The 72089-nt window shown below is 42.5% G+C and overlaps 3 protein-coding genes across 13 annotated transcripts; 2 read left to right on the forward strand and 1 right to left on the reverse strand.

Moving 5' to 3' along the window:
- The first annotated feature begins 3998 nt into the window (after nucleotides 1-3998).
- Nucleotides 3999-48084, forward strand: LOC125538460 (uncharacterized). Of its 8 annotated transcripts, XR_015616856.1 has the most exons (6): nucleotides 4000-4374; nucleotides 4624-4701; nucleotides 4781-4848; nucleotides 4949-5142; nucleotides 29775-29902; nucleotides 29986-30448. XR_015616856.1 is itself a non-coding variant. In XM_048701740.2 (5 exons), the coding sequence occupies exons 1-5, from the start codon at nucleotides 4202-4204 to the stop codon at nucleotides 30112-30114; spliced, it is 642 nt and encodes a 213-aa protein (XP_048557697.1). In that variant the 5' UTR covers nucleotides 3999-4201; the 3' UTR covers nucleotides 30115-30134. The 8 variants fall into 8 exon arrangements, 7 of the variants coding, with proteins under 7 accessions (XP_048557697.1, XP_048557698.2, XP_087400379.1 ...); XM_048701740.2 differs by lacking the exon at nucleotides 29775-29902 and having other exon boundaries at nucleotides 3999-4374; nucleotides 29986-30134; XM_048701741.2 differs by lacking the exons at nucleotides 29775-29902; nucleotides 29986-30448 and adding an exon at nucleotides 29345-29759 and having other exon boundaries at nucleotides 3999-4374.
- LOC125537197 (DNA repair protein RAD50-like) lies at nucleotides 31246-34771 on the reverse strand. 4 transcript variants are annotated; one of them, XM_087544257.1, is made up of 7 exons: nucleotides 34622-34771; nucleotides 33114-33477; nucleotides 32792-32942; nucleotides 32649-32711; nucleotides 32354-32487; nucleotides 32146-32274; nucleotides 31246-31569 (listed from the first exon to the last, which is right to left on the reverse strand). In XM_087544257.1, exons 2-7 carry the CDS (start codon nucleotides 33176-33178, stop codon nucleotides 31530-31532), a joined length of 582 nt encoding a protein of 193 aa, XP_087400383.1. In that variant the 5' UTR covers nucleotides 33179-33477; nucleotides 34622-34771; the 3' UTR covers nucleotides 31246-31529. The 4 variants fall into 4 exon arrangements, with proteins under 4 accessions (XP_087400383.1, XP_087400384.1, XP_087400385.1 ...); XM_087544258.1 differs by having other exon boundaries at nucleotides 33114-33166; nucleotides 33247-34763; XM_087544259.1 differs by having other exon boundaries at nucleotides 33114-33166; nucleotides 34622-34755.
- On the forward strand, nucleotides 48009-49871 carry LOC125541758 (uncharacterized). The gene is made up of 5 exons (XM_048705094.2): nucleotides 48009-48284; nucleotides 48358-48429; nucleotides 48507-48574; nucleotides 48686-48879; nucleotides 49625-49871. The coding sequence occupies exons 1-5, from the start codon at nucleotides 48115-48117 to the stop codon at nucleotides 49748-49750; spliced, it is 630 nt and encodes a 209-aa protein (XP_048561051.1). The 5' UTR covers nucleotides 48009-48114; the 3' UTR covers nucleotides 49751-49871.
- The last annotated feature ends 22218 nt before the right edge of the window (nucleotides 49872-72089 follow it).

Genomic DNA, 72089 nt, shown 5'->3' on the forward strand with positions numbered 1-72089 from the left:
GTGTAGAGTCCGGGTGTAATGCATAAACTTTTTAATTAATAAAACGCCCCTTATCGAAAAAATATTTGAAGCACTTAATATGGCTAGTATACAATACATTATTTTCCGTGTAATTTTAAGTTTGAAGTTTTAACAAAATCGAGGGTTGACATGAACTTGCTAGTGCTGCACGGTATATGATTTTTTTAGAGCCGAGGCTCAAGACAAAACCCTTCTTTGAAACATAGCCATCAATGGACTAGAATTACAACTAACCACAACTTATAAACTAAAGAAAACCAAGGATGCAACCCAAAACGACTGATTAAAACTGCTGAAGGAAAGCTAACAGGCAACGAACAAAGAAGCAAAAGCTACAACATCGATTGCCCTGTCCACCATCGTAATCGTACTAGAGGGAGGGGCAAAGTCTCGAGGAAAAGTTATGCCACAATGAAAATATCCCACCCTTGTTGTCTCCTAGTTGGCGAGACCACATCACAATGCCATTCGCCACCACCGCCGAAGAATGCCCCTGCTTTCTTGCGCTGGATCAAAGGGTGCCGCATTGTCGGCAAGGTAGAGCTGCTCACCCGAGAGCAAGCACGGACACAGATTGGCTGCCAAGGACACACAACAATGAGCACGACCACCTCACCAAACAAAAGCTCGCGGACAAACATCGTCGCCCACAACACGAATCACGCAGAAGACTCAAGCAACCATCGTCGGCCAAATCAGGAGGACCCCGATCCGCCGCACGCTCCGCCAAATGGACCTCTTAGAGACTCGGGGAAAGGGTCGCCACGTCGCGGCTGGGGTTAACTGCCGCCCCCACCAAGGAATATCCTGAATGCTACTAGTGACCCATGTAGTTTCGATGGTTAGGTTTGTTGTGGTGGAACCAACCCATCGGTGTTCAAATTCTAGGCCTGGCGCTGGTTCTCGTATTTTTTTGAATTTATTCTGGACATTTTGATGATGTCCATTTAGTGGAACGAGAGGTTTCCATCGACTACGAGGCATCTGACTTTGTCAATCACAAGATATTGTACCGGCTCAGTATCTTAAAGATGTATGTGTGCTTTCATATAATGATTGTATGTGCATGTATGTGAGCATTTGCCTTTTTTGAAAAGGGTTTATATTAATATCAAGAAGAGACCTATTACACCCAATATTTGCACCACCAAGATGCCTAAAAATATCTGGAATGCACACAGCCAAAAAAGAAAAAAAAAACTGCCCGATCAATTACCCTTAGTAGCAGCATTCTAACCACCACCAAAGACAGCACCTGGGCAAGAAGTAAGGTTCTCCAAAAATAATGCCTCTAGAAAGAAAACAATGTACAAGCATTGTCGTTGCCCCATCAAAAATCGTAGGTTCTCACCCTGAAGAAATACCGCGTTCCCGAAACAACGCCTTCAATAAGGTCACTGTCAGGAACAACCAATAAAGACCAGACCTTGGGTTTTCACCTTGAAAATCGCGCCTCGTTACTCAAACGAGTATCACCAACAAAGAAGTCCTTCAATGTTGTCACCCCATCTTGCGGAGGCTACTACTGCAAGTCATGTGAGCATTTGCGGATGTATAGTGTTAAAAAACTATCATACTACGTACACATGTATACATGACTGTTTACTTTTCAAAAGAGTCAATTACACCACTGGTGCCACAACTTGGCGTGAAAAATCTTTAGTGCTAAAACTTGCGGCATACATTGAACTGGTGCCACAACTTGGCTTTCGCGCGCATATATGGTGCAAATTACGTTTCTATATGAAGAGGGTGTTGATTAGGCGCGCCAATGTGGCCTGAGGCCCAGCGAGGCAAACATGACGTGTGGCCTGCTATTTTGCACAAAAAAGACCTCGGAAATTTTCCCTCACCAAAAAGCTCTTGCCACGGCCGTAAGGTTCCACTTGTGAGCGTCTCAAAAATAATTGAAAAAATGGCACCGGCAAGGATTCAAACCGCTGTCCTGTAGCTCATAGCTGCGTGCACCTTTACCGCCTAAGCTAGAACAAATTCATGTAAGAGCATCTTTAATAGGTGCATAAAAATTTCGCACCCAATAGAAGTTATAGCGCATCACTGTAGCATTTTTAATGCGCCCGGACTAACATTGCTTTAGCAGACGTCCAAAAACGTGCGTTCAAAAAAGCCCGCAATGCAAATTGTGAAGCGCGCAATCCAGAGCCCAAAATATACTACACGCGATAGCGTTTATTAGCGCATGCCCAAAACTTTGTAGCGCGCACAGTATTTTACAGCACCTGTTAGAGCTATTCGGCACCCAAAAAATGAATTTTTAGCGCGCGGAGCTCTTTTTGGCGCGTGTTGGAGATGCTCTAACAACTGGATGCTGCCCCTGTATATTCTTTGAATATCATGCAGGCTACAGTCCCTACAACACATTTTACACTGTTCTTTTACGAATTTATAGGATATATGTAAATTATAATCGTGGGTTATAAATAATATACATATTAATAAATTAAATTAAATTATAAAATAATCATGTGTTAATTTAACATTATCCAAATAATAATCAATTCATAGAAAAAATGTTCATGTAATAATTTGCATAGTGAATAAAAACATATATTCAACAAATGCTTATATAAGTTTAATTTTGGTTACAGTTTTAAAGAAATATCAATTTAATATACAAATGTGTTAATGCTTTCAGAAAGTGTTTATTTTTTATACTCCCTCCGTTCAAAAATATAGTGTGCCCGCGCTATCCGATGTTTGGCTTTGACCATAAATTGAACTAACGAGACCGACTGTGATTGGAGCAAAAATTATACTAATGAATTCGTATTTGAAAGAAGTTTTCAATTTTAAATTTTTTTCTCCCGCCGCAGTTTGGCTCGTTGGTCCAATTTACGGTCAAACTTGAAGCACTGGAACCGAGGACACATTATATTTTGGAACGGAGGAAGTATATTTTAGTGAATGCTTATATAAGTTTAAAAATGTTCACAGTTTAAAAGAAATCATGTAAGTATATAAAAGTATTCATGCTTTAAGAAAGTTTTTAGTTTTCTATATATTTTCATAAATTCTTATATAAAATTTAAATATTCACAGTTTTAACAAACTATTCATGCAGTATATGGAAGTGTTCATGCTTTAAAAAATATATATCCATATAGTGTAAATTTTTTTACACGTATATATAGTATAAAAATAGTTGGCTGGGATTCGAAGCGGCAATATCTGGGCATCAGGTGTGAGTGGCCACCGCACCACCCAGCCGTGTTACTTTTTGTAGGAATTTATAAAATATATGTAAATTATTTTTATGTGATAAATAATAATAATAATAATAATATAGAATAATATTATGTTATAAAAATATTTATGTAATATATAAAAGTGTTCATTGTTACTTTGAAATTATTTTATTTATAGCACATGGTTACAAGATTCATGTATTTATAAAGTTTTCTTAAATAACAGTGCAAAATGGGCTGCTGTGACTCCATTCCTCTTAAGATAGAAAGTTTATATATGTTACGTATCAATTTTATCATAAGGAACGTTGACGATTTTACTGGTGTGGCATTTGCTCCTGCAAGTCACGGGATCGAATCCCAATTTTTGCAAAATGCTGTGGGTTGCTGACAGATGGACCCCGCACAGCTCCATCTGTGAGAAAAATGAAAAAAAAATCTGAGTTTTTTTATTTTTGCAAGATAAGCAGGCACACCTCCTTCACGTCACATTGTCCCTGACAGTGGGCCCATGCCATGTTGGCGTGCTTAATCAGCACCGTGTTCGTATAGAAACGTGATTTGCATCGTATATGCACGTGAAAGCAAGTTGTGCCACCAGTTCAATGTATGCCGCAAGTTTTAGCACTAAACTGACTTTTCACACCAAGTTGTGACACCAGTGGTGTAATTGACTTTTTTTTTTAAAAAAAAGCCACGTGACACGCAAAGACTTCGATTCCTAGTAGACTAGTATCTCTAGTCACGATCAGTCTAAACAGTGTGCTCTCGCGCATTCTATCCTTCGATCCTAAGCCTGAAACCTAACGGTTCTCACCTTGTCCTGTTATGTGGTTTGGTGTAGACTGATAAATAGGATTTTAAGTTGAGGAGAACTCTGCAGACGAGAGAAACGCAAGGAGGCTGCCACAAGTTCGAAATTCCTAAAAGGGTAGCTTCAACATCGAAGAAACCAGGTGACTCCTTTCAATTTCATGGCGATCCTCATATCTTGTGTTACTTCCAAAGCCTTGGCGCTACACACATCAGAGGATTTTCGGCAACAGCGGAGCACTGGTATATCTGTATCATCTGTTCGCCGGCCAATCCATATCGGCTTAACCACGAAGCCTCGGGGTATCAGCCTGCCGATAAGAAGAGCAACCCAGTATGTGGATACCGATGTTCTCTCCCTCTCTAATCTTCTTGTTCTTGGATGCATGAACATATCATTTTCCCATCCTCTCCTCTCTAACCATCTCGTTCTTGTCACGCATGAACTAGCATATAGCATTTGCCCATCTTATTAACTTGTAGTACATCGATGATAGCATGCGTGATTGAGAAGTATCAACAAACTTCATGCTAATCTACAGTACAAGGTTGTTAAGATCACATATTTACATGTTTTTTTAAGAATCCCAGCGGTCGGTGGAGACCCCGGAGAACTGCTAGTGCTAGGAGCCAATCTCCCAACACCCGACTTTTCTTCATGGTAAGTGCAGACAAGTCGCACCTTTGCCCGTGTTTCATCAATTTCCTTTTCTCGCGTTCACAAGCTGTGAGCTTCTCAGGGTCACGTGGCTTGTTGGTGCCTTCTTCCTTGCAGCGCCTGCTTACTGGCGATTCAGAGCACTGGAAGGTAAACCCAAATCAGATAATATTCCTACTTGTAACAAGTTAATCTTAGCGCCCGTATTTTGTTTCAACTTCTCTCCTTGTGCATAAATCACACACGATAGATAAGGCGGAGCAAACAGCAGAGGCGACAATCGAGATGGTCGAGAAGGTGGCGGAGGCGGCGGAGAGAATCGCCGACGACGTCTCTGAAGCGTTTCCCGGTAATGAAAGACTCAAGAAGGCAGCATCCAGTGTCAAAGCCGTGGCAGATGAGATCGAAAAGGATGTGGACAAAGCCGAGGCACTACTCCATAAGGTTAGGCCAAGTCAACTGCCAACTAGTAGTAATTTGTTACTTGCACGTTTGTCCTTCCGTTATTCCGTGGTACCTCCGCGCTCAAATTATGGCAGTTAATGGTGTCACTGTACTGGCTTAACTAGCTCATGGTACACGTTGCCTGTTGTTCATTGCTTTATGCAAGAATGGCAGGCCAAGCATGTCAGTATCATAGAGCTGGAGATAGGCATGTTAGGGCATCTCCAACGCCGACCCCCAAATCGAACATCGTATCTGTCCGCGGACCAATAAAGATCTGTCCGCAGACACTGTGTAGGAGCCGGTCATCCAAAACTTGCCACAAACACCCACCTCTTTTTTTAAAGTCTGCAAGCTCAAAATAACCGCCGCATACCAAATCGTAGTTTATCTATAAATGCTCAAATACGGCAGTACTTCTAATTTAAATATTACAATCCAACAAAATTTTCCAATTAAAGTAGTTTAAACTTGAATTCAATTATCACATATGTATTAGTTGTCCCCTTTAACTGCCTACCCATGTCCAATCAAATATTCCTTCGGATGCTCATGAATTACTCGATGTCGAATTTATTGATGCATTTAAACAAACTCATCAAACGTGTCTGGATTCTGCTATGAAAGTTCGATAGGATCACCCATATTATCAAATTCAAGAGTTGCGTCAGCTCCTTCATGATCATGTCGTGCATGATCACACAACATGTCATCATCTCCCACAAGGTCTCTGGATCCAATTATTTAGCAGGTTCATGAACACTGGCAAAACGAGTCTGGAGAACTCCAAATGCTCTCTCAACATCCTTTCTAGTTGCTTCTTGTCTTTGGGCAAAGTGAGACCTTTTTGACCAAGTGGGTCATTGATAGTCTTAACAAAGATAGCCCACGGAGGATATATACCATCAACCAGATAATAGTTCATGTTGTATTCATGTCAAATGACAGTATAGTTACAAGGAGAAGCTTTTCCTTCAGTCAGCCTAGCAAACAATGGATATGGTTGCAGCACATTAATGTCATTGTCAGACCCGGGCATGCCAAAGAAAGCGTGCCAAATTTAGAGACCATGTGATGCACCTTCTTCAAAACTGATGGTGGGCTTCTTAACATGGCCCTAATATTGCCCTTCTACAGCTTTTGGGTAGTTCTTCCATCTCCAATGCATGCAGTCAAGAGATCCGAGCAAACCTAGTCACCTTCTTGCTTCGGACATTGCCAAGAGCCTCTCGGTGTCTGCAACAGTTGTTTCTCTCAAGTAATGAGGTCCAAACACTGAGATCATGGTAGTAGCAAACCTGACCATGGCATTTCTACATGTGCTCTTATACATCAGTAGGTATTTGTCCCATGAACCAAAGGCCGTGCCATATGCAAGCATTCGCAATGCGGTCGTGCACTTCTGGTAACCAGAGAATCCAATCCTTCTTATAGCATCATTCTTCAAGATGAAGTAGTCATCAAAGGACCGAACACCATGGTAGAGACGGTCAAAGACATTTATTCGCATCCAAAAGCACCAGCAATTTTTTTGTGTGAATAGGGCATCGGGGGAAAAGTAGTCATCCATCAGTGTCAAATGGCCACGTTCCCTATTTCGATTGAGCACTCAATGACTTTCAATCGATCCCTTGAAATTGAGAACATGCTCTTCTGCATGCTCCGCGTCTGCAAGGACCGCCTACATCATTGTCGTCTCATCCATGTAGTCCTCCACGTCGGACGAATTGTCGAGCAACTCAGTGTATTGCTCGTATATGTACTCCATATCTGAATCCATTGCCCCCAAAGAAGAAGGGGCATTTCACCAAACACTTGTCGGGCGTGGTGACTACCGTAGGGACGGCTGGTACCTACGCCATAGACGAACGAGAGGTGAGCACTGGTGGCGGAGGACAAGCAACATGGAGTCCGGTGTAGCGGTGGATGTCACGGAGGTCCGAGAAGGGTTTGGCAGGCGACCAGGGTGGTGGAGTAGCGGCAGTGGCGAGAGAGAAAATTGATGCAGATAAAGAGGGAAGGATGGAGATGCGGGTCCAAGAGGGGTTTTGGGTGGGACTTTGGGTGGCCCGGGGGTGTCGGAGTTCTGCGTTGCTGCTATCCGAACACCTGCAAAGCCCCCTAGTTTGCTCCCGATTTGCGGGAAAAAGAACGCCTGGATCAGTCGACAGACGGATGCAGGGCCGTATTGGATGGCAAAAGATGTCTGGGCCGCGTGGCCCAGACAGATGTGAGTGGTTTGAGGGTCCGCTTTGGAGGTGCCCTTAAACCGTATCGCTACTTGTGTAGGACACAAACAATGTAAAAAAATGAACCCTTGCAATACCAGTGACGAGTGATGACTAGACCGATGTTTCATCCTTTCTACAACCCAAATACCTTTCCCAACATTGCATGGTCTACGGGCCACCATCGACCGACCTACTCCGCCATAGACACTACCGCCATCACTGCCACAATCGATGTCGTCGTCACAATCTACATCGTCCTTGGTTCTCCATTGTTGTCTTCAGAAGGAGACTATCTCCTTGACAAGTGTGCCCCATATGTCATGTTGGGAATTGAGGGTGGTTTTATTGGGAGCTACAAAATCATCCCACCTAAAACCCCACATTTTCTTTGCGAGAATGCTAGGGTCATATATTAAAATTGTCCAATCCTTACAAGGCCATCCTTATAAAAATAGAAAATAACATATTGGTCCTTGGATATATCGATGTCGCTTTCCTCCTGCACTCGGCAATGGCGTGTCGTGAGCAAGGCTTGATGACCCTCTAGATCTATGAAACACCTTCAGATCTAGGGTAACACTTGATGCAACGACTAGTAATTAAGTCGCCAGTCGGAGCTCGAAGAAGACGATGACACCGAACTGAGGATAAAATCATCGTTCCAGAGAAGAAAGCGGCAAGGAGGGTTGGACAACTATACATGACCTATCCAGACAGAACTTGGGAGGCATAACCTTGAAGACCACCTAGAAAAAGATAAACGGAAAGAGGGGCCCCAATCTGGCGCAGACCAAAGCACAACACACCCTCTGTTGGTGTCCTGGATTAGGGGGTGCTTGCCACGTCAGCCTGCCAATTATGGGTCGGGCCGATGACGCACCGAAGACTGACGAACGGGCCATGCTAGCCCTGGTCCACGGCGTAATCAAGATGAAGATCTCCTGGAGGCTTGTCGTACACTTCAAGCATATTTAGATGATCGTCATGCTTATCCCTAGATTGTAACCGACCATGTGTAAACCCTAGGTAACCCTGTCATCTATATAAGCCATGGGGTTTAGTCTATAGAGGCACACTTACGCAATTTTAGAGATTAGAACATCTTCATACAATCTCGAGGTAGATCATCCTATACTTTGTACTCCATCACAATCAATATATAAGAAGTGGGGCTTAGGGTTTTACCTCATCAAGAGGGCCTAAACCTGGGTAAAACATTACCATGTAGCTCAGATCACAAACTTGGGACCCCCTACCCGAGATCTGCCGGTTTTAGAAGCGACACCCTCAACGGATGCCAATCGGCATCGTCGGAACGATTTCAAGATGGACATAACCTATTTCATGCCGCTAATGACGACATTGCCTCGCCACCACCGACTAGACACATAGAATGAACCCTAGCCAGGGCTAGAGCGACCCAGAATCCAAGATCAACGAGATCGGGGTTCCGCCACCTCGACGATGATGTAAGTCACTTAGAGACGATGATGGCTACATGGGACACCCTAGCTGCATATTTTTTATGAGGGGGATGAAAGAGTTCCCCAAGAAAATATCAGTAGAGCTCCACTAAGCACTTATTGGTGAACGGATGGAGATGCTCTAAGTGCTAACCTCTACCAAACACACGTCGCACCACACCTTAAGCCCCTCCACAACAACCCCACCCCAAACCCCCACCCAAAGCTCACTTAACCCCTCTATTTCACTCACTCTTTGACCCTCCTGTCGCACTTCTCTCTGTTATATCTCTGACTTAGATGCCCTACTTCTCTCCATCACCTCTTTAACCCTGTCGGCTTCTTTCCCTCAACTTTCTTCCATCTCAGCCGCAAACATTGTCCCCCTCATCTTATATTTTGTATGTAATCACCTTCCTCCTCACATGTCCAAACCGCCACCCTCAGACATGTAGTAGTGGAGTAGAGCCCCATCGAAGATAAACCTATCTATGGCATGGGATCTTCTCGAGGGATCTTCCCTATCAAATAAGAGCATCTCTAGCCCTTCCCCTATAATCCTTTAATCCCCTAAAAATATTAGGGAAGTAACTGATGTCTGCTAGACTACGTCGATATTTTCCCAAAGAGGATGGATGATGCAGCACAGCGACGGTAGGTATTTCCCTCAGTGATGAGACCAAGGTTATCGAACCAGTAGGAGAACCAAGCAACACTACGTAAACAACACCTGCACACAAATAAAAAATACTCGCAACCCGACGTGTTAAAGGGGTTGTCAATCCCTTTCGGGTAACGATGCCAGAAATTGGCAAACGGACGTGAGAGAGTTGTAATAATTTGATAGGTCGAACGCCAAATAAAATAAAGTGCAGCAAGGTATTTTGTATTTTTGGTTTCATTAGTGGCTTCTCTTGAGAAAAATAGCAAACGGTGGGTGAACAAATTACTGTTGGGCAATTGATAAAACTTCAAATAATCATGACGATATCCAGGCAATGATCATTATATAGGCATCACGTCCAAGATTAGTAGACCGACTCCTGCCTGCATCTGCTACTATTACTCCACACATCGACCGCTATCCAACATGCATCTAGTGTATTAAGTTCATGGAGAAATGGAGTAATGCAATAAGAACGATGACATGATGTAGACAAGATCTATTTATGTAGAAATAGACCCCATCTTGTTATCCTTAATAGCAACGATACATACGTGTCGGTCCCCCTTCTGTCACTGGAATCAAGCACCGTAAGATCGAACCCATCACAAAGCACCTCTTCCCATTACAAGATAAATAGATCAAGTTGGCCAAACAAAACCCAAATATCGGAGAAGAAATACGAGGCTATAAGTAATCATGCATATAAGAGATCAAAGAAGACTCAAATAACTTTCATGGATAAAAACATAGATCTGATCATAAACTCAAAGTTCATCCGATCCCAACAAACACACCGCAAAAAGGGTTACATCATATGGATCTGCAAGAGACCATTGTATTGAGAATCAAACGAGAGAGAGAAAGCCATCTAGCTACTAACTATGGACCCTTAGGTCTACAAAGAACTACTCACGCATCATCGGAGAGGCACCAATGGACATGATGAACCCCTCCGTGATGGTGTCTAGATTGGATCTGGTGGTTCTAGAACTTGCGGTGGCTGGAATTGATTTTCGTCGACTCTCCTAGGGTTTCTGGAATATTGGGGTATTTATAGAGCAAAGAGTCAGTTCGAGAGGCACCCGAGGTGGACACAACCCTCCAGGAGCGCCCTGGTGGGTTGTGCTCCCCTCGGAGCACTCCCCCCAGGCGCTTCTCCGACCCACTGGATGTCTTCTGGTCCATAAAAAATCCACAAAAAGTTTCACTGCGTTTGGACTCCGTTTGGTATTGATTTCCTGCGATGTAAAAACATGCAAAAAAACAGCAACTGGCACTTGGCACTATGTCAATAGGTTAGTACCAAAAAATGATATAAAATGATTATAAAACATCCAAGAATGATAATATAACAACATGGGACAATCAAAAATTATAGATATGTTGGAGACGTATCAGTAACCCTCACCTAGTCCTTCTCATGTACCTTTAGTTCCTCAAAATTCTAGCTTTTCATCCCTCAAAACATACCTCTTCATCCTGATTTTGCTCTGAGAAGAGGAACTCTCAGTAAAAATAGAGCCAACCTCCTCGCCCCCAACACACATGCCAAAAAATAACCCCTCACCTGTTGGGGAACGTAGTAATTTCAAAAAAAATCCAACGCACACGCAGGATCATGGTGATGCATAGCAATGAGAGGAGAAGAGTGTTGTCCATGTACCCTCGTAGACCGTAAGCGGAAGCGTTATGACAACGCGGTTGATGTAGTCGTATGTCTTCATGATCGATCGATCCTAGTACCGGAAGTACGGCACCTCCGCGATCTGCACATGTTCAGCTTGGTGACGTCCCACGAACTCATGATCCAACTAAGTGTCGAGGGAGAGCTTCGTCAGCACGACGGCGTGATGAAGGTGATGATGATGCTACCGGAACAGGGCTTCGCCTAAGCACCGCTATGATATGACTAAGGTGGATTATGGTGGAGGGGGGCACCGCACATAGCTGGAAACAATCAACTTGTGTGTTCTAGGGTGCCCCCTGCCCCCGTATATAAAGGAGCAAGGGGGGAGGCCGGTCAGCCCTTGGGGCGCGCTAGGAGAGGAGGAGGAGTCCTAGTAGGAGTAGGACTCCCCTTTCCTACTCCTACTAGGGGGGGAGGAAGAAGGAGAGTGAGAAGGAAAGGGGGCACCCCCCTTCCCTAGTCCAATTTAGACTAGAGGGGAAGGGGGCGCGTGGCCTGCCCTGGCCGGCCCTCTCTCTCTCCACTAAGGCCCATGTGGCCCATTAGTTCTCCTGGGGGGTTCCGGTAACCCTCCGGCACTCAGGTTTTCTCCGAAATCATCCAGAACACTTCCGGTGTCTGAATATAGCCGTCCAATATATCAATATTTATGTCTCGGCCATTTAGAAACTCCTCGTCATGTCCATGATCAAATCCGGGACTCCGAACTACCTTCGGTACATCAAAACACATAAACTCATAATACCGATCATTACCGAACGTTAAGCGTGCGGACCCTATGGGCTCGAGAACTATGTAGACATGACTGAGACGCGTCTCCGGTCAATAACCAATAGCGGAACCTGGATGTTCATATTGGCTCCCACATATTCTATGAAGATCTTTATTGGTCAAACCGCATAACAACATATGTTGTTCCCTTTGTCATCGGTATGTTACTTGCCCGAGATTCGATCGTCGGTATCTCAATACCTAGTTCAATCTCGTTACTGGCAAGTGTCTTTACTCGTTCTGTAATGCATCATCCCACAACTAACTCATTAGTCACATTGCTTGCAAGGCTTATAGTGATGTGCATCATCGAGAGGGCCCAGAGATACCTCTCCGACAATCGGAGTGACAAATCCTAATCTCAATCTATGCCAACTCAACAAACACCATCGGAGACATCTGTATAGCACCTTTATAATCACCTAGTTACATTGTGATGTTTGGCAGCACACAAAGTGTTCCTCAGGTATTCAGGAGTTGCATGATCTCATAGTCATAGGAACATGTATAAGTTATGGACAAAGCAATAGCAACAAACTAGACGATCATCGTGCTAAGCTAATGGATGGGTCAAGTCAATCACATCATTCTCTAATTATGTGATCCCATTAATCAAATGACAACTCATGTCTATGGTTAGGAAACATAACCATGATTGATTCAACGAGCTAGTCATGTAGAGGCATACTAGTGACATTCTATTTGTCTATGTATTCACACATGTACTAAGTTTCCGGTTAATACAATTCTAGCATGAATAATAAACATTTATCATGATATAAGGAAATGTAAATAACAACTTTATTTGCCTCTAGGGCATATTTTCTTTAGTCTCCCACTTGCACTAGAGTCAATAATCTAGATTACATTGTAATGATTCTAACACCCATGGAGTCTTGGTGCTGATCATGTTTTTCTCGTGAGAGAGGCTTAGTCAACGGGTCTGCAACATTCAGATCCGTATGTATCTTGCAAATCTGTATGTCTCCCTCCTTGACTTGATCACGGATGGAATTGAAGCGTCTCTTGATGTGCTTAGTTCTCTTGTGAAATTTGGATTCCTTTGCCAAGGCAATTGCACCAGTATTGTCACAAAAGATTTTCATTGGACCCGATGCACTAGGTATGACACCTAAATTGGATATGAACTCCTTCATCCAGACTCCTTCATTTGCTGCTTCCGAAGCAGCTATGTACTCCGCTTCACATGTAGATCCCGCCACGATGCTCTGCTTGGAACTGCACCAACTGACAACTCCACCATTTAATAAAAACATGTATCCGGTTTGTGACTTAGAGTCATCCGGATCAGTGTCAAAGCTTGCATCGACGTAACCGTTTACGACGAGCTCTTTGTCACCTCCATATACGAGAAACAAATCCTTAGTCCTTTTAAGGTATTTCAGGATGTTCTTGACCGCTGTCCAGTGATCCACTCCTGGATTACTTTGATACCTCCCTGCTAAACTGATAGCAAGGCACACATCAGGTCTGGTACACAGCATTGCATACATGATAGAGCCTATGGCTGACGCATAGGGAACACCTTTCATTTTCTCTCTATCTTCTGCAGTGGTCGGGCATTGAGTCTGACTCAACTTCACACCTTGTAACACAGGCAAGAACCCTTTCTTTGCTTGATTTCTACCTCTTGAGCACTGCGTTGGTTTTTCCCGAAGAGGAAGGGATGATGCAGCAAAGTAGCGTAAGTATTTCCCTCAGTTTTTGAGAACCAAGGTATCAATCCAGTAGGAGGCTACACGCAAGTCCCTCGTACCTGCACAAAACAAATAAATCCTCGCAACCAACGCGAATAGGGGTTGTCAATCCCTACACGGCCACTTACGAGAGTGAGATCTGATAGATATGATAAGATAATATTTTTGGTATTTTTGTGATAAAGATGCAAAGTAAAATAAAGGCAAAGTAAAAAGGCAAAGGAAATAACTAAGTAGTAGGAGATTAATATGATGAAGATAGACCCGGGGGCCATAGGTTTCACTAGTGGCTTCTCTCGAGAGCATAGATATTCTACGGTGGGTGAACAAATTACTGTTGAGCAATTGACAGAATTGAGCATAGTTATGGGAATATCTAGGTATGATCATGTATATAGGCATCACGTCTGAGACAAGTAGACCGACTCCTGCCTGCATCTACTACTATTACTCCACTCATCGACCGCTATCCATCATGCATCTAGAGTATTAAATTAAAAACAGAGTAACACCTTAAGCAAGATGACATAATGTAGAGGGATAAACTCATGCAATATGATGAAAACCCCATCTTGTTATCCTCGATGGCAACAATACAATACATGCCTTGCTGCCCCTACTTTCACTGGGAAAGGACACCGCAAGATTGAACCCAAAGCTAAGCACTTCTCCCATTGCAAGAAAGATCAATCTAGTAGGCCAAACCAAACTGATAATTCGAAGAGACTTGCAAAGATAACCAATCATACATAAAAGAATTCAGAGAAGATTCAAATATTGTTCATAGATAGACTTGATCATAAACCCACAATTCATCGGTCTCAACAAACACACCACAAAAAGAAGATTGCATCGAATAGTTCTGCACAAGAGAGGGGGAGAACATTGTATTGAGATCCAAAAAGAGAGAAGAAGCCATCTAGCTAATAACTATGGACCCGTAGGTCTGAGGTAAACTACTCACACTTCATCGGAGGGGCTATGGTGTTGATGTAGAAGCCCTCCGTGATCGATGCCCCCTCCGGCGGAGCTCCGGAACAGGCCCCAAGATGGGATCTCATGGATACAGAAAGTTGCGGCGGTGGAATTAGGTTTTTGGCTCCATATCTGATCGTTTGGGGGTACGTAGGTATATATAGGAGGAAGGAGTACGTCAGTGGAGCAACAGGGGCCCCACGAGGATGGAGGGCGCGCCTGGGGAGTAGGCGCGCCCCCCTACCTCATGGCCTCCTCTTTTGTGTCTTGACGTAGGGTCCAAGTCTCCTGGGTCTTGTTCATTGAGAAAATCACGTTCCCGAAGGTTTCATTCCGTTTGGACTCCGTTTGATATTCCTTTTCTTCGAAACCCTAAAACGGGCAAAAAACAACAATTCTGGGTTGGACCTCCGGTTAATAGATTAGTCCCAAAAATAATATAAAAGTGGATAATAAAGCCCAATAATGTCCAAAACAGTAGATAATATAGCATGGAGCAATCAAAAATTATAGATACGTTGGAGACGTATCAAGCATCCCCAAGCTTAATTCATGCTCGTCCTCGAGTAGGTAAATGATAAAAACAGAATTTTTGATGCGGAGTGCTACTTGGCATAATTTTAATGTAATTATTCTTAATTGTGGTATGAATATTCAGATCTAAAATATTCAAGACAAAAGTTCATATTGACATAAAGATAATAATACTTCAAGCATACTAACTAAGCAATTATGTCTTCTCAAAATAACATGGCCAAAGAAAGTTCATCCCTACAAAATCATATAGTTTAGTCATGTTTCATTTTCGTCACACAAGAATGCTCTCATCATGCACAACTCCGATGACAAGCCAAGCAATTGTTTCATACTTTAGTAATCTCGAACCTATAAACTTTCACGCAATATATGAGCGCGAGCCATGGATATAGCACTATGGGTGGAATAGAATATAATGAGGGGGGTTATGTGGATAAGACAAAAAAAGAGAAAGTCTCACATCAACGAGGCTAATCAATGGGCTATGGAGATGCCCACTGATTGATGTTAATGCAAGGAGTAGGGATTGCCATGCAACGGATGCACTAGAGCTATAAATGTATGAAAGCTCAACAAAAGAAACTAAGTGGGTGTGCTTCCAACTTGCTTGCTCACAAAGACCTAGGGCACTTGAGGAGGCCCATTGTTGGAATATACAAGGCAAGTTCTATAATGGAAATTCCCACTAGTATATGGAAATGACAAAACAAGAGACTCTCTATCATGAAGATTACGGTGCTACTTTGAAGCACAAGTGTGGCAAAGGATAGTAACATTGTCCCTTCTCTCTTTTTCTCTCTTTTTTTGGGGCCTTCTCTTTTTTTTTATGGCCTTTCTCTCTTTTTTTATATTCCTCACTTGGGACAATGTTCTAAAAAAATGATGATCATCACACTTCTATTTATTTACAACTCAATGATTACAACTCGATACTAGAACAAAAGATGACTCTATATGAATGCCTCCGGCGGTGTATCGGGATATGCAATGGACCAAGAGTGACATGTATGAAAGAATTATGAACGGTGGCTTTGCCACAAATACTATGTCAACTACATGATCATGCTAAGCAATATGACAATGATGAATGTGTCATGATAAACTGAATGGTGGAAAGTTGCATGGCAATATATCTCGGAATGGCTATGGAAATGCCATAATAGGTAGGTATGGTGGCTGTTTTGAGGAGGATATAAGGAGATTTATGTGTGAAAGAGCGTATCATATCACGGGGTTTGAATGCACCGGCGAAGTTTGCGCCAACTCTCAATGTAACAAAGGGCAATGCACGGTACCGAAGAGGCTAGCAAGGATGGAAGGGTGAGAGTGCGTATAATCCATGGACTCAACATTAGTCATAAAGAACTCACATACTTATTGCAAAAATCTACAAGTCATCAAAAACCTCGGCACTACACGCATGCTCCTAGGGGGATAGATTGGTAGGAAAAGACCATCGCTCGTTCCCGACCGCCACTCATAAGGAGGACAATCAAATAACACCTCATGTTTCAAATTTGTTACATAACGTTTACCATACGTGCATGCTACGGGACATGCAAACTTCAACACAAGTATTTCTCAATTTCACAACTACTCAACTAGCACGACTTCGTATTATTACCTCCATATCTCAAAACAATCATCAAGCATCAAACTTCCCTTAGCATTCAAAACACTCATAAGAAAATTTTACTAATCTTGAATACCTAGCATATTAGGATTTTAAGCAAATTACCATGCTATTTAAGACTCTCAAAATAATCTAAATGAAGCATGAGAGATTAATATTTTCTATAAAACAAATCCACCACCGTGCTCCAAAAGATATAAGTGAAGTAGTAGAGCAAAACTATATAACTCAAAAGATATAAGCGAAGCACATAGAGTATTCTAAAAAAATTCAAATCATGTATGCCTCTCTCAAAAGGTGTGTACATCAAGGATGATTGTGGTAAACTAAAAAGTAAAGACTCAAATCATACAAGAGGCTCCAAGCAAAACACATATCATGTGGCGAATAAAAATATAGCTTCAAGTAAAGTTACCGATAGAAGTAGACGAAAGAGGGGATGCCTTCCGGGGCATCCCCAAGCTTTGGCTTTTAGGTGTCCTTAGATTATCTTGGGGGTGCCATGGGCATCCCCAAGCTTAGGCTCTTGCCACTCCTTGTTCCATAATCCATCAAATCTTTACCCAAAACTTGAAAACTTCACAACACAAAACTCAAAGTAGAAAATCTCGTGAGCTCCGTTAGCGAAAGAAAACAAAAGACCACTTCAAGGTACTGTAATGAACTCATTTTTTATTTATATTGGTGTTATACCTACTGTATTCCAACTTCTCTATGGTTTATAAACTATTTTACTAGCCATAGATTCATCAAAATAAGCAAACAACACACGAAAAACAGAATCTGTCAAAAACAGAACAGTCTGTAGTAATCTGTAGCTAGAGCAAGATCTGGAACCCCAAAAATTCTAAAATAAATTTCTGGACGTGAGTAATTTATCTATTAATCATCTGCAAAAAGAATTAACTAAATAGCACTTTCCAAATAAAAATGACAGCAGTTCTCGTGAGCGCTAAAGTTTCTGTTTTTACAGCAAGTGTAACAAGACTTTCCCCAAGTCTTCCCAACGGTTCTACTTGGCACAAACACTAATTAAACACAAAAAACACAAGCAAAAAAAAGGCTAGATAAATTATTTAGTACTAAACAGGAACAAAAAGCACGTAATAAAAATAAAATTGGGTTGCCTCCCAACAAGCGCTATCATTTAACGCCCCTAGCTAGGCATAACAAGCAAGGATAGATCTAGGTATTGCCATCTTTGGTAGGTAATTCTTCAATGAGGCATCTACCATCTTTAGGAATTTCTTCCTTTTTATTGATTATAAAATTTTTAGGCACATGATCGAAAAAATCATTTGTAATAAATGGCTCCTTAATGATAGCAAAAAGATTGGGATGAACACTTATAGATTTAAGATCCGCAGTTTCCTTACTAGAGGTTTCAGCCTTATTCTTAGGAACATACATAAGCTTGGCAATTTTAGCGGGAGGAAAATACTTAGAGATAAAAGCATCTTTGCACGTGTTCCATGAATCAATACTATTTTTAGGCAAAGACGAAAACCAAGCTTTAGCACGATCTCTAAGCGAAAAAAGAAATAGCTTCAATTTAAAAATATCATTATCCACATCTTTCTTCTTTTGCATATCACACAAATCAACGAAGCTATTTAGATGGGTAGCAGCATCTTCACTAGGAAGGCTGGAAAACGGATCTTTCATGACAAGATTCAGCAAAGCAGTATTAATTTCACAAGATTCAGCATCGGTAAGAGGAGCAATTGAAGTGCTAATAAAATCATTGTTGTTGGTATTGGTGAAGTCACACAATTTAGTATTATCTTGAGCCATCGTGACAAGCAAACGAACTAACACACAAGCAAACAAAAAGCAAGCGGGCAAAAAGAGGCAAACGGGAAAGAGAGGGAGGATAGAGAGAGAGAGGGCGAATAAAACGACAAGGGTGAAGTGGGGGAGAGGAAAGCGAGAGGAAAATGATAAATAATGTAATGCGGGAGATAAGGGTATGTGATGGGTACTTCGTATGATGACTTTTGCGTAGACCTCCCCAGCAATGGCGCCACAAATCCTTCTTGCTACCTCTTGAGCACTGCGTTGGTTTTCCCCGAAGAGGAAGGGATGATGCGGCAAAGTAGCATAAGTATTTCCCTCAGTTTTTGAGAACCAAGGTATCAATCCAGTAGGAGGCTACGCGCGAGTCCCTCGTACCTGCACAAAACAAATAAATCCTCGCAACCAATGCGAATAGGGGTTGTCAATCCCTACACGGCCACTTGCGAGAGTGAGATCTGATAGATATGATAAGATAATTTTTTTTGGTATTTTGGTGATAAAGATGCAAAGTAAAATAAAGGCAAAGTAAAAAGGCAAAGGAAATAACTAAGTAGTAGGAGATTAATATGATGAAGATAGACCCGGGGGCCATAGGTTTCACTAGTGGCTTCTCTCGACAGCATAGGTATTCTACGGTGGGTGAACAAATTACTGTTGAGCAATTGACAGAATTGAGCATAGTTATGAGAATATCTAGGTATAATCATGTATATAGGCATCACGTCCGAGACAAGTAGACCAACTCCTGCCTGCATCTACTACTATTACTCCACTCATCGACCGCTATCCAGCATGCATCTAGAGTATTAAGTTAAAAATAGAGTAACACCTTAAGCAAGATGACATGATGTAGAGGGATAAACTGATGCAATATGATGAAAACCCCATCTTGTTATCCTCAATGGCAACAATACAATACGTGCCTTGCTGCCCCTACTTTCACTGGGAAAGGACACCGCAAGATTGAACCCAAAGCTAAGCACTTCTCCCATTGCAAGAAAGATCAAACTAGTAGGCCAAACCAAACTGATAATTCGAAGAGACTTGCAAAGATAACCAATCATACATAAAAGAATTCAGAGAAGATTCAAATATTGTTCATAGATAGACTTGATCATAAACTCACAATTCATCGGTCTCAACAAACACACCGCAAAAAGAAGATTACATCGAATAGTTCTCCACAAGAGAGGGGGAGAACATTGTATTGAGATCCAAAAAGAGAGAAGAAGCCATCTAGCTAATAACTATGGACCCGTAGGTCTAAGGTAAACTACTCACACTTCATCGGAGGGGCTATGGTGTTGATGTAGAAGCCCTCCGTGATCGATGCCCCCTCCGGCGGAGCTCCGGAACAGGCCCCAAGATGGGATCCCGTGGATACAGAAAGTTGCGGCGGTGGAATTAGGTTTTTGGCTCTGTATCTGATCGTTTGGGTGTACGTAGGTATATATAGAAGGAAGGAGTACGTCGGTGGAGCAACAGGGGGCCCACGAGGGTGGAGGGTGCGCCTGGGGGTAGGCACGCCCCCTACCTCGTGGCCTCCTCTTTTTTGTCTTGACGTAGGGTCCAAGTCTCCTGGGTCTTGTTCGTTGAGAAGATCACGTTCCCGAAGGTTTCATTCCGTTTGGACTCCGTTTGATATTCATTTTCTTCGAAACCCTAAAACAGGCAAAAAACAGCAATTCTGGGCTGGACCTCCGGTTAATAGGTTAGTCCGAAAAATAATATAAAAGTGGATAATAAAGCCCAATAATGTGCAAAACAGTAGATAATATAGCATGGAGCAATCAAAAATTATAGATACGTTGGAGACGTATCATTGATCCATTTTGAACTTCTTCAAAAACTTTATCAAGGTATGTGCTTTGTGAAAGTCCAATTAAGCGTCTTGATCTATCTCTATAGATCTTGATGCCCAATATATAAGCAGCTTCACTGAGGTCTTTCATTGAAAAATTGTTATTCAAGTATCCTTTTATGCTATTCAGAAATTCAGTATCATTTCCGATCAACAATATGTCATCTACATATAATATCAGAAATGCTACAGAGCTCCCACTCACTTTCTTGTAAATACAGGCTTCTCCAAAAGTCTGTATAAAACCATATGCTTTGATCACACTATCAAAGCGTATATTCCAACTCCGAGAGGCTTGCACCAGTCCATAAATGGATTGCTGGAGCTTGCACACTTTGTTAGTACCTTTTGGATTGGCAAAACCTTCTGGTTGCATCATATTCAACTCTTCTTTAAGATATCCATTAAGGAATGCAGTTTTGACATCCATTTGCCAAATTTCGGCAATTGCTAACATGATTCGGACGGACTTAAGCATCGCTATGGGTGAGAAGGTCTCATCGTAGTCAACTCCTTGAACTTGTCGAAAACCTTTTGCAACAAGTCGAGCTTTGTAGACAGTAATATTACCGTCAGTGTCAGTCTTCTTCTTGAAGATCCATTTATTCTCTATGGCATGCCGATCATCGGGCAAATCAACCAAACTCCACACTTTGTTCTCATACATGGATCCCATCTCAGATTTCATGGCCTCAAGCCATTTTGTGGAATCTGGGCTCATCATCGCTTCCTCATAGTTCGTAGGTTCGTCATGGTCAAGTAACATGACTTCCAGAACAAGATTACCGTACCACTCTGGTGCGGATCTTACTCTGATTGACCCATGAGGTTCGGTAGTAACTTGATCAAAAGTTTCATGATCATCATCATTAGCTTCCTCACTTGCTGGTGTAGGAATCACTGGAACTGATTTTAGTGATGAACTACTTTCCAATAAGGGAGAAGGTACAATTACCTGTCAAGTTCTACTTTCCTCCCACTCACTTCTTTCGAGAGAAACTCCTTCTCTAGAAAGGATCCATTCTTAGCAACGAATACCTTGCCTTCGGATCTGTGATAGAAGGTGTACTCAACAGTCTCCTTTGGGTATCCTATGAAGACACATTTCTCCGATTTGGGTTCGAGCTTATCAGGTTGAAGCTTTTTCACATAAGCATCGCAGCCCCAAACTTTAAGAAACGACAACTTGGGTTTCTTGCCAAACCACAGTTCATAAGGTGTCGTCTCAACGGATTTAGATGGTTCCCTATTTAACGTGAATGCAGTCGTCTCTAAAGCATAACCCCAAAATGATAGTGGTAAATCAGTGAGAGACATCATAGATCGCACCATATCTAATAAAGTGCGGTTACGATGTTCGGACACACCATTACATTGTGGTGTTCCAGGTGGCGTGAGTTGCGAAACTATTCCGCATTGTTTCAAATGAAGTCCAAACTCATAACTCAAATATTCACCTCCACGATCAGATCGTAGAAACTTGATTTTCTTATTATGATGATTTTACACTCCACTCTGAAATTCTTTGAACTTTTCAAATGTTTCAGACTTGTGTTTCATTAAGTAGATATACCCATATCTTCTCAAATCATCTGTGAAGGTGAGAAAATAACGATATCTGTCGCGAGCTTCAATGTTCATTGGACCACATACATCAGTATCTATGATTTCTAATAACCCTGTTGCTCGCTCCATTGTTCTGGAGAACGGAGTTTTAGTCATCTTGCCCATGAGGCATGGTTCGCAAGTACTAAGTGATTCATAATCAAGTGATTCCAGAAGTCCATCAGAATGAAGTTTCTTCATGCGCTTTACACCAATATGACCTAAATGGTAGTGCCACAAATAAGTTGCACTATCATTATCAACTCTGCATCTTTTGGCTTCAATACTATGAACATGTGTATCACTACTATCAAGATTTAGTAAAAATAGACCACTCATCAAGGGTGCATGACCATAAAAGATATTACTCATATAAATAGAACAACCATTATTCTCTGATTTAAATGAATAATCGTCTCGCATCAAACAAGATCCAGATATAATGTTCATGCTCAACGCTGGCACCAAATAACAATTATTTAGGTCTAAAACTAATCTCGAAGGTAGATGATGAGGTAGCGTGCCGACGGCGATCACATCGATTTTGGAACCATTTCCCACGCGCATCGTCACATTGTCCTTAGCCAATCTTCGTTTAATCCTTAGCCCCTGTTTCAAGTTGCAAATGTTAGCAACTGAACCAGTATCAAATACCCAGGCACTACTGTGAGCATTAGTAAGGTACACATCAATAACATGTATATCAAATATACCTTTCACTTTGCCATCCTTCTTCTCCGCCAAATACTTGGGGCAGTTCCGCTTCCAGTGACCAGTTCCTTTGCAGTAGAAGCACTCAGTCTTAGGCTTAGGTCCAGACTTGGGTTTCTTCACTTGAGCAGCAATTGGCTTGCTGTTCTTCTTGAAGTTCCCCTTCTTCCCTTTGTCCTTTTTCTTGAAACTGGTGGTCTTGTTTACCATCAACACTTGATGCTCCTTCTTGATTTCTACCTCCGCAGTCTTTAGCATTGCGAAGAGCTCAGGAATCGTCTTATCCATCCCTTGCATATTATAGTTCATCATGAAGCTCTTATAGCTTGGTGGCAGTGATTGAAGAACTCTGTCAATGACACTATCATCAGGAAGATTAACTCCCAGTTGAGTCAAGTGGTTGTGGTACTCGGACATTCTGAGTATATGTTCACTGACAGAACTATTCTCCTCCATCTTGCAGCTGTAGAACTTATTGGAGACTTCATATCTCTCTATCCGGGCATTTGCTTGAAATATTAACTTCAACTCCTGGAACATCTCATATGCTCCATGACGTTCAAAATGTCGTTGAAGTCCCGGTTCTAAGCCGTAAAGCATGGCACACTGAACTATCGAGTAGTCATCAGCTTTGCTCTGCCAGGTGTTCACAGCATCTGGCGTTGCTCCTGCAGCGGGTTTGTCACCTAGCGGTGCTTCCAGGACGTAATTCTTCTGTGCAGTAGTGAGGATAACCCTCAAGTAACGGACCCAGTTCGTATAGTTTCTACCATCATCTTTCAACTTAGCTTTCTCTAGGAACGCATTAAAATTCAACGGAACAACAACACGGGCCATCTATCTACAACAACATCGACATGCAAAATACTATCAGGTACTAAGTTCATGATAAATTAAAGTTCAATGAATCAAATTACTTAAGAACTCCCACTTAGATAGACATCTCTCTAATCATCTAAGTGATCACATGATCCATATCAACTAAACCACGTCCGATCATCACGTGAGATGGAGTAGTTTTCAATGGTGAACATCACTATGTTGATCATATCTACTATATGGTTCATGTTCGACCTTTCGGTCTCAATGTTTTGAGGCCATATCTGCATATGCTAGGCTCGTCAAGTTTAACCCGAGTATTCTGCGTGTGCAAAACTGGCTTGCACCCGTTGTATGTGAACGTAGAGCTTATCACACCCGATCATCATGTGGTATCTTGGCACGACGAACTGTAGCAACGGTGCATACTCAGAAAGAGCACTTATACCTTGAAATTTAGTGAGAGATCATCTTATAGTACTACCGTCAAACTAAGCAAAATAAGATGCATAAAGGATAAACATCACATGCAATCAATATAAGTGATATGATATGGCCATCATCATCTTGTGCCTTTGATCTCCATCTCCAAAGCACTGTCATGATCACCATCGTCACCGTCTTGACGCCTTGATCTCCATCGAAGCATCGTTGTCGTCTCGCCAACTATTGCTTCTACGACTATCGCTACTGCTTAGTGATAAAGTAAAGCAATTACATGGCGATTGCATTTCATACAATAAAGCGACAACCATATGGCTCATGCCAGTTGCCGATAACTGTGTTACAAAACATGATTATCTCATACAATAAAATTGAGCATCATGTCTTGACCATATCACATCACAACATGCCTTGTAAAAACAAGTTAGACGTCCTTTACTTTGTTGTTGCAAGTTTTACGTGGCTGCTATGGGCCGATCAAGAACTGTTCTTACCTACGCATCAAAAACCACAACGCGGTATAGTGATTGCTTTTTTATCTTCAAAAAGAACCATGTTCATTGAATCCGATTCAACTAAAGTTGGAGAAACTGACACCCACCAGCCACATGTGTGCGAAGCACGTAGGTAGAACCAGTCTCGCGTAAGCGTACACGTAATGTCGGTCTGGACCGCTTCATCCAACAATACCACCGAATCAAGAATCAACTAGTGACGGCAAGCAGTATGTATATACCCACGCCCACAACTCCTTTGTGTTCTACTTGTGCATATAACATCTACACATAAACCTGGCTCTGATATCACTGCTGGGGAATGCAATAATTTCAAAAAAAATCCTACGCACACGCAGGATCATGGTGATGCATAGCAACGAGAGGGGAAGAGTGTTGTCCACGTACCCTCGTAGACCGTAAGCGGAAAAGTTATGACAACGTGGTTGATGTAGTCGTACGTCTTCACGATCGACCAATCCTAGTACCAAAAGTACGGCACCTCCGTGATCTGCACACGTTTAGCTCGGTGACGTCCCACGAACTCACGATCCAGCAGAGTGTCGAGGGAGAGCTTCGTCAGCACGACGGCGTGATGAAGGTGATGATGATGCTACTGGAACAGGGCTTCGCCTAAGCACCGCTACGATATGAACGAGGAGAATTATGGTGGAGGGGGGCACCGCACACGGCTGGAAACAATCAACTTTCGTGTTCTAGTGTGCCCCTGCCCCCGTATATAAAGGAGCAAGGGGGAGGCCGGTCGGCCCTTGGGGCGCGCCAGGAGAGGAGGAGTCCTCTTCCTAGTAGGAGTAGGACTCCCCTTTCCTACTCCTACTAGGAGGGGGGAAAGGAAGGAGGAGAGGGAGAAGGAAAGGGGTGCCCACCCCCTTCCCTAGTCCAATTAGGACCAGAGGGGGAGGGGGTGCGTGGCCTGCCCTGGCCGGCCCTCTCTCTCTCCACTAAGGCCCATGTGGCCCATTAGTTCTCCTCGGGGGTTCCGCTAACCCTCTGGCACTCCGGTTTTCTCCGGAACACTTTCGGTGTCTGAATATAGCCGTCCAATATATCAATCTTTATGTCTAGACCATTTCGAGACTCCTCGTCATGTCCGTGATCAAATCCGGGACTCTGAACTACCTTCGGTACATCAAAACACATAAACGCATAATACCGATCGTCACCGAATGTTAAGCGTGCGGACCCTACGGGTTCGAGAACTATGTAGACATGACCGAGAAGCTTCTCGAGTCAATAACCAATATCGGAACTTGGATGTTCATATTGGCTCCCACATATTCTACGAAGATCTTTATCGGTCAAACCGCATAACAACATACGTTGTTCCCTTTGTCATCGGTATGTTACTTGCCCGAGATTTGATCGTGGATATCTCAATACCTAGTTCAATCTCGTTACCAGCAAGTCTCTTTACTCGTTCCGTAATGCATCATCCCGCAACTAACTCATTAGTCACATTGCTTGCAAGGTTTATAGTGATGTGCATTACCGAGAGGGCCCAGAGATACCTCTCCAACAATCGGAGTGACAAATCCTAATCTCGATCTATGCCAACTCAACAAACACCATCGGAGACACCTGTAGAGCACCTTTATAATCACCCAATTACGTTGTGATGTTTGGTAGCACACAAAGTGTTCCTCCGGTATTTGGGAGTTGCATGATCTCATAGTCATAGGAACATGTATAAGTTATGGAGAAAGCAATAGCAACAAACTAAACGATCATCGTGCTAAGCTAATGGATGGGTCAAGTCAATCACATCATACTGTAATGATGTGATCCCGTTAATCAAATGACAACTCATGTCTATGGTTAGGAAACATAATCATCATTGATTCAACGAGCTAGTCAAGTAGAGGCATACTAGTGACATTATGTTTGTCTATGTATTCACACATGTACTAAGTTTCTGGTTAATAAAATTCTAGCATGAATAATAAACATTTATCATGATATAAGGAAATATAAATAACAACTTTATTATTTCCTCTAGGGCATATTTCCTTCATCACCCACATTCATAGCGCGCCAGCTGATGTGTTGCCTGATTGGCCAGCCACGGGTTATAAATCGGCATTGGCTCTCCTCCAAACCCTACTCCCTAGCCGCCGCCACCATTTCCACTCTTTCCCCACAGGATTCCCATTTCCATCGTCATATCCGAGCTTGCCGCTATCATGCCTAAATCGTGCCACCCTACAATCGTTGTTGCACCCTCACAATATTGTGTCATCGCCCAATATAGTATACCGTGCTCTCATCTGAGCAGCGCGCCCAACTTGTGTAGAGGACCGCGCATATATGACAACGGGTGAGGCATCAAAAGCCGTCGATAGGGATCCGATCTCAGAGGAGGGGGAGAACGATGACAGTATGGAGGTGGAGGAGGAGCTCATCGTCGCTGGATTCAAGGTCACCGGCATGGGCGGGGATCAAGCCAACACGACGGAGGAGGGTGGAGTGCCATCCGCCTCCTCTTGTGGGAGGAGGCAGAGACACAGTACCATGCCGCCCTCGTCAAGGAGGCGAGGCACCATACAACGGAGGCGCAAGTCAAAGTCAAGTGTGTCGCTATCGTCATCATGGTCGAGCTCCTTGCCAACCTAGACCTCGTCATCAAGAACAGTGCCAACCTTGGGGTTGTTAATGATGAGGGAGCAAATGTTCACCTAGATTGACGATGTGGACTCTAACTCTGATGACATGTCATGAATTTTCCCAGTCGCCAATGCCACAAGACCGGTGGCTCCGGCACCACGGTGATAGAGATCTCGTCCGACAAGGAGTAGTAGTAGTTTATTTATCTTGTTTTAGATCATTTTAGTGTTTAAGTATGATATGCTTATGTTCAATGTGATAGTATTGCGTAATTATGCAATGTATCCCGTCTAAATTTATATGAAAATTTGAGCATTTTGGTGGGTCATAGATGGGGTTGTCTACGGTAGTGTAAAAGTAAAGTAGAACTGTTTTGGGCTGACTGGCATTTGATGGCAACTAGTAATTAGTAACGGTACATTGAGTACAACATGAGGTGATTGTTGTGTGAAGACATTTGGTTCATATTTTGATGAAACTAATTATAATTCTCTTGATTCAACACAGATAGATGCGATAGAGGAAGAGGTGGATTCCGTAGTGGAGTCTTTTACGAAGAAAGGGTCAGGAAAGAATAAGTAGCAGGTGTATATGGAGAGTAGAAATTCGGTGCCCAGGCTCATCAGCACCTTCGATGATTTTTTTTAAACAAATACTAGAAAAAAGTTAATAAATTCCAATTTTCTTTGCATGGTAGATAATTTGGTGTGTGAGGTGCGTTCCAAATTTCTGATCATTTGGACATCTAAGTAGCTCTCGGCAAAAAAGAAAAATTTGGGGTCTTTAAAAAAGTTTACTATTCATGTATTGTTGTGGCCCAATTTGTCTTTTTTATGGTTGGTTGACGGTCATTCATATTGTTGTATGTTGGAAATATGCCCTAGAGGCAATCAAGTCAAATGATTTTTTGTGTGTGTTTACGATGTTACTAATATAGTCCTTAAACACTATCAATAATATATATTGACAAGTGCGTGACTTGTATGTGAGACTATGCATTGTATGGTGTGTTCCAAATGGTCCCTGGTCAGTAGAAGGATGAGACCAAACTCGCACCCAACTAGACTGGCATACAACACAATAGATATCTTGATCTCACTCACCATGTAGCACTAGATTCTAGCCGAATAGCATGGACTCAGCGGGATTTGAGTTCAGCTCCTGGAAGTCCTAACCGGGCTCAGATAACTTGTCATGTCAGATAGGCCCAATGATGGGACCCAGCAAAAGGTCATCTATTAGTCTCAAGTATGACATGTGTTATGTGTCCAAGAACTGAGGTCGGTGCATGGACTCAGGACGATGACCGGCCTACTTAGGGTCAACCAAACATTACTCCGTTACTGAGCAGTTATAAATTTTGGTTTTGCACTGGTCCAAACTCATGCCATGAGATATGGTGAACTAAGAAATGATTTTCCCTCTCCGACTTGGGGATGTATACTATGGACGCCTCATGTGATCCTACTCGAATAAGCATGGCCATGTGACATGGATTAAGTGTTAATCCGGTTTCGGGTGTCGGTGTCTCATGATGAAAAAGAAGTTGGGCTGCACAAGAATGATCGATTCACCTTGAGCCCGGCAACATATCATGAGGCAAAAGGAACACACGTTGTACTAGTTCACCAGATCGGGTTCATCGAACACTTGGAGTTTACATGTCTTGCTAGAAGCAGCTACCAACTAGCCGAGTTGGATGTGAATCTGACTCGTGGCCATGTCTATATGAACCTAAGGGGTTGTGTGCTTAAAGAAAGGAACCCATGAGGTCAGATCCAACTTTGCAGGTCGGATGTGATCCAACCTAAACTTGGGTCTTGGGATGAGTAGATCCTGGGTCGTAGAGTCCTAGTGGGACTCATGTGTTGACTATTCTAGTGAGACCAACACTGTCTTTGAATCTCATGTGGTAGTGTTTGATGTCGCTCTTTTCCTAAGATGGTCTCAGAACCTATATTAGAAGGCATTCGCAAGTATTTTTCATTCATAGTTTGTGTTTGGACATTGAGTGCTTTAACCTCTTATCTAACATTTGTTGGGCAGCCCTTTCTGAAATACACCAAAGACTTACTATTATTAATGATTTGTCCGGAAGCCTAAGAGTAAGACTGAAGAAGGTTTGACACCTATGTCTCCCCTGAACGTTTGCCTTGAAAAACAACAGGCTATCATCTGCAAACAACAAATGGTTAACAGGCGGCGCCGATGGAGCCACTTGGATTTTATTGAGCCGAGACAATTGATGTCTGGATTTGAGGAGGCCTGAGAGGCCCTCTGCTACTAACAAGAAAAGGTAGGGTGAAATTGGTCTCCCTGCCGAATACCTCTGGTGGGTTTGAACTCATCAAGCTTCTTGCCATTGAATAAAAATGAACAAGTGATGGAGTTAACCATACTCATTACTATAGAAGCCTAAATGTTAGAGAAACCATGCTTGAGCATTATTGCTTCCAAATATGGTCACTCAATTCTATCATATGCCTTTATCATGTCCAACTTAAACGCACAATGGCGGTGTTTCGGAGCTTTGTTCTGCTTCATAAAATGCAAACACGCATAGGCCACAATTATGTTATCTGTGATGAGACGCTCAGGAACAAAAGCGGACTGTTGCGATGAGATGGTCTCAGGAAGTACCACTTTCAACCGATTAGCAACAACTTTGGAAGCAATTTTATAGAGCATGTTGCAAAGACTAACGGGGCGAAACTTGATCAATGAGGTGGGATTTCTTACCTTTGGTATAAGAACCAAATAAGTTTTGTTAATGCTCTAAGCACTCTCTTCCCCTTCCACAATACGCAGGATTGCCTTCATCACCCCATCTCCACAAATACCCTAGTGCTTCTGGAAGAAGTGAGCTGGGAAGGCATTAGGACCCGGGGCCTTCGTAGAAAAAATTTGAAACAGTGCAATCTTTTCCTTCTTTTTTAGAGATGGACTACTCGAATGTTGGACAGGTGAAGCACTAATGGACCAGAGGGTATCCTCATGTCATGTTCCATTAGTGGGGATAGAACTAATGGACCGGAGGGTATCCCCATGCCCTGTATCTTTCGGGGATTGGATGGAGGAGAGATTTTAGGCAAGTGCACGAGCGATGTATTAGAAATGTATTAAAAATTATTCTGCATGTATTATATTCATCATGTATAAAAATGTTCTTCATGTTTTTCTAACGATGTTTATTGTGTATTGAAAAAATGTTAGTCAGTTGTTTAGAAAATGTTCATTGTGTATTCAAAATGTACCAAAAATCATTCCTAGTGTATTATAAAATATTCATCATGTTTTTCTAACGATGTTTATTGTGTATTCGAAAAATGTTAGTCGGTTGTTTAGAAAATATTCATTGTGTATTCAACATGTATCAAAAATTATTCCTAGTGTATTACAAAATATTCATCATGTATTAAAAATGTTCATCATGTTTTTCTAACTATGTTTATTGTGTATATAAAAATGTTAGTCAATTGTTTAGAAAATATTCATTGTGTATTAGAAATGTTCGTTAAACCATAAGGAATTTGGAAAATCTACATGAACAAGTTCTGTCTTATTGATATCATTTGCATCATTTCCAGAAGCGATATGAAAAAAAAACACAAAATATGCTCTATGCGACTCGATGGGGTTCACGCCACTTTCAAAACTATTCCTTAAACTAAAGGAATGTAAAAAATTGGTCTAAAAGAAAAAGTTTCGCCTAATTCATATCCTTCCAATGGCATAAGAGCATCTCCAACATGCACACAAAAACTGCTCCGCGCGCTAAAATTCGGGTTTTTTGGGCGCTAAACAGAATTCCGACGAAAAAGCACAAAATAATTCATCCAACGAGCAGTTCACAACTTTCTACGTTATACAATTTCAGGCTAGTGCTGCCGTTCTAAACCAGCGTACAAAATAGTTATTCTACAATACGTGTGTGTGAACTCTTTTCAGAATTTTTTGAAGTGCGGAAAAATATTTTTGATGATAAAAAAAAATAAAGGTCTCCCTTTTCGCTTGCTAGCGATCGGCGGAAGAAAAGCAGCCGCACATTTTTCCACAGACCATTCTCGCTTGTTTGGAGGCTGCATAAGGAGTCTTTTTTTTTTGAGAACCACATAAGGAGTCAATTTTAGAATAAAAGGAGATACAACATGGTACCACCTTCAGATGATGGACAACAAAAAGCGGCCAATTGCATGCATGCACAGAAACCAAACTAATGAACCTAGTCGGATATCACACTCGTTCGCTGGGACCCATTTCTCTCCATGACAGCCGATCATCATACTGAACGCACCCACTTGGCCTGTAAACAGTTTTAGCTCTAAGAGCATATATGCTCCAAGAAATCATCGTCAGTCAAATATCTCCTGGGCTTCAATTTTGCTGTGTTGTCTGCAAGGTTCGGTCAAAGGTACACCATTAGCACAGAAAACCAAATACTGTGAGATTGAATATCTTCATCTTATTCTACTCCACAGGCCAATTTTTTAGATCCAGCACCCATTTATGAATATTCGAGGTAAGAAACCAAATAATGTCGACAGGTATGCGTGCACCCTCTGGTCCACACGATTCTGAACAAAAATGCAAAAAATACGGAATTGCAATGTCATGCAAACATTTTGAATCCTACAGAATTGAATTTGAAGAAATGCTTGTTTGATTGTATCATAGACTGGGGGATGAGGGTGGGGAGGTGGGGAGGATGATTCTTCCCAAGAAGTTTGAGTCAATGGTATTTTTTCTATCAAATGTAGTGCAGTGGAATGCTTAGGAAAAATCCTATGGTGTACAATCCTACAAATCAAAGAACCATCATTAGGAGAATTTCCCAAGGATTTCAACTGTCCAGAATTCCGACTAACATCCTTTGAAATTTGAATCAAAGAGGACTTGCTTGCACGAAAGCGCAAACATTGGAAGTCCGGAAGCATGAAAAAGATTCAAGAAAAAACTGTGTGAACTCACTGCTCATCCTTAGAAACTCGGTAGTACTTCTCGGCAAGCTGCCTCTGACCAATAAGCTGAACAAACCGCTCATCATGGGTGATTACAATCAGCTGGAAGTTCTCCTGGCCTTTTCTGCTTTCCATTATTCTATGGCACACACAAGAGACTCAGTTAATGGTAGAATAAGCTCCAAAATGATAATATAATTGCCATGCCTAAGGTTTACCTCAATAGGGCAGCAGCTAGGCTCTCCGCATTCGGCCCGTCAAGATTGGTGGTTGGCTCATCCAGAGCTAATATGCCACAATTCAGACAGAATGTCTCTGCCAGTGCCAGTCTGATTATGAGAGAAGCAAGAACCTGAACAGCAGTGGAGATAACTTTGAGATATGATTCTCCATGTTCAACAGATTCATAAGGTCATGCTACCACAGTTATTGGTTCAAACAAGACTGCAAAGAAGATGTTACTACAGCAACCGAAGTTTACCACGACAAAAGAAACCAAAAAAAAAAGTTCACCTTCTGACCAGCACTGCATCGTCCTCGCATTTCCAGCTCAGCACCACCATTTTGCATGACAACCTACAAGATGGTTCAAACAGGCAAATGTAACAGCACTCCAAGCAACTCGGTTACTCAAACGTGTAGCTAATTTAACTTACACGATAGCTATATGGTCGAGTGCCTGCACCCTCAGAGTCAGAACTGATGCTTATGCAATCAATATCTTGGCCTCTGTATGTCTGCTGCCACAGTTCCTTTATTATTTTATTTATCTCCTCCATTTTCATGGTATGGAACCGCATAAGAGCCCTACAGAAATACAAGTGTGCCATCGTAAAGAAAGTTTAAGATGAAGCGCTGAAAGGCTAAAGAAGGATTTACTAGCAGAAGGGAGCATCCATATATTCTGGAAGGGGTAATTTTTGCCTCAACTTTCAGTGAAAGGTCAGATTTGCCGTTTTGCCGTGAAAGGGTACTCACTTATCCAAAGCAGTATAGTATTGGTCCAAGTCCTTATTTGCCATCTCAGTTGTCTGCGACCACATCAGTTTTCTTATCAAGTAAAAAGATCAGAAAGTTGGAGAAACTGAACCTGGAATATCATGCCACCTACCTTAAGTTGGAGAAGTTGGTTAAAATATCTCTTCTCAATATCCTTATATTGTGTCTGTTTAAGCTCAAGTTTGTGCTTTGAAATATTACTTTGGTAAACAGGAATTGTTCCTTCACACCTACTCCCTCCGTTCCAAATTACTTGTCGCAGGTATGTATGTATCTAGATGTATTTTAGTTCTAGATACATCCATTTCTGCGACGAGTAATTTGAAACGGAGGGAGTATTATACTGTAAGGATTGCCAAAAAAAATCAAATATCAAGGTGTCAGCCATATGTGATACAGTTTCACACTAAGAAATAGAGTAAAATGCATGGCGTGTCCTTGAACTTCCAAATTGTGTCACTTAGATGCTTGTACTATGAAATTGCTCATTTTAGATTTTTTGTGCATTACGCAAGTCAATTAGGTGTGAGGAGGAGGAGGAGGTTAGCCTTGATGGCAAGGCGGTACCCCAGAAGGACACCTTTCGGTATTTGGGGTCAATGCTGCAGGAGGATGGGGGTATTGATGAAGATGTGAACCATCGAATCAAAGCTGGATGGATGAAGTGGTGCCAAGCTTCTGGCATTCTCTATGACAAGAGAGTGCCACAAAAGCTAAAAGGCAAGATCTACAGGAAGGCGGTTCGACCCGCAATGTTGTATGGCGCTGAGTGTTGGCTGACTAAAAGGCGACATGTTCAACAGTTAGTGTGGCGGAGATGCGTATGTTGAGATGGATGTGTGGCCACACGAGGAAGGATCGAGTCCGGAATGATGATATACGAGATAGAGTTGGGGTAGCACCAAGTGGAGAGAAGCTTGTCCAACATCGTCTGAGATGGTTTGGGCATATTCAGCGCAGGCCTCCAGAAGCTTCAGTGCATAGCAGACGGCTAAAGCGTGCGGAGAATGTCAAGAGAGGGCGGGGTAGACCGAATTAGACATGGGAGGAGTCCGTTAAGAGAGACCTGAAGGATTGGAGTATCACCAAAGAGCTAGCTATGGACAGGGGTGCGTGGAAGCTTGCTATCCATTTGCCAGAGCCAGATCTTATGGGTTTCACCTCTAGCCTACCCCAACTTGTTTGGGACTAAAGGCTTTGTTGTTATTGTTGTTGTTGTTGTTGCACGCAAGTCAATTAGGCCAGGACATCTGATGACTCATTAATTTACCATAAGGACTATCACATGCATTTTCATATTACCAGGACCTAGGTGACACACCTCTGAAAGTTGAAGATTGGACATGCATTTTTACTCTTCAGAAATGTATAATATATGTACTATCTGGTCAAATGTATGTTCATGATTCCCTAAATAGGTATAAGAAAAGAATGGCATTTATTACATGCAACTTTGTCAATTATTTGGAACGAGAGAAACACAATACCTCTGAAAGAAGCCTCTCCTTCTCTTGAGCATGCCGCTTATGATCAGCTCCTATAGTGGATTTGCTGCCGATAGAAAGCACATTTTCTTCAAGTAACTCGATATCATGAGCAAGTCGATCCACTTCAGCCTTTGTTTTCCTGTAGTTCAGATTGTCATCGATGTTTCTTTTCAATTGATCTTGGCTCCGCAATAGCTGTTTGCTCTTGTCAAGCTCAACCGAGATGTCTTGCTTTCTTGCCTCACATTTCTGTAACTGAGACAGGGATAGGGTATGCCTTTCCTGCAGTTCATTAAGCTTCTCTACTTTCTTTGCATCCAGGTACCTGAGAGGGATTTTTTTAGTCAAAGTAAGTGGGAAAGGTGGGACAAATTGAAAGAGAAGGAGTGGAAAAAATATATACTCTTTGATGCGTGTGTTAAGGGTTCCAAGTGCATCTATTTCTTGCTGGAATCCCCTTTTTCTTTCAGCCAGCTGATCATACTCCTGATCAAGCCTTTCCTTCAAAGCTTTATGCTCTTGCAACAAGCTTTCTCTCTCTTTTGACAATGGAACAAGAGCCTCTTCTAAATGCTGCATCCATAAGAAATAAACATTTAGCATGAATTAGATCATCGTGCACAGGTGCAACAGTTACAGTGTCATTGATGCACAAAACTAGAGATATTTATCCAAAACCACCATAGTTGGGGCTAGGTAACAACTTGGTACAACATTTGAGCCAAGGTAAGAGGAACGACCATATCTACGTCTAACGAATAACGAAGAGCACTGATTGTCTGGTAAGCTCACGAAAACAGCGAAACTGACATGTTGGGACCCACCTGCCAGGCTGACGTGGCAAAGACCAAGCACAAAAAAAGTGTTGACCAGGTGAGGTGGCAGATGATTTCTATGGCATTGCATCGAGCAGCTTGTGGGCGGCCGACCCATCTCTGCCCATGCGAGCCGAGAGCTCCATGGACATGGCAGCCGAGCCCCTGCTCAAGCTAGCCCAGGGCCGCCTCAGCCTGTTCCCCGCACGCCATGAACCCTCGAAGCCCACTGGCGCCCCCGCCGGCATGGACGGCCGAGCCGAGAGCTCCATGGCCACCATGGCCACGGCAGCCGAGCCCTGCTCGAGCTAGTCCATGTCAGGATCTCCTTGGGTCTGACAGCCCAGGGCCGCCTCACGCCTGGTGTCGGCGTGCTGGCCTGCCAGCAGGGCCAGCGAGGAGGCGCAGCTCCCACGCTGCCTCCTGGACACGGCGACGGCGGCGGGCGGCGCGACGGAGTTCGCTGGCGAGTCCGCCATGGATGACGACGGTCATCTTCTTCACGCCTGGCGTCGGTGCGTCCGTGCACGCATGCGTGCTCAAGGTGAGCCACTCGCCCCTTTCCCACTTGCCCGCGCCGCCGCGTATGCCAGCTTCGGCAAGGTGGTCACCGCCTTGGTAGGAGGACATGAAGAGCTGTGTGAGCCGGCGGACGGGATGGAGGCGTCCGGCCCGCCGTTCCTCTGGTCACTGCTCCGGCGTGCCCATGGCATGCGTGCCTTCCTCAGTGACCAGAGGATGAACGCACAAAAGGTGCTCGATGGAATGCTCCATAGAAAAAATGTTGTGAAGAAGATGACCGTCTAGTCATTGACAGGTGGGGCCTGCATCTCATTTGACACATCGGCCGGTCAAACTTATTTGTCTTCACCATGTCAGCCCGACAGGTGGGGCCAACTTGTTAGTTTTGTTGTTTTCGCGAGTTTATCAGACAATCAGTGCTCTTCCTCATGCCCTGATTGAAATGTGGTATCAAGTTGGTACCCTAGCCCAACTGTGGTGGTTTTGGGTAAATATCTCACAAAACTACAGTACATAGGAGTGCAACAACAAGAATAATGAGATCATGCCTTCAGGGTTAAAATCTAGACCATCTGTCACAAGTATAATTTGCATGCACCCAGTACTTCTCAAAGTTGGTAAGTGAGCTATAAACTGATCAAACTAGTGGGTGGCCTTTAATATTACCCAGTTCCATATGAAAAAACATTTGGAATTGAGTCCAGTATTAATGCTCCCCAATTCACAAGTCATCCAAACAACAGAAATAGAATTGTGGACAAATCCATTTCAACCTGAAATTGAATGGAAGACCCAATACCATTGACCTAATTCAGTCCCAACATCCAGACAGACCCAGAGACTTCACTCCGGTACAGTATTTCAGTAGAGAAACTATTAACCAGAGAAATGGAAGTTCAGTGAATGACGAATACCTTCTGATCTATGATCAGTTGCTCTTTTTCCTCGGCAAAAAGTACCAAATCTTCTTCAGCCTTTTTGAACTTCAGCAATACACTTGAGGCTCTTAGTTTTTCTTCCCTAAGAGCATGCCACCGCATCTGAGCATTTGACAGATCCTCGCTAAGTATTTTTTGCTGATCCCTGAGATCGTCCACTTCACTAATCAATGTGTCCCTGCCAGACAGATGTGTAAGCAGACCAGCATACTTGAGCCTCCAAGAGCAAGTCATAAAAGAAGTAAGAAGAATAAGCTAATTCAATTGTTTCATGGTTGACAGATTGAATATTTAACATTTGAACGCACTTCGCATATGTTTGATTGATCACCAAAGCCAACCCTGAGGTCATTCGAGCTTTTCCTGGGAGTATGGCATCGGTTACATACTTCAGCGCCGTAGCGCTTGGTATGAGCCTCGTGGAACCAATATTTCATCAATGACCAATGTCTTGGCTCTGGCTTGCATAGTGTCAAACATACATGCCAAATTGCCAATGCTCTTTAGCCAACTCTAGTTCATTTTTCTCGCCAGCATTGACCAATAAATGGATATACATGGAAATGGAAAGGAGAACACAAAAAGGCAACGATACACTACATGGCAAGTTTGGTCGGATAATGTAGGATGGTTGGGATGGATCATGGGTAATAATTTCAGTGTTCCTATTAATTTCCAAAGGTTACTAGAATTAAGTTGTCTGAAGAACTATTTTCTCAATTCCCAGGCAGAGGATCTTATAATTCTGGGGTAAATCAAAAACCATTACCTTGCCCTCTGCACAGAGTTCAGCTCCAACTGGATTTCCTCGACAGATTTAACACCTTGGCCACGAGAATCAAGCTTATACTCAAGATCTTTGACTTGTGGTTCTAACTCCTGTATTTCTTGCACATGCCTGTTGATAGTATCAACTGGATGTAACAAGACTTCGACTCCATCCCTGTCCATTTTAACTTGAGCAAGAGCACTCACAAGCTGCAACGTATCAATCATACAAGTCACAGCAGAGCAAAATAGAGAATACGTCATAAATTATGTTTATAAATAGATCCTACATTTACTGTTGGGTAACTAAAAGTGAATATCCATGATTTCTCAGGAGACAGCGGACCTGAACTGTGTTTGCAAAAGGTTCAAGTAAGTTTCTCAAATGACAATGCTCCTATCAACCAGACCATTATATCAATTACCCAAAGTAACATCACACAATGTCGAAGGGCTTAAGCTTAAGAACAGCCCAAACAACCATCATACGGATGTGACCTAGGAGATTTGCAAACAAAATAATTTACCAACCCTCTGAAGAGGATGAAGCATTCTGTGGCCTCTTCCCAAAGAGCATAATATCTACACAAGTGCACTTGTACATCCGTATTATAAACCGATTTACTACAACTTGACACTTGACGTAGATAGAGGATAGCTAGAATTATGCCTCGGGAGTGGAGAATCTTTATTAGGACACATAGTAGAGCTAAGAAACACAGGTCATCTAAGGTATTATGTTTGACTGTCTCTATCTTTATTTTGCGTATGAGAATAAATAAATAAAGTGGTGTCGATTGTGATGACTAACGTCTTCGAATATCTGCGCCTTCTCACTTTCACCTGCCAAAAGTTGTTCCAAATCCTTCTCTGCTAAAGGTATGGTCTCTTTCCCCAGTTTCACATATTCATCATAAACCACATGGAGATTATCCAATTGATTGAAAAACTCTTCAGCATTTGATAATTCGATTGCCAGTACATTCAGGCGCTCTGCGGTACTTGTACCTGTAGTCCTTTGCTGAAAGATGCACCAGACAACAACATCAACAGAAAGAAATCATCCAGCACAAAGTAACTCTAAATCAAACGAAAAAGGTAGCTATGTTTACTAGATCATCCACCTTCTTCACAAAGAGGTCCTCTTCATCAGGTGTGAAAGCACGATCACAGCAAGGACACTTGTGCTGCTGGCGGGCCACTTTTTCAAAAGGTTCATACATTTGCCGCATTCCCTTTGCATAATTGTACGTACTGCAAATAGGAAGAAAGCTTTGAATCTGGGCATCGAAAGAAGATGTGGCTTAAAGAGATAGCTACAATTATGGATACCTACTTTGTTTGTTTATCTCTGTCGTCCATGGCATCTTTCAGAATCTTGGGGTAAGTGTTGATGTCAACAGATACCTTAGTAATGGGTTGAAGTTTCGAATTCAGATGGTTTCTTTTTGCTGCATGAAAGGTAACATTTATGGAATTCAGATGGTTACCCTTGATCCCTATGTAGTGCTAGTTGGAACAACTAGAAGGTCCATACTACACCATGAGACAAAATCAAGCATGCCCAATAGTCCAGTGTGGTGCATTGTCCAATACATTGATAATCAAAATGGATCTTTCACATACTTTGTTTACTTTCACTTTATTCTGGATAAGAATGTAACCGTAGGTCAGGGAAATTATGTCTAAGGAACAATTTCAACTGCATACACTCTACTTAGTTGGCAGTGAACCCGTCATTGTCCCAGCGTACCAACTCAAAATGATGGAATGATAATACATCTTAAAAGGAAAAGGCGAGATATAGTGTGCACCTCTCAGATTTTGATTTTCTAAATTTCATACATAGTGGAGCTTTTACATGTCAAAAAAAGCATCATCAACTTTGTATGAAATAAGCAAAGCATGCAGCGGTTGTATCCAAATTTACCGTCCAAATCTTTTTGGAGCTTTGACAAGTGGCTTCTAGCAGCAGAAATTTTCATTTGTGCCAATTTCAACTGCTGTTCCGCTTCCAGAGATTTTGAGCTCAAATCATTGTATTCCGCGTCTACAAACCTGAGTCAAGCAGAGTTTCGTGGTACCATTAACAAACAGTAGCAAAAAATACAAAGTTCCACATGTGGTATAATCTGTAAGGCAGCATGAAAGCATGACAAATTACTACTCCCTCCGTCCCATATAATATAAGAGCGTTTTGACACTACAGATTGCTAGTTGGGTGTGTCGAGTCAAATGCAACATTTTTATGTTCCCCGTATCAGGATGGAGTCTTGAAAGAATGGGATGCGGAGGCCTAGACGCCACATTAACAGACTAGGCCCTTGAAATACACATCCATGTGAATGTTTACAGCAAACCTGTATGCTTAAACTGGATACATACACATGCGTACATGATTGATTAAACTGTACCTGATTAGAGATACTACTACTGTTTTCACTAACCACCAATGGCTTGAACAGAAAAGATCAATTGCATCAAAGAAAGTCAATATATTACAGCTTTACATAAGTAAATTCATTTTGATCATACGGGCCGAAATAGGACATGTCATGTACTAGGAAATCACTGAGAAAGACGAGTAAGCATATCAATAAGGCACTGTGACACGAACCCAAAAGTTTGAGTAATCTCCTTCTTGACATCCTTCTCATAAGGAAGCCTCCCCTTAAGAACACTTCTAAATTTGTCCTTGTGTTCATCATATCTGCATTTTATAATCATGTTATTTCAATCTTCGTAATGGAAGAATTGGTATTGGAATATAACCAACTGTAGAACCATAATACAGATAGAAATTAAAAGGGGAAAGGAAAGAAGTACATCTTTTTAAGTTTCTTCTTGCACTTTTCCAATTCATCCTTCTTCAGTTCTAATTTTACTCTGTCATCAGCATCAGTAGTTATGTTATCTTTCTCCCGGTGAAGTGCTTTTATCTTGTGGTCCAAGGCATATATCTCTGGGCGCTTCTGACTTATAATCAAATCGTAGTCTCTTTCTCCCAAGGCAATTGTCCTCTTCTCGACCTCAATTTGCTATTCAAATCACAATGGGACAACTTACTTATTTAGAATTAAGAGTGTTAAACTTAGAGAGAGAACAAATTAACCTTGCAGACCAGCCAAGTACAGCTATACATCGATAGATATATCCAATGGACAACGATAGTTAGGTCAAATAAATACCAAATGCCGATCTCTTTCATCAATACGGGCCAGATTATGCTTTGAAAGCTCCATCTCTGCAGCATCTCGTTCAGTCTCTTTATCTTTCATACGCCTTAAAACACCTATCTGGAAAGTGTTTAATATATCATATCAAAAAATGGTATCTGATATATCAGTTACAGAATATCATATGCGTGCAAGTCCTCCATTACTAACCTTAGATTCTTTCTTAGATTGTATCTGGCCATCAACTTCAGAGTAGCGAGCATTTACTTTGAGATAACGTCCCCAAAGAAACTCTAACTGTGTCTCATTAGATTTCTGCTTAAGAAAAGGAACTTGATTACTAAGGGACATACTTGATAAGAATGCACGTTTTCAGCATTGACTCATTCCTAATTAATTGCATGTACTTGCACGGATGCATTGAATAAAGGCTAAAGCAAGCAACCTTGCATGAGCATATCAGACGGTCATGGAACTGCTGAAACGCCAAACAAAAATAGGCAGCGAAATGACTCCCTAGAAAATGTTTGGTACTATTAAAAAAATCAGAAAGTTCTAATGGAAGTGTTTACTTTTGCGACTAAATTCCAAAAAATATGAAGAATAGGCATTATAACCTTCTTTTCCTGCAAATCGTCCTCGAGATTCGATAGTCTTGCTTTAGTCCTGTATGTAAGGTTCGCGGCAATATCATTAGTAAAAGGAGCATCAAGAATTGGCCCGAGATTATATTTATTGAATATCTTTCTGATGGCTGAGTCTCGTTCGTGCTTGACCGACACGTGAGCCTGAAAACAACATATTTGTATTTAACCTCGTACCACAGTGCCCACTATTATTAAAGAAATGGTCAAGCCATTCAGAAAAGAAAAGGATTGCAGCATTACATCAGCTTCTGCCTGGAGCTTCCCTATTTGACGTGTTGAATCATTGATGGTCTCAGATAGCAGAGAGATTTTTGTATATTCATCATTCATCTTTCGTTCAAGTTTACCGATTTTCGTATACAGTATCGCAATTTTTTCTTCAAATGTTGTTTGCCACTCCCTCAGTTCCTCATCGGTATCTAAATGAAGCAAGGTAAACTGTCGCTATGCTGTGAAGGAGCCATTAGAATTACTGGCATGATGAGGAATTGCTGACCTTCATTTTCCTCAGAAAGGGCAGCATACTGTTGCTGCTGAAGTGTTAAATATGTACTTCTAGCTGTTGCCTTGGTGCTAATTTGCTCCTGAAGTCTCCTCAAGTCCATGATACTTGTTTCGGTACGACGGATTTTGTTTTCGACAGCCTGGATGTTTGTTTTCAGGTCCTCCATTTGAGTTTTTAAGGCATCTGACTTCTCTTGATCTTGCGCAATACTGTCCTGAAGCTGTGAAAGTAAGGGAACTAAACTAGCATTAAAAGCAGCATACCCTTTAAAAAAATTAAACTAAACTGCAGCGGAAGTGTAGAACAGATAGATCTTCAGTGCACAGTTCAGTGTGGCTGCACATGAATACTGACATGAGCTGGGAAATGCACTAATTAGAAAATGAGCTGGGAAGTATGACAACGAAAGAGTAAAGGCAACAGAAATGAAGTAGTCTACTAGGGTAATGTGAATTGTGAAGTGTTGTAATGAATCGCTGTCACCTTATGACAGGGATGTTATTTGTATATCACATATATATCCCCCATGGCAGTAAGCCAGTAACACAACAAAAATTAGAATTCTACAATCATGAAGATACAAATTACCATGTATGATACGCATGCTTGTGCGTATTCTAGAAAAAGATAAAAATTACCCTGTATACTTGATCTTTAAGAGTTTGAAGGTTCTCCAGCTTTAACCTAAAAGTCTTGATTTCTTGTGCTTGGTCCTTCTGAAGTTTCTTTATGACTTCGAGAGCTTTGGTATAGCTGTACATTAGATTTGGAAATTAAGGTAGTGAGAAGCTAGTTTTGACATCAGCCCCACACTCCCACAGAAACATTAACCTCCATAAAGGTGGAGACTACACCATCTTAAACATATTGCAACAATCAAATAAGATGGCCTTCACCGGAGCTTCCAAATTATTGAGTAAATAGTAATGCATTCATGTACCGGGTAGCAGAAAAGATGTCGTCAAACTTTTTCTTAAGTGTTGACGGGTCCTGTAACGGCCAATTGGATTCGTCTTGGTGCACAAATATAACATTATCCAATATAGCCTTCGAAACACCCATTAAGGCTGGAATCTCCCTATCCATATCAGCACATTTGTAGCTGAGACAAACCTTCTGAGCTCAACAAGAAAAAACAATCAGTGAGGATATGAGTTTATATCAGCAGTATTCTCTAAAAGCTGATAGCCTTCTAGTGATACACAACTTAAGTACCCTACTATACCGGTACCACTTGGAATCAATCAAAGAACAGCTGTGAAAAATCTATTGTGCAGATTCAAAATTTCCGTTCTCAAGATTCTAATGAATTGATTTTTTTAATGTGTATATCTATCAGTCTACTTGAAGTTGTGGATGAATATAATGTGTAAAAAGCAGAGGAGTGTTCTAGAGAAGACTTTCTATGGCCAGACGCAAGCACAGCAAGGAACAGAGTAAATCGTATGCCCTTTCAGGTATTGGAAAATTTACATGGTTCACAGGACATGTCAATGGTCTAATCCTTTTGATATACCTCTGTCCAAATGGGGTAAAATATTATTTAGTTTCTCCTTCAGTATACAGAGACATGTACAGCAATAGCAAGTATCAACTACAATAGCCAAGAGGTGCTTGGTATGTTCAGTAACTCATACTCCCTCCGTAAAGAAATATAAGGGTGTTTAGATCACTACTTTAATTGTCTAAATGCTCTTATATTTCTTTACAGAGAGAGTATCATATTAATGATACTCGAGTTAGAAACAGGAGCAGATGCAAGATTACTTTTTTAGATTGCACCTAGTGTCATGAGCCGTATTTAAGTACATTATGGCAATATAAATAATAAACATCATCTTTATAGTTAGAAAAGGGGACCTCGCCCGTGTGTGGATTTATGGTCTGGAGGACGCTCTCGATTGCCTTAAACTCCATCTTTGACGCCTTCTGGGTAAGCTGGAAAGAGCGGATGCACACCACATCCTTTCCTGCTGCTGTCTTAAACCGCAGCTTGATCTGCCCTTTCGTTTCGGTTTCACCTGCCACCTGAATCCCAGGCAAGCATGTTTAAAAGTAAGAATCGAAAACAAAATAAGTACAAAACAGGAAAATAGTAACAGCCTTAAGATAGTGCTGTATTACCTTGGGGTCATGGACGAAGGTGTGGCCGGAGCGGGAGTTGGGGGGCAACTCGCCGGTGCAGGACAGCTTCAGGCACTCGATGATCGTCTGCGGGAATCCAAAAGAACCCAAGCCATGAATGTGCTACGCCACACAGTGGAATATACTACTAGGATGCAGTAGATTGGATTGGTGGGCATTACAGTTTTGCCGGCTCCGTTGGATTCCTTTGGATTCTGTATGGACTTTGGGGATTTTGGCCTCTTGGGGTTTATGGTTTGGATTTTGCGCCGGTTGCTTCGCGTAATCGCGTGTCTTGCCCTGCGATTTATTTATTTTCTTGATTGAGATGGCGCCATTTCATCGTGCGAAGGAAGATTCACTTATTTTATTTATTTTTTAAACAGAGGCAAAAACTTTGCCTCATCTCATGATTAGAGGAGAAGAGGAATAAGATAACGGACCCTAAAAAAATGGAAGCAAAAAAGCCTACTCTCGCGACATGATTGAGCTCAAATATTTTGCCACGTGGAGAACACAATTTTTGATCTCCCCTTTAATGTTATCAACGACAATATAGGGCATCTTTATTGTGGAAGACCCTAGCATGTCTCTCTTTTCCAAACCTCCTATGCCACCAGCATGAGCAACGACAGAGACCGTCTTCCTCCTGTGGCCACGGCGATGAACCATCGCGTTCCACCAATCTTGGACCGAATTTAGCACTCCCAGAATAGCAATGGGAACCGATTTTTTCACGTTGTTTTTTACTTCAAATAGTTTATTTTAATAAAAATATTCAGTTATTTTAAAAAGATTGGAAATTGGAAAATTGTTGACGAATAAAAGATGTCCGTTAACTCAAAAAATATTCACGAATTCAAAAGGTGTTAAAAATATTTGCGAATTCCAGAAACGTTCATGACTCAAAAAATGTTCACGTACTGAAAAGAATGTCCATGGATTCCAAAAATACACACAAATTCAAGAAAAATTGTTCATGGTGAATTAAAAAAAATCTTTGTGGATTCCCAAAATGTTCATGAATTCAAAATATGATTGTGGTAAGAAAATGGTCACGAATTCAGAAATGTTCGTGTATTTGAAAAATGTTTCCGAATTCACAAAATGTTCACGAACTTGAAATATATTCGCGGTGAATGAAAAAAATGTTCACAGATTAAAAACAATATTTGCGCATTCAGAAAATGTTTGTGCATTCCAAAAATGCTCGCGAATTGAAAATACCATCCTGGCTGATTCAAATACATATTCACGAATTCAAAAAAATGTTCACGGATTCAAAAAACACAAAATCATAAAAATGTCTGTGAACTCAAAAAATGACTGCTAAGTCAATACATTTTTGTAACTTAAAAGGTATTCGAGAATTTAAAATATTTTTAGTTTTTTTTTCATTTTTTGTAAAGCATTAATGAATTGGAAAAGAAAATGAAAGAAAAAGGAGAAGAAAGCACAACGAAATTAGAAAATAGAGTCGAAAAACCGACAAAAAAAAGCCTGGAAAACTGGCTGTGAAAACAGAAAGAAAAGAAAAAATAACAATTCAAAGCTTCCCTAAACCGATGCTGGAAACATTAAAAATATGTTTATGGATTCAAAAAATGTTCGCGGAATCATTTTTTTTGCAAACTAGCAAAATGTCCACAAAGTCAAAAAAAAGTTTGTGAACTTAAAAAATATTTCCGAATTTAAAATATTTTTTTCCAACAAGTATTAATGAATTTTGAAAGAAATAGAGAAGAAAGGGAAACGAAATGAAGAAGAAACAAAAAAACAGAGAATAAAATACCGATCAAGAAACCCTGAAAAACATGTTTAGGAAACAGAAAGAATAAAAAAGTAAAAACCATCTAGAAGCTTCCAAATGCGTAGTGTAGGTATGATATGTGGGTTTTTTCTTCCCTTTTTTTCACACTGCACAAAAATCCCAAAGATGCCCAAAACATGTTTACAAATTTTTTTAAATTCAAAAATTCAAAATGTTTGTGAATTTTGAAAGTGTTGAGGAATTTGAGAAACTAGTCATAAATTTAGAAAATGTTCATGAATTTAAAAGAAACCACGATTTTGAAAAATGAAGGTGAATTTGAATAATGTTTTTTGAATTTTTAAAAAAATTACGAATTTGAAAAAAAAATTGAATTGGAGAATATTCACAAATTGTTAAGAAATGTGGTTTTAAAGAATGTTCAAGGCTCTAAAAATGATTAAAAAATGGAAAATTGTTCTTGGATTTGAAAATGTTCATCAAATTCAAAAATAAGAAAGGACAAGAAAAATGGGATAAAAAGGAAAGGAAAGGAAAGGAAAGGGAAATCTGAAAATAAAATTCCTAAACAGAAAAATGATGAAGAGAAAAATAGAACAAAAATAAAGAACGAAACCTTCGACAACCTTTACCGAAAAAGGCTTTCGCCCTGTTTTATTGATAAAGCAAACCACCACAGCCACAATGTGCAACACAAGTTCAAACCGCACGCGCGCACACACACACACGAAGGCTCAGTACAGACGAACACACACAGAGTATAAAAGGGTTCTGCTGAGGGCACAACTCAACAAGCACTAAAAAAGAAAACACAAGTTGTAGCACATGCCACAAGGGTCTAATCCCACTCCGAGGGTGGTGGGGGGAGCGGCGGCACCAAGTGGAGAGACATCAAGCAGAGATTTGCAATGATGATATTGATGGCGTCTCGGTCCGGGGGGTGGCTAAGCGACCGCCAAACCTACGAGCAACGACACATTTTGAAAATCGCGTCAGTGGCATGGCGCAGGGGAACGCGTTGGATGACAAGACGATTGCGGACGGTCCAGAGCGTCCGTGCTAGGACCCCTGTGGCCAGCCACGCTATGTGGTGTGCGCGGTGGGGAGTGGCCTTGATTTTCTCGAAGAGGTCGGGGAAGTTGGTGTTGCACCAACGCCCACCCACGACATCTCTGAAGCAGCTCCACAAGAATTGTGCCAACATACACGTGAAGAAGATGTGGTTCGAGTCCTCCTCTGTCCCACATAGAGGGCATAGGCCGTCTCCAGGGCCATTTCGCTTAAGCACCTTCACGCCAAAGGGAGCACGGCCTCGGATCCATTGCCACAGGAATATCTGAATCTTCAGGGGAGTCTAATCTCCCAAACCTGCGCAAAGGGCGCCGGGGTAGGCGTTGGCGCAATGGCCGGGTAGAGCGATTTGATGGAGAACCGTCTGAAGGGATCCAAGCGCCAAGAGATTATACGAGTCTCTATCAAAAGAGTCTCATGCCCCGCTTTATATATAAAGCAACGATCATACAAATACATCCATACAACACTACAATACAATACACGCACACAAGGCTAGATACAAGGGTGTTAATGAACAAGTACACTACCCATAACTCTCCAAGCAAACTACACGAGGAAGCCGCTTGAAGTCTCCGGAGCTCTCAACCACCGTAAAGAGACGGAGTCGAGTACTCCAAGGTGGCGCCGTCAAGAAGGGCACGACACAGGAACGCCGCCACCGCCTGATCCAAGGATCAAGGTTTCCCTCAAAGCAATATGAAGGACGAAGAGTAACTACGACGACGCCTTCAAGAAGGAAATGACGTCCATAGGCGCCGCCATTGTGGCGACCGAGAGGGGGAGGCCTTTGGAGTGCAAGTATTTTCTGGCACAGAGGTGTCAGAAGTAACGTTTCATTTATTCAATCTTTTTTTTTGGAAAAACATTTTTTCCAATCTTACTTCACAGTCAACCTCTGTCGTGCAACCCAATATAAGGAACCAGGTAAGCGCGTGTCTCTATCTATACTAAAGCAGTTTTATAGATATCCTGGTGATGTGCACTGATTGTCGCTTTCACGTTTGAATGGTCGGTGCAGACTGATAAGATCTAAGCTGAGCACAACTCTGCAGAAGAAAGCAACACAAGCAGGTTGCCACAAGTTATGTTCCGTAGGAACCCATAAAGAGTAGCTTCGACGTCGAAGAAACCTTCTTCCTTCAGATCTCACGCCATGGCGGTCCTCATATCCTCCGTTGCCTCCAAAGCCTTGGCGCTCTACACTCCGGGGATTTCTCGGCATCGAAGGAGCACAGTTTCATTTGCATCGGCTCATCGCCCGCGGATCCTTGCCATGAACTTCTGGGGCGCCAACCATAACCTGCCGATCAGGAGAGCAACACAGTAAGTGCCTTCTTGTTCTTAGGATGCGGTTACTGTACAAGATCGTTCAGTATATTTCACGTGTTGTTTTCAGAATCCCTGCAGCTGTTCCAGGCCCAGAAAGTTTGCCAAGAGTAAATCTCCCTATGTCCAACATGCCTTCATGGTGAGTGCAGAGGGGTTACGGTTGCTCTTGTTTCGTCGATTTCCTTCTCACGTTCACAGGCTATGTGGTTCTCTCAGGATGACCTTGGTCGTCGGTGCAGTCCTTGTTGCGATACCTATTTACAGAAAGATAAGAGCATTGGAAGGTAAAATCTGAATCAGATATGCACGACTTCTGTACATGTTACCTGTCGATCTTAGCGTGCATTTTCATCTCAACTTGTGTCTGTGGTTGTAATTATAAATCGCATTTGTAGATAAGGTGGAGAAGACGGCAGAGGTGGCGGTCGAGGTAATCGACACGGTGGCCGAAGCTGCCGAGAAAGTCGCCGGCGAGGTGGCCGAGGCGTTCCCCGAAAATGAAGGCCTCAAGGAGGCAGCGTCCAGGATCAAGACCGTCGCCGATGCGATCGAGGAGGATGCCGAGTTAGCCGAGGCCCTAATCCATAAGGTTAGGTTGATTGCCTAGTTTATTACTTGCACGTTTTGGCTTCCTGTGAATCCAAAGCTGAAAGTTCCTCAACGTTTACACTACGGCAGCTGCTGATGTTCAGTAGTGTTGCTTAACTAGGTCATGGCGCAGCCGTGCAAGTTACCGGCCGTTCCATGCTATATCCGCAAGTTAGAGATGCGTGTTGACTTCTAGAGTTATAGGGACAAGCATGTTTTTTTTGCGGGTAATAGGGACAAGCATGTTAAGCAGCGTTACTACACTACTTGTGTAGCGGATATCCAATTCGGCTCCGGATAGCATTTGCTCCTGCGTGTTAAAAATGTTTCTGCAAATATTAAAAGACCACGAAGAAAAATTAGACATGTACATGTCCATGTCTAAATGTTATCTGCAAATGCCCAGGGAAAAAGCCCAATCATTTTTAACTTGTGCAGAAAATCAGGTTGAGTGCCCCATTTTTGGCACTTCTAGACCACTGAATCTTGTTTTTTTGGCCGACCAAACAAAATTGTCCAGTTTCGCGTGAAAAATGTCAAGCACGCATTGGACACTACAAGAAGATGTAGAAACATCAGACTTCTTTAAATTTGTTTGACATTCATTCTGAATTTACTGTTCATTTGCTCCGGAGGGCTAAAACGTCATGCTAATAGCATTAGATGGCAGCTAGTAAATGTGATGATATTTGTTTTTATGTAGAGGGTATAAATGAAACTCTCTCTATCTTTCCTGGTTAACGCAGGTTGATGAGTTAACGAAAGAGGTGGATTCCGTGGTCGGTCCTATCATCGACGTGGTCATGAAGGAGAGTGGAGAAAGAGGAGTCGTAGATGAAGAACCCAAGAGTAAAGAATCGGACAACATATAAGAAACATGTCTTACCGGCAAACAAATATAACTAGTCGTCAACCGTGCATCTGCATGGGTGTATATAACTATATATACAATGTCGATAAATAACCAGTAACAGCTCAAGTTCATCATTATCATTTGGCCCTTGTCTCATAGTCATGAGTTTTTGTTTCAGTACGGAATTCTAGAAAACGTATATATTGAACTGATTGTGTTTACAAAGAGGTAAATACACGAGATACCTTAGAGCATGTTGGTTTGATGCCAAAAATTGGCATGTCAATATTTGACAAATGCCAAATGTTGGCTAGTAATTGGTTGACTACCAATTTTGCTTGCTAAGAGCATCTTCAGCCGTTGCCCCCCCCTCCCCACAGGAGGCATAAAAATCGTCGCCTAGGGGCGAGCCGGCGGTATAATCGGTTCTGAGGGCGGTTGGGCACCCTGCCGTCGCCCCCAGGCGCCGATGTCGGCCCAGTTTTCGGCCTACTTTCGGCGAAAATTGACCCGATATCGGCGAGAATCAACCCATATTCAGCGTGGTACGGCATGAATTCTCAACATAAATAATTTTTTTATCACGTAGTTCATCACAGAAAATCAATAGAAATCAAATAGTTCAAAAAATAGTGCAACAAAAAATAGTTCAATACAAATTATATAGTTCAACAAATAAAAACTCATATTTCATCACACGTCGAGTTAGGCGTCGCCCTTGATTCTCCATAGATGCTCCACCAGATTCTGCTATAGTTGTTGATGCACCCGTGGGTTTCGGATCTCCAGACGCATATTGAGGTAGGCAGTCCAGGTTGCCGGTAGCTGGTGATCAACTTGGGCAAAAGGACCCTGCTTGTAGTATGGTTCGGTGTCAAACGCTGGCTCTTCCTGCTCGCTCTCAATGATTATATTGTGCAAGATGACACAACAAGTCACGATCTCCCACATTTGATCTTTCGACCAAGTCTTAGCAGGGTACCGGACAACAGCAAATCGAGATTGGAGCACACCAAATGATCGTTCGACATCCTTCCTGCAAGCCTCCTGAACCTTGGCAAAATGGGACTTCTTGCCTCCTGGCACAACGTTTGAGATAGTCTTCACAAATGTCGACCATCTTGGATAGATGCCATCAGCTAGGTAGTACCCCTTGTTGTACTGCCGCCTATTGACCTTGAAGTTCACCGGAGGAGAATGACCTTCGACAAGCTTGGCAAAGATAGGGGAGCACTGCAGCACACTGATGTCATTGTGAGTTCCTGACATACCAAAAAAGGAGTGCCAAATCCAGAGGTCCTGTGTGGCCACCGCCTCAAGTACCACACTGCAACTGCATTTGGCGCCTTTGTACATCCCCTGCCAAGCAAATGGGCAGTTCTTACATTTCCAATGCATGCAGTCGATGCTTCCAAGCATCCCAGGAATTCCTCTTGCTGCATTCTGTGCTAGGATTCGAGCAGTGTCTTCCGCATTGGGTGTTCGCAAGTATTGCGGTCCAAACACTACCACCACTGCCCAACAGAATTTGTAGAAACACTCAATGGTGGCGGACTCAGCCATGCACCCATAGTCGTCGAGTGAATCATCGGGAGTTCCGTATGCAAGCATCCTCATTGCCGTCGTGCACTTCTGAATTGAGGTGAATCCAAGTTTGTCGGTGCAATCCTTCTTGCACTTGAAGTAGTTGTCGAACTCCCGGATGGAATTCACAATCCTGAGGAAAAAGCTTTCGGCTCATCTAATAACGACGCCGAAATACTTTGTCGCCGTGCAGTGGAGCGTCGGCGAAGTAGTCGGGGTAGAGCATGCAGTAGCCTTCAAGACGATGCTGGTTCTTTGCTTTCATCCGCCCCGACGCCGAGCCACCTCGCCGCGGCTTTTCATTGCTCACCAGCAGGTCGGCGAGGGCGGCGAGGACCATGAGATGTTCCTCTTCCTGAACGTCGGCATCGGCTTCCTCCTCCAGCAGCGCAACGAGCGCCTCCTCGTCGTCCGAGTCCATTGCCGAGGTAGGCAAATCGCCGAACACCTTGCGGGCGAGGTGGGCGCACACCCGCCGGTACACTGCCCCTCCGCGGCCGAAACGCCGAAAAAATCGCCCAAACGGTGGTGGAGAGGCTGCCTTGGCGAAACCTCTACTCTTTTTCCGGCGGGGAATGGCCTATCTAGCGGTGATGGGAGGTGGGCGACGCCTGGATCAGCCGGGTGGCGGCCGAGCGGCGGGGGTGGGAGACGAATCTGGACGATAGGCTTGACTTTTTGCCCAACGGTGTGGGCCAGGCATGCTTTTCCCTTGCTCCAGAGCCCCCGAGCGCCCCCAGTGCGCCGGGTTCGGCTTGCGATCGCGCCCAAAAATAGGCCGAGCCGACAGATTTCGACGTCCTGAGACGCGACTGGGACGTTTTTTCGGCGCCGACGCGGAAAAAATCGCATGAGGGCCTATTGAGGACACGGCTGGAGATACTCTAACCTCATAAAAACTTGCCAACTTTTCATTTTTGTCAAATGTTGACTTGCCAAATATTGGCAATGCCAGATATTTGTATCAAACCAATTATCTTAGAACTTGCGTGCGGCGGTTAGTTTGGTGCACAAACTTGTAAAATGTGTGATTCTAGTTCTTAAACTTGTGCGGGCGTGCAAATATAATCACATTTCGCATTTGTGGATGTATCCGCTGCCTGCGTGGCACACCAGCGTGACCAGGGCCCGCTGTCAGTGGCTGATAGCGGTGCATGTGATGTCTATTTTTTTTCAGAAAGACCCATGGATTTTTTTTAACTGGTCATTGGCTGAGTTCCACATCACTGTACGGTGTAAATAAAATTAGGCAGGAAAAATAGGCCGGGTGATAATTCAACCAGTTTTTTTTAGCAAAGATAATTCAACCAGGTGACCTGATGCACTAACGCGGGCATCCTAACCACCACACCTGACAATTCTTCATGCCTAATACTGAACTACCGAGATATACTCCCTCCGTCTCATAATATAAAAACGTTTTGCCATTAGTCTCATTAGACTAATGGCAAAAACGTTCTTATATTATGAGACGGAGAGAGTATATTCTTTAGTGTAAAAGTACACATTAAAGATGCATTTTATAAATGAATAAAAAAAGAGCTGGGTTAACCACCAGACAAGATGACAGTTGATGTCTTAAATGAGATAAATTTACTTTTTAAACGAGGCTGGGTGAATATTTTTCAATTCATTCAATAAATTAGGTTACATTCATTCTGAACTATATTTTCTTTTATCTAGGTTTACAAATTCAAAAATATTTGAATTCAACAAAAACTCTGTTGATTTGTCCAAAAGAAACTTACCTTTACATTCATTTTGAACAATATTTTCTTTTATCTAGATTATTAAATATAAAATATTCAAATTCAAAACAAAATCATTGATTTGTCCGGAAAATTTACATACGTTCATTCTGACATATATTTTCATTTATCTAGATTTTTAAATTTTAAATTACTTGAATTCATACAAAAACTTTATTGATTTGTCTGAATCAATTTACGCACATTCATTTTACACTATATTTTCTTTTATATAGATTTTTAATTTAAAATTATTCTAGCTCAAACAAAAAATTTCTGATTTGTACTAAAGAATTATGAAACTTTGATCATTTCAAGGGTGAGTGATTTTTTTTGGATGGTACAAAACTTTCTTTTAAACTAAAAGAACATTTTTGTAGATTGTATATTTTTTTCAAAATGTTACGAACATTTTTCTGAAATACGTGAACATTTTCAAAATGCAACATACATGTTTCTAATTACACAAAAATATTTTTTATAATGTTTATACATTTTTTAAAAAGATTACGTACATTTTTTGTAATGCATGATCCTTTTTAAATGCAACAACCATCATAATATAAGTTCTTTTCTTACATAGAACAAAAGATATGGCAACAAAAGAATGTTTATCCGGATATGATATTGGGTTGCCTTAGAGCAACTCTAGCAGACCCCGCAAAGCGCCCGGCCCGCAAAAATTCCCGCGAGTATACGGGCTCGGGCCAATTTTGCGGCCAGAACAGACCCCGCATACTCGCCCGGCCTGCAAAAACTTTTGCCGCAGCCCGCAAACCGCCCCCCCCCCCCCGAGCGCTATAAGTGCGGTTCCGCAACCCTTTTGCAGGTCCAAACCCTATCCCCCGCCGCCGCGAGCCACCCGATTCCCCTTTCTCCTCTCCCAATTTCTCGCTGCCGGCGACCCTCCGCCCCGCCTCCAGCCGCCATGTGGGGGTGAATGTGGAGCTCCGGACACGGCTCCGGCAGCAGATTCGACCGGGAGAGGGACCCGGAGCGCGAGCGGCACGTCCGGTCCGACGGCGCGAGGAAGCGCGGCGCGCGGAAGTGGACCAACCGCGGGCTTTCGCCGCCGGCGAGCTTCGACCGCCGCGAGACGGTGGAGTAAGACCGCCGGCGTGCATCGTTCTCCTCCGCGCGTTCTTCGTACGCCGGATCCTCCTCCTCCTCGGCCGTGGGCTTCCTCCCCGTGAAGAGGGAGTGGTCGGACGAGGAGGAGGAACCAGAGCCGCTGGCACCGTTCGCCTTCGTCCCGGTGAAGGAGGAGCCCGAGGAGCCCGCTCTGCTCGGCCGCCATGGAGTCATCGGGCCCGAGGACTACATCGCGGAGTTCGACGCCGTCATCGCCACCATCACCGAGCGGAGCGTGCGCGAGGAGGAGGAGCGCCGACGCCATGCCGAGGAGCTCGAAGCCCTCGAGTGGCGGCAGGCGGTCGCCGACAACGTCGCTGCCAATGAGAAGGCGGACGGCGCCGCATCCGCAAGGAGCAGTCGGAGAAGTACATCGATCTCTGCAGCTCCGGCGAGGAGGATTGAGCGTCTGGCTTCTCTCCGGCGTCGTCCAGTTGTCGCGACCTCGCCGCCGTCAGATCCGACCCCCTAGTACTAGTTTAACGTAGTATGTAGTATAACTAGGCTTGTAGTTTGTGATGAACTATGTAGTATGCCATGAACAATGTAGTATGTGATGAACTCAGTTCGTGCAATTTCTCCCGCGAAACAATTTTTTTCAAATTATGCAGGTTTAGATACGGGTTCTGCTCGGCCGCATATGTTTTTGACCCGCAAAAACGATTTTCGTGAACCCGCAAACGCATTTTGCGGGTCGTATTTTTGCGGGGTCTGCTAGAGTTGCTCTTAGACTGTTTGTTAGCTCAGGTACGAGGGACCACGAGGTCACAGGATAGAACCAGGGAGCTATAAGCGTGCAAAATGAACATTAATTATCATTGGTCTGGAAACCTTGTGTCATAAAAATAAATATATCTTGAATCATTTTGCATGGATAAACTTGGAAGAAACCAACTTTTGAATTGAAACTTCACATATCAAAAAATGGTGACTAAACTGTATAAAAGTTTAAGTTGCCTATAATTAGAGGATCCCAACTTTTACATTTTTGTATTTCAAAAAACAAAATAGTGTGAGAAGCATAAAATAGCTTAAGGGTCTCTTTGATTCAAAGGATTTTTAAAGTAATTATGTTGAATATTGAAAAAATGAATTTTGAAGGATTCTAATCCTTAGGATTTTTCCTATGTGGATTATTTAATTTATAGGATTATAATTCATAGGAATTTTCCTTAGGATTCATCTATACTGGTATTCATATGAAACATTCCATCAATTTCAACCTTATGCAAAAAACTAATGCTATTTCCTCGTACTAGTAACCTTAATATTTGCATGTATGCAGTCATAATGACACTAGCTACTTTCTCCACTCAGTTTCCTTGCATGCATGTTGCATATTAATGATTCGGTAAACATAAAGAAAATTTGGCTTGTCAAGTATGCATTAAATTTTACCTTGATACCTGTAATTTGAGTTTGTGACCTTCTATATAAAAATGGAGGGAATACATTTTTTTTGCATACAATCAAACGCCCATACAGATCATGTAGTATTGAAGATGGCATGCCACTCGATTCCAATGATTTTCTTATTCTTAGGGCCTCTTTGGATTACAGGAATATGAAACCATGGGAATATGAAAAACGTAGGATTGATATGTCACGTATCATGAAATCCTACAGGATTTCAAAACATAGGAATCCTGCAATTAGTGCCTTTGAATGGTGCACAAGAAATAAACATATAGGTTTTAGAGGTGAGAGAGAGAGGGAGAGAGGGAGAGAGAGAGAGAGTTAGTGAGAGAGAGAGAGAGAGTAGATAGAGATGGTGTGAATGTGTATTGGAAAATTAGATGATGTTTGACCTCATGTTGGAATTCCTATAGAATAAAGCGCATAGGAAAGGATTCCATTGGATTTGGAAACCCCAATCCTATGATCCAAAGGACTTTCGTAGGCAAAAATTCATAGGATTCAAACTGACTGAAATTTCTACAAAATCCTTCAATCCAAAGAAGTCATTATGTTTTAAAGATCGTGTGAATCAAAATGGCTGTAAATTGTAATATCTCTTTGAGATCTAACAAAAGTTATTTGAAGGAAACAATGCTCTAGCAGTATGTGCGAAAGATGGCGAAGTAACAAGGGGTTCACATGGACCTATAAAACACCGTTCAAGAAAAACATCTACCTAGCAACCAATGCCGCTGAAATTTTTTGCCGTTGCCGCCAACCTTTGTTGGGGAACGCAGTAATTTTTAAAAAAATCCTACGCACACGCAAGATCCATCTAGGTGATGCATAGCAACGAGAGGGGAAGAGTGTTGTCTACGTACCCCCATAGACCGTAAGCGGAAGCGTTATGACAACGCGGTTGATGTAGTCGTATGTCTTCACGATCCGACCGATCCTAACATCAAAGGTATGGCACCTCCGCGATCTGCACACGTTCAGCTCGGTGACGTCCCACGAACTCTAGATCCAGCTGAGTGTCGGGGAGAGTTTCGTCAGCACGACGACGTAATGACTGCGATGATGAAACTACCGGCGCAAGGCTTCGCCTAAGCACTGCTACGATATGACCGAGGTGGATTATGGTGGAGGGGGGCACCGCACACGGCTAAACAATGTCAACTTATGTGTCTATGGGGTGCCCCCTTCCCCCGTATATAAAGGAGTGGAGGAGGGGGAGGGCCGACTGAAGGAAATATGCCCTAGAGGCAATAATAAAGTTATTATTTATTTCCTTATTTCATGATAAATGTTTATTATTCATGCTAGAATTGTATTAACCAGAAACATAATACATGCGTGAATACATAGACAAACAGAGTGTCACTAGTATGCCTCTACTTGACTAGCTCGTTGAATCAAAGATGGTTAAGTTTTCTAGCCATAGACATGAGTTTTCATTTGATTAACGGGGTCACATCATTAGAGAATGATGTGATTGACTTGACCCATTCCGTTAGCATATCACTTGATCATTTAGTTTGTTGCTATTGCTTTCTTCATTACTTATACATGTTCCTATGACAATGAGATTATGCAACTCCCATTTACCGGAGGAACACTTTGTGTGCTACCAAACGTCACAACGTAACTGGGTGATTATAAAGGTGCTCTACAGGTGTCTCCAAAGGTACTTGTTGGGTTGGCGTATTTCGAGATTAGGATTTGTCACTCCGATTGTCGAAGAGATATCTCTGGGCCCTCTCGGTAATGCACATCACTTAAAGTCTTGCAAGCATTGCAACTAATGAGTTAGTTGCGGGATGATATATTACGGAACGAGTAAAGAGACTTGCCGGTAACGAGATTGAACTAGGTATTGAGATACCGACGGTCGAATCTCGGGCAAGTAACATACCGATGACAAAGGGAACAATGTATGTTGTTATGCAGTTTGACCGATAAAGATCTTCGTAGAATATGTGGGAGCCAATATGAGCATCCAGGTTCCGCTATTGGTTATTGGCAGGAGACGTGTCTCGTTCATGTCTACATAGTTCTCGAACCCGTAGGGTCCGCACGCTTAAAGTTTCGGTGATGATTGTATTATGAGTTTATGTGATTTGATGTACCGAAAGTAGTTCGGAGTCCCGAATGAGATCGGGGACATGACAAGGAGTCTCGAAATGGTCAAGATGTAAAGATTGATATATTGTACGACTATATTCGGACATCGGAAAGGTTCTGAGTGATTCGGGTATTTTCGGGGGTACCGGGGAGTTACGGGAATACGAGGAAGAAGTAATGGGCCTCATGGGCCAAGTGGTGGAAGAGAGGAGGCAGGGCGCGCGCCCCCCTAGACCAAACCGAATTGGACTAGGGGGCCAGCCCCCCTTTCCTCCTTTTCCTCCCTCTCCTTCCTTCTCCTTCTCCTCCTTCCTTTCCTCCTCCTAGTAGGAGTAGGAAAGGGGGAGTCCTACTCCTACTAGGAGGAGGACTCCTCCTCCTGGCGCGCCCATAGAGGGCCAGCCAGCCTCCCCCTTGCTCCTTTATATACGGGGGCAGGGAGCACCTCTAGACACACAAGTTGATCTGTTGATCTCTTCCAGCCGTGTGCGGTGCCCCCCTCCACCATATTCCACCTCGGTCATATCGTAGCGGTGCTTAGGCGAAGCCCTGTGTCGTTAGCAACATCATCACCGTCATCATGCCGTCGTGCTGACGGAACTCTCCCGTGAAGCTCTGCTGGATCGGAGTTCGCGGGACGTCATCGAGCTGAACGTATTCTGAACTCAGAGGTGCCGTGCGTTCGGTACTTGGATCGGTCGGATCGTGAAGACGTACGACTACATCAACCGCGTTGTGCTAACGCTTCCGCTTACGGTCTACGAGGGTACGTGGACAACACTCTCCCCTCTCGTTGCTATGCATCACCATGATCTTGCGTGTGCGTAGGAAATTTTTGAAATTACTACGTTCCCCAACAGTGGCATCCGAGCCAGGTTTTATGCGTAGATGTCATATGCACGAGTAGAACACAAGTGAGTTGTGGATGATATAAGTAATACTGCTTACCAGCATGTCATACTTTGGTTCTGCGGTATTGTTGGATGAAGCGGCCCGGACCGACATTACGCGTACGCTTACGCGAGACTGGTTCTACCGACGTGCTTTACACACAGGTGGCTGGCGGGTGTCAGTTTCTCCAACTTTAGTTGAACCGAGTGTGGCTACGCCCGGTCCTTGAGAAGGTTAAAACAGCACTAACTTGACAAACTATCGTTGTGGTTTTGATGCGTAGGTAAGAACGGTTCTTGCTCAACCCGTAGCAGCCACGTAAAACTTGCAACAACAAAGTAGAGGACGTCTAACTTGTTTTTGCAGGGCATGTTGTGATGTGATATGGTCAAGACGTGATGAGATATAAGTTGTTGTATAAGATGATCATGTTTTGTTGAAGTTATCGGCAACTGGCAGAAGCCTTATGGTTGTCTCTTTATTGCATAAGATGCAAGCGCCAAATAATTGCTTTACTTTATCGCTATGCGATAGCAATAGTTGCAAGAGCAATAGTTGGCGAGACGACCATGTGACGACACATTGATATAGATCAAGATGATGGAGATCATGGTGTCATGCCGGTGACGATGGAAATCATGACGATGCTTTGGAGATGGAGATCAAAGGCACAAGATGATGATGGCCATATCATGTCACGTATTTTGATTGCATGTGATGTTTATTTTTTATACATCTTATTTTGCTTAGTTCGACAGTAGCTTTATAAGATGACCTCTCACTAATTATCAAGGTACAAGTGTTCTCCCTGAGTATGCACCATTGCGAAAGTTCTTCATGCTGAGACACCACGTGATGATCGGGTGTGATAGGCTCTACGTTCAAATACAATGGGTGCAAAACAGTTGCACACGCAGAATACTCAGGTTAAACTTGACGAGCCTAGCATATAACAAATATGGCCTTGGAACACAGAGACCGAAAGGTCGAGCGTGAATCATATAGTAGATATGATCAACATAGTGATGTTCACCGTTGAAACTACTCCATCTCACGTGATGATCGGACATGGTTTAGTTGATATGGATCACGTGATCACTTAGAGGATTAGAGGGATGTCTATCTAAGTGGGAGTTCTTAAGTAATATTATTAATTGAACTTAAATTTATCATGAACTTAGTCTTGGTAGTATTTGCATATCTATGTTGTAGATCAATAGCTCACGTTATTGCTTCCCTATGTTTTATATGTGTTCCTAGAGAAAACTAAGTTGAAAGATGATAGTAGCAATGATGCGGACTGGGTCCGTGATCTGAGGTTTATCCTCATTGTTGCACAGAAGAATTATGTCCTTGATGCACCGCTAGGTGACTGACCTATTGCAGGAGCAGATGCAGACGTTATGAACGTTTGGCTAGCTCAATATGATGACTACTTGATAGTTTAGTGCACCATGCTTAACAGCTTAGAATCGGGATTTCAAAGACATTTTGAACGTCATGGACCATATGAGATGTTCGAGGAGTTCAAATTAATATTTCAAGCAAATACCCGAGTTGAGAGATATGAAGTCTCCAACAAGTTCTATAGCTAAAAGATGGAGGAGAATAGCTCAAGCAGTAAGCATGTGCTCAGATTGTCTGGGTACTACAATCGCTTGAATCAAGTGGGAGTTAATCTTCCAGATAAAATAGTGATTGACATAATTCTCTAGTCACCATCACCAAGTTAGTAGAACTTAGTGATGAACTATAATATGCAAGGGATGACGAAAAACAATTCCCAAGCTCTTCGCGATGCAAAAATCGGCGAAGGTAGAAATCAAGAAAAACATCAAGTGTTGATGGTTGACAAGACCACTAGTTTAAAGATAAAGGGCAAAGGGAAGAAGGGGAACTTCAATAAGAATGGCAAACAAGTTGCCGCTCTAATGAAGAAACCCAAGTCTGGACCTAAGCCTGAGACTAAGTGCTTCTACTACAAAGGGACTGGTCACTAGAAGCGGAACTACCCCAAGTGTTTGGTGGATAAGAAGGATGGCAAAGTGAACAAAGCTATATTTGATATACATGTTATTGATGTGTACTTTACTAGTGTTTATAGAAACCCCTCGGTATTTGATACTGGTTCAGTTGCTAAGAGTAGTAACTCGAAATGGGAGTTGCAAAATAAACAGAGACTAGTTAAGGGTGAAGTGATGATGTGTGTTGGAAGTGGTTCCAAGATTGATATGATCATCATCGCACACTCCCTATAATTTCGGGATTAGTGTTGAACCTAAATAAATGTTATTTGGTGTTTGCGTTGAGCATAAATATGATTGGATCATGTTTATTGCAATACGGTTATTCATGTAAGTTAGAGAATAATTGTTGTTCTGTTTACATGAATAAAACCTTCTATGGTCATACACCCAATGAAAATGGTTCGTTGGATCTCGATCATGGTGATACACATTTTCATAATATTGAAGCCAAAAGATGCAAAGTTAATAATGATAGTGCAACTTATTTGTGGCCCTGCCATTTAGGTCATATTGGTGTAAAGCGCATGAAGAAAATCCATGCTGATGGGCTTTTGGAATCACTTGATTATGAATCATTTGATGCTTGCGAACCATGCCTCATGGGCAAGATGACTAAGACTCCGTTCTCTGGAACAATGGAGTGAGCAACAGATTTGTTGGAAATCATACATACTGATGTATGTGGTCTGATGAATATTGAGGCTCGCGGCATGTATCATTATTTTCTGATCTTCACAGATGATTTGAGCAGATATGAGTATATCTACTTGATGAAACACAAGTCTGAAATATTTGAAAAGTTCAAAGAATTTCAGAGTGAAGTGGAGAATCATCGTAACAAAAATAAAAGTTTCTACGATATGAACGCAGAAGTAAAATATTTGAGTTACAAGTTTGGCCTTCAGTTAAAACAATGTGAAATAGTTTCACTACTCACGCCACCTGGAACACCACAGTGTAATGGTGTGTCTGAACGTCGTAACCGTGCTTTATTAGATATGGTGCGATCTATGATGTCTCTTACCGATGACCACTATCGTTTTGGGGTTATGCATTAGAGACAACTACATTCACGTTAAATAGGGCACCATCTAAATCCGTTGAGACGACACCGTATGAACTGTGGTTTGGCGAGAAACCTAAGCTATCGTTTCTTAAAGTTTGGGACTGCGATGCTTATGTGAAAAAGTTTCAACATGATAAGCTCGAACCTAAATCGGAGAAGTAAATCTTCATAGGATACCCAAAAGAAAATGTTGGGTACACCTTCTATCACAGATCCGAAGGCAAGATATTCATTGCTGAGAATGGATCCTTTCTAGAGAAGGAGTTTCTCTTGAAAGAAGTGAGTGGGAGGAAAATAGAACTTGATGAGGTAACTGTACCTGCTCCCTTATTGGAAAGTAGTTCATCATAGAAATCTGTTCTTGTGACTAATACACCAATTAGTGAGGAAGCTAATAATGATGATCATGTAACTTCAGATCAAGTTACTACAGAACCTCGTAGGTAAACCAGAGTGAGATCCGCACCAGAGTGGTACGATAATCCTGTTCTGGAGGTCATGTTACTTGACCATGACGAACCTACGAACTATGAGGAAGCGATGATGAGCCTAGATTCCGCGAAATGGCTTGAGGCCATGAAATCTGAGATGAGATCCATGTATGAGAGCAAAGTATGGACTTTGATTGACTTGCCCAATGATCGGCGAGCCATTGAGATAAATGGATCTTCAAGAGGAACACGGATGCTGATAGTAGTGTTACTATCTACAAAGCTAGAATTGTCGCAAAAAGGTTTTCGACAAGTTCAAGGTGTTGACTACGATGAGAGTTTCTCACTCGTATCTATGCTTAAGTCTGTCCGAATCATGTTAGCAATTGCCGCATTTTATGAAATTTGGCAAATGGATAAACAAAACTGCATTCCTTAATGGATTTATTAAAGAAGAGTTGTATATGATGCAACCAGAAGATTTTGTCAATCCTAAAGGTACTAAGAAAATATGCAAGCTCCAGTGATCCATCTATGGACTGGTGCAAGCATCTCGGAGTTGGAATATACGCTTTGATAAGTTGATCAAAGCATATAGTTTTATACAGACTTGCGGTCAAGCCTGTATTTACAAGAAAGTGAGTGGGAGCACTACATCATTTCTGATAAGTATATGTGAATGAAATATTGTTGATCGGAGATAATGTAGAATTATTCTGCAAAGCATAAAGAAATGTTTGAAAGGAGTTTTTCAAAGAAAGACCTCGGTGAAGCTGCTTACATATTGAGCATCAAGATCTATAGAGATAAATCAAGACGCTTGATAAGTTTTTCAATGAGTACATACCTTGACAAGATTTTGAAGTAGTTCAAAATGGAACAGTCAAAGAAGGAGTTCTTTCCTGTGTTACAAGGTGTGAAGTTGAGTAAGACTCAAAACCCGACCACGACAAAAGATAGAGAGAGAATGAAAGTCATTCCCTATGCCTCAGCCATAGGTTCTATAAAGTATGCCATGTTGTGTACCAGACCTATTGTATACCCTGCCCTGAGTTTGGCAAAGGAGTACAATAGTGATCTAGGAGTAGATCACTGGACATTGGTCAAAATTATCCTTAGTGGAATAAAGATATGTTTCTCGATTATGGAAGTGACAAAAGGTTCGTCGTAAAGGGTTACGTCAATGCAAATTTTGACACTGATCCAGATGACTCTAAATCTCAATCTGGATACATATTGAAAGTGGGAGCAATTAGCTAGAGTAGCTCTGTGCAGAGCATTGTTGACATAGAAATTTGCAAAATACATACGGATCTGAATGTGGCAGACCCGTTGACTAAACTTCTCTCACAAGCAAAACATGATCACACCTTAGTACTCTTTGGGTGTTAATCACATAGCGATGTGAACTAGATTATTGACTCTAGTAAACCCTTTGGGTGTTGGTCACATGTCGATGTGAACTATGGGTGTTAATCACATGGTGATGTGAACTATTGGTATTAAATCACATGGCGATGTGAACTAGATTATTGACTCTAGTGCAAGTGGGAGACTGAAGGAAATATGCCCTAGAGGTAATAATAAAGTTATTATTTATTTCCTTATTTCATGATAAATGTTTATTATTCATGCTAGAATTGTATTAACCGGAAACATAATACATGTGTGAATACATAGACAAACAGAGTGTCACTAGTATGCCTCTACTTGACTAGCTCGTTGAATCAAAGATGGTTAAGTTTCCTAGCCATAGACATGAGTTGTCATTTGATTAACGGGGTCACATCATTAGAGAATGATGTGATTGACTTGACCCATTCCGTTAGCATAGCACTTGATCGTTTAGTTTGTTGCTATTGCTTTCTTCATGACTTATACATGTTCTTATGACTATGAGATTATGCAACTCCCGTTTACCGGAGGAACACTTTGTGTGCTACCAAACGTCACAATGTAACTGGGTGATTATAAAGGTGCTCTACAGGTGTCTCCAAAGGTACTTGTTGGGTTGGCGTATTTCGAGATTAGGATTTGTCACTCCGATTGTCGGAGAGGTATCTCTGGGCCCTCTCGGTAATGCACATCACTTAAAGCCTTGCAAGCATTGCAACTAATGAGTTAGTTGCGGGATGATATATTACGGAACGAGTAAAGAGACTTGCCGGTAACGAGATTGAACTAGGTATTGAGATACTGACGATCGAATCTCGGGCAAGTAACATACCGATGACAAAGGGAACAACGTATGTTGTTATGCGGTTTGACCGATAAAGATCTTCGTAGAATATGTGGGAGCCAATATGAGCATCCAGGTTCCGCTATTGGTTATTGGCCAGAGACGTGTCTCGGTCATGTCTACATAGTTCTCGAACCCGTAGGGTCCGCACGTTTAAAGTTTCAGTGACGATTGTATTATGAGTTTATGTGATTTGATGTACCGAAGGTAGTTCGGAGTCCCGGATGAGACCGGGGACATGACGAGGAGCCTCGAAATGGTCGAGATGTAAAGATCGATATATTGGACGACTATATTCGGACATCGGAAAGGTTCCGAGTGATTCGGGTATTTTCGGGGGTACCGGGGAGTTACGGGAATACGAGGAAGAAGTAATGGGCCTCATGGGCCAAGTGGTGAAAGAGAGGAGGCAGGGCGCGTGCCCCCCTAGCCCAAACCGAATTGGACTAGGGGTCCGGCCCCCCTTTCCTCCTTTTCCTCCCTCTCCTTCCTTCTCCTTCTCCTCCTTCCTTTCCTCCTCCTAGTAGGAGGTAGGAAAGGGGGAGTCCTACTCCTACTAGGAGGAGGACTCCTCCTCCTGGCGCGCCCATAGAGGGCCGGCCGACCTCCCCCTTGCTCCTTTATATACGGGGGCAGGGGACACCTCTAGACACACAAGTTGATCTGTTGATCTCTTCCAGCCGTGTGCGGTGCCCCCCTCCACCATATTCCACCTCGGTCATATCGTAGCGGTGCTTAGGCGAAGCCCTGCGTCGGTAGCAACATCATGACCATCATCACGCCGTCGTGCTGATGGAACTCTCCCGCGAGGCTCTGCTGGATCGGAGTTCGCGGGACGTCATTGAGCTGAACGTGTGCTGAACTCGGAGGTGCCGTGCATTCGGTACTTGGATCAGTCAGATCGTGAAGACGTACAACTACATCAACCGCGTTGTGCTAACGCTTCCACTTACGGTCTACGAGGGTACGTGGACAACACTCTCCCCTCTCATTGCTATGCATAACCATGATCTTGCGTGTGCGTAGAATTTTTTTGAAATTACTACGTTCCCCAACACCGACCCCTCTATGGCGCGCCCAAGGGGAGTCCTACTCGCACCGGGAGTAGGATTCCCCCCCTTCCCTAGTTGGATTAGGAGAGGAAGGAAGGGGGAGAGAGGGGGAAGGAAAGGGGGGCCCGACCCCCCACCCAATTCGGATTGGGCTTGGGGGAGCCCCCTCCTAGGCTCCCTTCTCCTCTCTCCCACTATGGCCCAATAAGGCCCATATACTTCCCGGGGGGTTCCGGTAACCTCCCGGTACTCCGGTATATTCCCGAACTCACCCAGAACCATTCTGATGTCCAAACATAGGCTTCCAGTATATCGAACTGAGACTCATCTCTGGTCAATAACCAATAGCAGAACCTAGATGCTCATATTGGTTCCTACATATTCTACGAAGATCTTTATCGGTCAAACCGCATAACAATATACGTTGTTCCCTTTGTCATCGGTATGTTACTTACCCGAGATTTGATCGTTGGTATCTTAATACCTAGTTCAACCTCGTTACCGACAAGTCTCTTTACTCGTTCTGTAATGCTACATCCCATAACTAACTCATTAGTTACATTACTTGCAAGGCTTATAGTGATGTGCATTACCGAGAGGGCCCACAGATACCTCTCCGATACACGGAGTGACAAATCCTAATCTTGATCTATGCCAACTCAACAAACACCATCAGAGACACCTGTAGAGCATCTTTATAGTCACCCAGTTATGTTGTGACGTTTGATAGCACACTAAGTGTTCCTCCGGTATTCGGGAGTTGCATAATCTCATAGTCATAGGAACATGTATAAGTTATGGAGAAAGCAATAGCAACAAACTAAATGATCATCATGCCAAGCTAATGGCTGGGTCAAGTCAATCACATCATACTCTAATGACGTGATCCCGTTTATCAAATGACAACTCTTTGTACATGGCTAGGAAACTTAACCATCTTTGATCAACGAGCTAGTCAAGTAGAGGCATACTAGTGACACTCTATTTGTTTATGTATTCACACATGTACTAAGTTTCCGGTTAATACAATTCTAGCATGAATAATAAACATTTATCATGATATAAGGAAATATAAATAACAACTTTATTATTGCCTCTAGGGCATATTTCCTTCAGTCTCCCACTTGCACTAGATTCAATAATCTAGATTACATTGTAATGATTCTTACACCCATGGAGTCTTGGTGCTGATCATGTTTTGCTCGTGAGAGAGGCTTAGTCAATGGGTCTGCAACATTCAGATCTATATGTATCTTGCAAATCTCTATGTCTCCCTCCTTGACTTGATCGCAGATGGAATTGAAGCGTCTCTTGATGTGCTTGATTCTCTTGTGAAATTTGGATTCCTTTGCCAAGGCAATTGCACCAGTATTGTCACAAAAGATTTTCATTGGACCCTATGCACTAGGTATGACACCTAGATCGGATATGAACTCCTTCATCCAGACTCCTTCATTTGCTGCTTCCAAAGCAGTTATGTACTCCGCTTCATATGTAGATCCCGCCACGACGCTCTGCTTGGAACTGCACCAACTGACAACTCCACCATTTAATAGAAATATGTATCCAGTTTGTGACTTAGAGTCATCCGGATCAGTGTCAAAGCTTGCATCGACATAACCGTTTACGAGGAGCTCTTTGTCACCTCCATAAAAGAGAAACATATCCTTAGTCCTTTTCAGGTATTTCAGGATGTTCTTGACCACTGTCCAGTGATCCACTCCTGGATTACTTTGGTACCTCCCTGCTAAACTAATGGCAAGGCACACATCAGGTCTGGTACACAACATTGCATACATGATAGAACCTATGGCTGAAGCATAGGGAATGACTTTCATTTTCTCTCTATCTTCTGCAGTGGTCGGGTATTGAGTCTGACTCAACTTCACACCTTGTAACACAGGCAAGAACCCTTTCTTTGCTTGATCCATTTTGAATTTCTTCAAAAAATTATCAAGGTACATGCTTTGTGAAAGTCCAATTAAGCGTCTTGATCTATCTCTATAGATCTTGATGCCCAATATATAAGCAGCTTCACCAAGGTCTTTCATTGAAAAAATCTTATTCAAGTATCCTTTTATGCTATTCAGAAATTCAGTATGATTTCTGATCAACAATATTGTCATCCACATATAATATCAGAAATGCTATAGAGCTCCCACTCACTTGTAAATATAGGCTTCTCCAAAAGTCTGTATAAAACCATATGCTTTGATCACACTATCAAAGCGTATATTCCAACTTCGAGAGGCTTGCACCAGTCCATAAATGAATCGTTGGAGCTTGCACACTTTGTTAGCACCTTTTGGATCGACAAAACCTTCAGGTTGCATCATATACAACTCTTCTTTAAGATATCCATTAAGAAATACAGTTTTGACATCCATTTGCCAAATTTCATAATCATAAAATGCGGCAATTGCTAACATGATTCGGACGGACTTAAGCATTGCTACGGGTGAGAAGGTCTCATCGTAGTCAACTCCTTGAACTTGTCAAAAACCTTTCGCAACAAGTCGAGCTTTGTAGGCAGTAATATTACCGTCAGCGTCAGTATTCTTCTTGAAGATCCATTTATTCTCTATGGCCTGCCGATCAATGGGCAAGTCAACCAAAGTCCACACTTTGTTCTCATACATGGATCCCATCTCAGATTTCATGGCCACAAGCCATTTTGCGGAATCTGGGCTCATCATCGCTTCCTCATAGTTCGTAGGTTCATCATGGTCAAGTAACATGACCTCCAGAACAGGATTGCCGTACCACTCTGGTGCGGATCTTACTCTGGTTGACCTTTGAGGTTGGGTAGTAACTTGATCAGAAGTTTCATGATCATCATCATTAGCTTCCTCACTTACTGGTGTAGGAATCACTGGAACCAATTTTTGTGATGAACTACTTTCCAATAAGGGAGTAGGTACAATTACCTTGTCAAGTTCTACTTTCCTCCCACTCACTTCTTTCGAGAGAAACTCCTTCTCTAGAAAGGATCCATTCTTAGCAACGAATATCTTGCCTTCGGATCTGTGATAGAAGGTGTACCCAACAGTTTCCTTTGGGTTTCCTATGAAGACACATTTCTCCGATTTGGGTTCGAGCTTATCAGGTTGATGTTTTTTCACATAAGCATCGCAGCCCCAAACTTTAAGAAACGACAACTTGGGTTTCTTGCCAAACCACAGTTCATAAGGCGTCGTCTCAATAGATTTTGATGGTGCCCTAATTAACGTGAATGCAGCCGTCTCTAAAGCATAACCCCAAAACGATAGCGGTAAATCGGTAAGAGACATCATAGATCGCACCATATCTAATAAAGTGCGGTTACGACGTTCAGACACACCGTTACACTGGGGTGTTCCAGGTGGCGTGAGTTGCGAAACTATTCCGCATTGTTTCAAATGAAGACCAAACTCGTAACTCAAATATTCTCCTCCACGATCAGATCGTAGAAACTTAATTTTCTTGTTACGATGATTTTCCACTTCACTCTGAAATTCTTTGAACTTTTCAAATGTTTCAGAGTTATGTTTCATCAAGTAGATATACCCATATCTGCTCAAATCATCTATGAAGGTAAGAAAATAATGATACCCGCCGCGAGCATCAACATTCATCGGACCACATACATCAGTATGTATTATTTCCAACAAGTCTGTTGGTTGCTCCATTGTTTCGGAGAACGGAGTCTTAGTCATCTTGCCAATGAGGCATCGTTCGCAAGCATCAAGTGATTCATAATCAAGTGATTCCAAAAGCCCATCACCATGGAGTTTCTTCATGCGCTTTACACCAATATGACCCAAACGACAGTGCCACAAATAAGTTGCACTATCATTATTAAACTTATATCTTTTGGCTTCAATACTATGAACATGTGTATCACTACTATCAAGATTTAGTAAAATAGACCACTCATCAAGGGTGCATGACCATAAAATATATTACTCATATAAATAGAACAACCATTATTCTCTGATTTAAATGAATAATTGTCTCGCATCAAACAAGATCCAGATATAATGTTCATGCTCAACGCTGGCACCAAATAACAATTATTTAGGTCTAAAACTAATCCCGAAGGTATATGTGGAGGTAGCGTGCCGACGACGATCACATCGACTTTGGAACCATTTCCCACACGCATCGTCACCTCGTCCTTAGCCAATCTTTGCTTAATCCGTAGCCCCTGTTTCGAGTTGCAAATATTAGCAACGGAACCTGTATCAAATACCCAGGCGCTACTGCAAGCATTAGTAAGGTATACATCAATAACATGTATATCAAATATACCTTTCACTTTGCCATCCTTCTTCTCCGCCAAATACTTTGGGCAATTCCGCTTCTAGTGGCCAGTCCCTTTGCAGTAGAAGCACTCAGTCTCAGGCTTAGGTCCAGACTTTGGCTTCTTCACTTGAGCAAAAACTTGCTTGCCGTTCTTCTTGAAGTTCCCCTTCTTCCTTTTACCCTTTTTCTTGAATCTGGTGGTCTTGTTGACCATCAACACTTGATGCTCCTTCTTGATTTCTACCTCCGCAGCCTTTAGCATTGCGAAGAGCTCGGGAATTGTCTTATCCATCCCTTGCATATTATAGTTCATCATGAAGCTCTTGTAGCTTGGTGGCAGTGATTGAAGAACTCTGTCAATGACACTATCATCAGGAAGATGAACTCCCAGCTGAGTCAAGTGGTTGTGGTACCCAGACATTCTGAGTATATGTTCACTGATAGAACTATTCTCCTCCATTTTGCAGCTGTAGAACTTATTGAGGACTTCATATCTCTCAATCCGGGTATTTGCTTGAAATATTAACTTCAACTCCTGGAACATCTCATATGCTCCATGACGTTCAAAACTTCGTTGAAGTCCCGGTTCTAAGCCGTAAAGCATGGCGCACTGAACTATCAAGTAGTCATCAGCTTTGCTCTGCCAGGTGTTCATAACATCTGGCGTTGCTCCTGCAGCGGGTTTGTCACCTAGCGGTGCTTCTAGGACGTAATTCTTCTATGCAGAAATGAGGATAATCCTCAAGTTACGAAACCAGTCAGTGTAATTGCTACCATCATCTTTCAACTTAGCTTTCTCTAGGAACACATTAAAATTCAACGGAACAACAGCACGGGCCATCTATCTACAACAACATAGACATGCAAAATACTATCAGGTAATAAGTTCATGATAAATTAAAGTTCAATTAATCAAATTACTTAAGAACTCCCACTTAGATAGACATCCCTCTAATCATCTAAGTGATCACGTGATCCGTATCAACTAAACCATGTCCGATCATCACGTGAGATGGAGTAGTTTTCAATGGTGAACATCACTATGTTGATAATATCTACTATATGATTCACACTCGACCTTTCGGTCTCAGTGTTCCGAGGCCATATCTGCATATGCTAGGCTCGTCAAGTTTAACCCGAGTATTTTGCGTGTGCAAAACTAGCTTGCACCCATTGTATGTGAACATAGAGCTTATCACACCTGATCATCACATGGTGCCTCGGCATGACGAACAGTAGCAACGGTGCATACTCAGGGAGAACACTTATACCTTGAAATTTAGTGAGAGATCATCTTATAATGCTACCGCCGAACTAAGCAAAATAAGATGCATAAAGGATAAACATCACATGCAATCAATATAAGTGATATGATATGGCCATCGTCATCTTGTGCCTTTGATCTCCACCTCCAAAGCACCGTCATGGTCACCATCGTCACCGGCTTGACACCTTGATCTCCATCGAAGCATCGTTGTCGTCTCGCCAACTATTGCTTCTACGACTATCTCTACCGCTTAGTGATAAAGTAAAGCAATTACATGGCGATTGCATTTCATACAATAAAGCGACAACCATATGGCTCCTGCCAGTTGTCGATAACTGTGTTACAAAACATGATCATCTCATACACTAAAATTTAGCATCATGTCTGTAACACCCCGGTGTAATGATGCTACAGTAACCCTTGGGGTTAAGTTTATAATTTTGCTAAACAAGTTTCTGATCATTATTGTCTCACGTTTCTTTCAATTTTCCCTTTGAATGCAAATTCAAATGCTAAGTGAAATTCTAAATTGCTTAAACATGAAAACTAAAATGTTCATCATGTGGCAAATAATCCTTTGGCAATATTGGTGGGGAACCAACATTTTTTTGCAAAATGTCTAAGTGGCCTAAAATAGCTAAAACAGAAAAGCTTAAAAACTGTTTTAAAGTAAAAGAAAAAGGAAAAGCCCCCCCCCTCAACTGGGCCGATTGGCCCAGCTGGCCACCGCGCCCCCCTTGGGCCTCAGCCCACCTGGCCGACGTAGGCCGGCCCACTCCCCCTGTCGTCTTCCCCCTCCCCACTGTGCGAGCGACCGCACGCGCACGTCTCCACCGGACCACCTCGCCGGCCTCGCTGGGAGAGGATAAGGGCGACGCCTCGGACGCCTCTCCCACTCACCTTCCCACTTGCCCCGCTCCGCCTCTCCCTCTCCCTGCCAGTTTCTCCCTCACGCGCTTGCCGCTCTCCCCTCTCCTTGCCCGAGCACGTCGCCGTCGCCCTCCATCGATCTCGCGGTCCCCGGCGCACCCTCGATCATGTTGGAGGCTGGGAGGAGCGCCATCCTCCGCTTCATCTTCCTCGACCATCAGCGGGAGCTGGGAGGCCCTCTAGTGG

Source organism: Triticum urartu, chromosome 2A (genome assembly GCF_056163025.1).
Source record: "Triticum urartu cultivar PI428250 chromosome 2A, HENAU_Tu73, whole genome shotgun sequence".
Taxonomy (NCBI): domain Eukaryota; kingdom Viridiplantae; phylum Streptophyta; class Magnoliopsida; order Poales; family Poaceae; genus Triticum; species Triticum urartu.

Bases quoted from the DNA above. Each gene is read 5' to 3' on its own strand.
- LOC125538460 (XM_048701740.2), top strand. From the start codon at position 4,202: ATGGCGATCCTCATATCTTGTGTTACTTCCAAAGCCTTGGCGCTACAC. The intron at 4,849-4,948 runs GTAAACCCAAAT...CACACACGATAG, and splicing joins GCGATTCAGAGCACTGGAAG to ATAAGGCGGAGCAAACAGCA. The intron at 5,143-29,985 runs GTTAGGCCAAGT...CACAATACGCAG, and splicing joins CCGAGGCACTACTCCATAAG to GATTGCCTTCATCACCCCAT.
- LOC125537197 (XM_087544257.1), bottom strand. From the start codon at position 33,178: ATGTGGTCGCAGACAACTGAGATGGCAAATAAGGACTTGGACCAATAC. The intron at 32,712-32,791 runs GTAAGTTAAATT...ACCATCTTGTAG, and splicing joins CTCGACCATATAGCTATCGT to GTTGTCATGCAAAATGGTGG. The intron at 31,570-32,145 runs GTGAGTTCACAC...CGAACCTTGCAG, and splicing joins CGAGTTTCTAAGGATGAGCA to ACAACACAGCAAAATTGAAG.
- LOC125541758 (XM_048705094.2), top strand. From the start codon at position 48,115: ATGGCGGTCCTCATATCCTCCGTTGCCTCCAAAGCCTTGGCGCTCTAC. The intron at 48,430-48,506 runs GTGAGTGCAGAG...TGGTTCTCTCAG, and splicing joins ATGTCCAACATGCCTTCATG to GATGACCTTGGTCGTCGGTG. The intron at 48,575-48,685 runs GTAAAATCTGAA...TCGCATTTGTAG, and splicing joins AAAGATAAGAGCATTGGAAG to ATAAGGTGGAGAAGACGGCA.